Below are 54,239 nucleotides of genomic sequence, written 5' to 3'. Positions count from 1 at the left end.
TTGCTGAGGTAGAACCACTTTCTTTTAACCTGAAAAAAACACAAAAACAACTGGGATATATAATTTTTGCATTTGATTCTACTTGACATCCACCAAAAGAACTTCTGTCGTACTCGTACATCAGCATGTACGTTAAAGACCTAGGATCACATCATACTTGCATTCCTCTTCCTTCAGTGAGAACATAAATCCAGTTGCACTATTGAGTATCTAAACTTGGGTGTGTTTTTTGTCTATCCCAAACAGTATACTGTGAAATCATTTTTATTCGTGTAGGATGCATTTTCGCGTATTTCGCGCTAGGACCGATGCGCGAATTTAAGACCACGCTATTATTTTTCAATTTTATTTTTTCATTTATAAATTGAAAATGCGCGAATTAAAGCCCGCGTGAAACAGTCCTTTTTCATGTTTGCGCGAAATTTCATGCCAGCTTATTTTAAATGATTTCACAGTAGATATATGGTATTTATTTTACAGCCTGGCTGTTCTTTCAAACAATCAGATATTTGCTTACAGAATATATAATATGACCCTTATATGGACTTCTTACATAAACATACTTTGGAAGCATACAATGCAACCTAGCATAAAAATAACAGACTCTCTCTACGATCAAGTCTGTTCAAGGGAGGTAATGAAACATGCAATATCCCTCAGTCCCTTTAGCAGTGGCTTCTTTTTAACATCAAATGAGCCCCATGATCCAAAAGCGCCAAAAGTCAAAGTGTTGAGTAAAGACAATGCTCTTGAGCAGCAAAATTAAAATGATTAGTGAGAAGTATTGCAAATATGTTGTAAAACAAGAGCTGTCGGAGGACAGCAACGCTCGACTATTTAACAGCCTTGTCGCTTGAATGAATAAGAAAGTCGAAAAAGGGGCATAATTTAGTAAAAAAGTAAAATAGGGTTATGGAACCTGCATAGTGCTTATCAGCTCATGACAGTGGACAAGTGTGTGAAGTTTCAATCCATTCCCATTAGTGGGTACTGAGATACCAGCTTACATATAAGAATTTAACCCAAAACTCCTAAGTTTAAAAAGGGGCATACTTTTGTAAATTGCAAAGATGAGTTATTGACCCTTTGCACTGCATGTCATATCATGACAGTGAACAAGTGTGTGAAGTTTCAATCCTTTCCCGTTAGTGGATACTGAGATACCAGCTACATACAAAACCTTAACCAAAAAATTCTAAGTCGAAAAAGGGGCATAATTTTGTAAAAAAGCAAAATAGAGTTATGGAACCTGCTTTGTGTATGTCAGATCATGACAGTGAACAAGTGTGTGAAGTTTCAATCCATTCCAATTAGTGAGTACTGAGATACCAGCTTACATACAAAACCTTAACCAAAAATTTCTAAGTCGAAAAAGGGGCATAATTTTGTAAAAAAGCAAAATAGAGTTATGGAACCTGTGCAATGTAAGACAGTTTATCACAGTGAATAAGTGTGTGAAGTTTCAATCCATTCCCACAAGTGGTTACTGAGATACCAGCTTACATACAAAACCTTAACCAAAAATTTCTAAGTCAAAAAAGGGGCATAATTTTGTAAAAAAGCAAAATAGAGTTATGGAACCTGCTTTGTGTATGTCAGATCATGACAGTGAACAAGTGTGTGAAGTTTCAATCCATTCCAATTAGTGAGTACTGAGATACCAGCTTACATACAAAACCTTAACCAAAAAATTCTAAGTCGAAAAAGGGGCATAATTTTGTAAAAAAGCAAAATAGAGTTATGGAACCTGTGCAATGTAAGACAGTTTATCACAGTGAATAAGTATGTGAAGTTTCAATCCATTCCCACAAGTGGTTACTGAGATACCAGCTTACATACAAAACCTTAACCAAAAATTTCTAAGTCAAAAAAGGGGCATAATTTTGTAAAAAAGCAAAATAGAGTTATGGAACCTGTGCAATGTAAGTCAGTTTATCACAGTGAATAAGTGTGTGAAGTTTCAATCCATTCCCACAAGTGGTTGCTGAGATACCAGCTTACATACAAAAACTTAACCAAATCGGGACGCGGACGCCGACGCGGACGCGGACGCCGACGCCGACGCATGGGCGAGTCCAATAGTTCTACTATTCTATGAATAGTCGAGCTAAAAAGTACTGATTTTATCAAAAATAATGTATGAAAATTGTCTTTACATAACATAAAATCAGTTGTCACATTTTCAATTTCTGAATTACCATTATCACAAACATTTCGATCAACCCACCATTATCAGATACCATTGATTACAAAAACACAAACAGATACTGCCATTTAGATAAAAACAATTATAACAGTAATAAAATTGAGTTTTAATAATTTAATCTTCATTATCAACAATCAGTAACAGTACATGTATAATAAAAAGAATTTGTTAACATATCTAATTAATACAAACATCAGTTGAGGCATTGGCCATTGGACAAAGACAAGTTATGTATACTGTATTATTGGTGCAAGGGAGTTTTTGGCACAAACTACTGCCTCAGTTTTAAAAGGATTTCAGTGAAACTTCATACACATGATGATCATAGAGGTATATCAAATAAACATACTGAAATTGTATTTATAGAACTAGTTATTTACAGTCATTACAGTTTCTGAATCTGGGCTTCTTTATGAATCTGCCTCTTTCACACAAGACTGACACTGTAATGGCACAAGACTGACACTGTAATGGTAACAAGAGGTCCAAAAGGCCTAAGTTTCTCACCTGAAGAGGACTTTGACCTTCTGACTTTACTTCTGACAATATATTATCTGAACATATATTAAAAGTTCATAAAAAAATTAAAGTTTTTTTTTTAATTTTTGCAGTGACAGCTCCAAAATAATTAACCATTTTGAAACTTTGAAAGTGGTTCAACAAAGTGTGTCTTAGATCAAGACTTGTGAAGATCTATCAAGCAGGTTATTTATAAGGAATTTTCTGTTTTTAGCTCTGATGATCCCTACCTCAAGCAAATAACATTTGAATAAGATTGAAATAAGTCCATAAAAGGCTGCTAAAAGGCCATGTTTAGCAAAGACCTTTCAAGCAGCTCATGAGAAGAAGTTGTTTCTCTATATTAAGCTGTGGTAGCCCCTAGATTGAGTCTAGCAGAACCATTTAAACAAGATAAAGAGGTCCATACAAAGATACTGTAGAACAAGTTTGGTGAAGATCCATCAAGTGATTCCTGAAAGATTTTTCTACTTTTAGCTCTGGTGACCCCTTAGAGACCAAGTACAACCATTTGAACAAATCTGCGATAGGTCCATACAAGGATGCTAAAAAGGAGTTTGTGAAGATCCATCAAGCGGTTTGTAAGAAGACATAAAATTTTGTTTAAACATTTTTTTTTTTTAGTTTTAACTCTGAAAACACCGAAAACAAATTTGACAAAGGACCATTTGTAAAATAGGACCAAACAATTATAATACAAGTTTGGTGTTCTGACTAGTAATCTCAGTGAAGACGTTTAAGAAAAGTGTTGATATGGAGGACAATGGATGAAGAATGTAGAACGATGGATGCCAGACCATCCAACAATATTAATAGCTCACCCTGAACAAAGTTCAAGTGAGATAACAAAAACACAGCTGATTTTATCATTCAGATCAAATGATAACAGAAAGGAAACTGATTTATAATCATCTAATCTTTATTACCAACAAGAACAATAACAGTACAATACTCTTTTTCAATATTTTCAATATGTGTCCAAAAAAAAACAAAGACAGAAAACAACTTTGTTGAAAAATGTTTTCTACTGTTCTAATGTAAGTCAGGATTAAAATCAACACATTTATTGGAAATCTAGCAATAAGAGTGGTACCACTAATCAGAGCTTTTCTTTCAAAATTTTGGTGGACAATCTGGATTTTTAAAAATGTACCACAATGCAGCAACTTCGTCCATTTTTTCTGTCACTCATTCACATCAAAATTAGCTTAGACATAGTTTTGCCAGTGCAAAGTCCTCGGAGACTAGAGTACAAAAAAGTCATAAATATTTGACTGCACCTTGATTTTCATTGACATGTGTTTAATCAAATGGATTTAACCCAATTCAATACATAAATATATTATATACCTGTATATATATTTAAATCTTGTGACTAAACAGAAATACTTGATAAAAAAAAATAAGCAACACACAAAATACCGCTTTTACTTTTGACTACATTTTGTATATGTAAAATATCTAAAGAATGTAAAAGACTAAATATTGACTGAATCACACATTTTCTCTACAGTCCCTAGACTTGTGTTAATACTGAAAAATCAATATACAGAATGGTTCACAAAATTTGTTCTGAAACTGTTATTGATTCATGTTGATTGGAATCACAATAATTACAGTCCAGTCTGTTTCAAGTGTCAAGGTCATATCAATTTCACCTAGCAACTGACTTCTTTAATCCTCCATAAAAGATGCCTTTCCTCTTACAATTTTGGATCGGAACTTCCAGATGTCCTGAAAATGTATAAAAACGAATATCTTTTATTTTATAGAAATAACTGTATATGTCATAAGGTGGAGAAAACATACAGCTAGACAAGAACTCAAACCCTGGATCTAAGAATACTGGTCCAATGCTCTGCCGATCAACATGATACAATGTACATATTTTCTCCTCCACTTTTTTATGAAGTTCATAATCTTTACAGTGTACTGATAGCTTTAACTGCTGCAGTGTACTTGCTAGTCTGTGTAGAAAATATATAGCAGACATGATTAAAATCTCAGTAAAATTTCTTTCAATGAAACATTCATTACTAAAAGTTTCCAGTACAGTAGAGACCCTGTAAACCAGTATCCCTGAAAAAATGAAATTCTCCCAAAACTATTTATCATGGTGCAAAAGAATTTTTTCTTGCATGCTGGACAGGATTTTCCCGTGCTTTTCCGGTGCTAGAAAAACTCATTTTACACCCAGGCAGGAGGCAGGAGCCTCGTTACCACCTAAACAGTTACCCTTGTGCCGGATATTTCCATCTTTACCTGCAACCAGTGAAAGATTCTTATATTCCATTCAAAATAGAAATCCCCTAAAACTGAATATTTCTTTTTTTTGTCCCCAGGTTTTCTGGTTTAGAGAGGTTCCAATATGTCTGAAATATCAACAATGGCCATTGCATTTCTTTCCATATTCAGTAGTAAAAGCTTTACCTCATATTTGATCTCGCTCTTTGGAATGCCTGTATTTCTCTCTGCCACTTCTAGCACCTCATCTTCAATCTTCTGTTGAACTGTATCTTTTAAGTCCACGAAGTGACATTGTCCAGTACTGTAGTGGCAGGATATTGCCTTCAAGAAAAAATGATATTATTATTATTATTATTATTATATTAAATCAAAAAAATATAGCAAACTAGAAGATGCTTTTGTAAAAAAGCGTATGTCTCCCCCAATGCATAGTCGTATATGCAAGAAGTCAATAGGGGACAAGAGCGAAAGTCAAAGAGACTGATGGTTGGCTGCAATAGGGATCACCTACTTGGCATGTCCAATCATCCCACTAAGTTTCAACATTCTGGGCCTAGTGGTTCTCAAGTTATGAATTGGATACAGTTCTCCAAGTTCGGGCCCCTGCAACCTTGACCTTTGATCAAGTAAACCCAAAATCATTAGTGGTCATCTACTCTACATGTCCAATTATCCTATTAAGTTTCAACATTCTGGGTCCAGTGATTCTCAAGTTATTGATTGGAAAGAGGTTTCTATATTCAGCACCCTGTGACCTTGACCTTTGACGGAGTGACCCCCAAAAACAATAGAGGTCAGCTACTCTGTAATTCCTATCTCCCTATGAAGTTTGAAGGTTCTAAACCGGAAATAAATTGCCATTTTCTATCTGCTGTGACCTTGACATTTACTAGAGTGACCCAAAAATCAATAGGGGTCATCTACTGTGCATGTCCAATCAACATATGAAGTATCAACATTCTGGGTCAAGTGGTTCTCAAGTTACTGACCGGAAATAGTTTTCTATGTTCAGGCTCCTGTGACCTTGACCTTTAACGGAGTGACCCCAAAATCAAAAGGGGTCATCTCCTCTGCATGACCAATCATCCTATGAAGTTTCAACATTCTGTGTCAGACGATTCTCAAGTTACTGACCGGAAACAGTTTTCCATGTTCAGGCCCCTGTGACCTTGACCTTTAGTGGAGTGACCTAAAAAACAATAGGGGTCGTCTACTCCAGTAGCCCTACCATCTTATGAAGTTTGAAGGTTCTAGGTCAAATGGTTCTCCAGTTATTGATCAGAAATGAAGTGTGACGTACGGAAGGACGACGGACGGACGGGGGGAAAAAACAATATGTCTCCCCCAGTTAGGGGGAGACATAATAATTAAATCTATATTCATATGCATTCAAACTGAGTTACAGATTTATTATAATAAGATATATTAAACTCAAATTCATACCTGAAAATACAAATAATTACTACATAGTATCTATGTAAACATAAAATTATCATGTATATGTTAAAGAGTCATTTAAATGTTGCTTGCAGTTTTTTCTTTCTCTTTTTAAAAAACATTTCAGCTCTGAAAGGAGCTCAAATCTGAGAAAGTTCCATTCAAGAATGTTTCAGGCCAAGTCAAGAGGAGAGGTAGGAAGAAAACATACTGTGCCTCCTACTTCCATATTTTACCTACAAATGTACCTTCCTAAACTCCTTTGATTAGCACCATGTATGATGACAGGATGGAAGAAGAGAGTATTTTTTACTTCTAAATATTATCTACCTTTCCAAATCTTTTTTTTCACTTAGCACCAATACCACATAATAAGGAGAAGATAGAAGAACAGGTTACCTCCTGCTTCCAAATTTTACCCACACCTTTCTGGATCCCTTCCTTCTGTTGGTACTAGCACCATGTATGGAGACAGGATGTATAAACATATACTTTATGATGTACTTACCTTTCTGAATCCTTTAGTTCTGTTGACACCAGAACCATGTATGAAGACAGGATGTATAAACATATATTTTATGATGTACTTACCTTTCTGAATCCTTTCGTTCTGTTGGCACCAGAACCATGTATGAAGACAGGATGTATAAACATATACTTTATGATGTACTGACCTTTCTCAATCCTTTCGTTCTGTTGGCACCAGAACCATGTATGAAGACAGGATGTATAAACATATACTTTATGATGTACTTACCTTTCTGAATCCTTTAGTTCTGTTGGCACCAGAACCATGTATGAAGACAGGATGTATAAACATATACTTTATGATGTACTGACCTTTCTCAATCCTTTCGTTCTGTTGGCACCAGAACCATGTATGAAGACAGGATGTATAAACATATACTTTCTGATGTACTTACCTTTCTGAATCCTTAAGTTCTGTTGACACCAGAACCATGTATGAAGACAGGATGTATAAACATATACTTAATGATGTACTTACCTTTCTGAATCCTTTAGTTCTGTTGACACCAGAACCATGTATGAAGACAGGATGTATAAACATATACTTTATGATGTACTGACCTTTCTCAATCCTTTCGTTCTGTTGGCACCAGAACCATGTATGAAGACAGGATGTATAAACATATACTTTATGATGTACTTACCTTTCTGAATCCTTTAGTTCTGTTGGCACCAGAACCACGTATGAAGGCAGGATGTATAAACATATACTTTATGATGTACTTACCTTTCTGAATCCATTAGTTCTGTTGGCACCAGAACCATGTATGAAGACAGGATGTATAAACATATACTTAATGATGAACTTACCTTTCTGAATCCTTTAGTTCTGTTGACACCAGAACCATGTATGAAGACAGGATGTATAAACATATACTTAATAATGTACTTACCTTTCTGAATCCTTTAGTTCTGTTGGCACCAGAACCATGTATGAAGACAGGATGTATAAACATATACTTTATGATGTACTTACCTTTCTGAATCCATTAGTTCTGTTGACACCAGAACCATGTATGAAGACAGGATGTATAAACATATACTTTATGATGTACTTACCTTTCTGAATCCTTTAGTTCTGTTGACACCAGAACCATGTATGAAGACAAGATGTATAAACATATACTTTATGATGTACTTACCTTTCTGAATCCTTTAGTTCTGTTGGCACCAGAACCATGTATGAAGACAGGATGAACAACCATATACTTTATGATGTACTTACCTTTCTCAATCCTTTAGTTCTGTTGGCACCAGAACCATGTATGAAGACAGGATGTATAAACATATACTTAATTATGTACTTACCTTTCTGAATCCTTTAGTTCTGTTGGCACCAGAACCATGTATGAAGACAGGATGTATAAACATATACTTAATAATGTACTTACCTTTCTGAATCCTTTAGTTCTGTTGACACCAGAACCATGTATGAAGACAGGATGTATAAACATATATTTTATGATGTACTTACCTTTCTGAATCCTTTCGTTCTGTTGGCACCAGAACCATGTATGAAGACAGGATGTATAAACATATACTTTATAATGTACTTACCTTTCTCAATCCCTTAGTTCTGTTGGCACCGGAACCATGTACGAAGACAGAATGTATAAACATATATTTTATGATGTACTTACCTTTCTGAATCCCTTAGTTCTGTTGGCACCAGAACCATGTATGAAGACAGGATGTATTAACATATACTTTATAATGTACGTACCTTTCTCAATCCCTTAGTACTGTTGGCACCAAAACAATGTATGAAGACAGGATGAATACATATACTTTATGATGTACTTACCTTTCTCAATCCTTTCGTTCTGTTGGCACCAGAACCATGTATGAAGACAGGATGTATAAACATATACTTTATGATGTACTTACCTTTCTGAATCCTTTAGTTCTGTTGGCACCAGAACCATGTATGAAGACAGGATGTATAAACATATACTTAATAATGTACTTACCTTTCTCAATCCCTTAGTTCTGTTGGCACCAGAACCATGTATGAAGACAGGATGTATAAACATATACTTTATGATGTACTTACCTTTCTGAATCCCTTAGTTCTGTTGGCACCAGAACCATGTATGAAGACAGGATGTATAAACATATACTTTATGATGTACTTACCTTTCTGAATCCTTTAGTTCTGTTGACACCAGAACCATGTATGAAGACAGGATGTATTAACATATACTTTATAATGTACTTACCTTTCTCAATCCCTTAGTTCTGTTGGCACCAAAACAATGTATGAAGACAGGATGAATACATATACTTTATGATGTACTTACTTTTCTCAATCCTTTAGTTCTGTTGGCACCAGAACCATGTATGGAGACAGGATGTATAAACATATACTTTATGATGTACTTACCTTTCTGAATCCTTTAGTTCTGTTGACACCAGAACCATGTATGAAGACAGGATGTATTAACATATACCTTATAATGTACTTACCTTTCTCAATCCTTTAGTTCTGTTGGCACCAGAACCATGTATGGAGACAGGATGTATAAACATATACCTTATGATGTACTTACCTTTCTGAATCCTTTAGTTCTGTTGACACCAGAACCATGTATGAAGACAGGATGTATAAACATATACTTAATAATGTACTTATCTTTCTGAATCCTTTAGTTCTGTTGGCACCAAAACAATGTATGAAGACAGGATGTATAAACATATACTTAATAATGTACTTACCTTTCTGAATCCTTTAGTTCTGGGGGCCTCCGTGGCCGAGTGGTTAGAGTCGTTGACTTCAAACCATTTGCCCCTCATCGATGTGGGTTCGAAACCTCATTTGGGGCGTAGAATTCTTCACGTGAGGAAGCCATCCAGCTGGCTTACGGAAGGTCGGTGGTTCTACCCAGGTGCCCGCTCGTGATGAAATAGTGCACGGAGGGGCACCTGGGGTCTTCCTCCACCATTAAAGCTGGAAAGTCGCCATATGACCTAAAATTGTGTCGGTGCGACGTTAAACCCAACAAAATAAAATAAATAAAATAAATATCCTTTAGTTCTGTTGGCACCAGAACCATGTATGAAGACAGGATGTATAAACATATACTTAATAATGTACTTACCTTTCTGAATCCTTTAGTTCTGTTGGCACCAGAACCATGTATGAAGACAGGATGTATAAACATATACTTAATAATGTACTTACCTTTCTGAATCCTTTAGTTCTGTTGGCACCAGAACCATGTATGAAGACAGGATGTATAAACATATACTTTATGATGTACTTACCTTTCTGAATCCTTTAGTTCTGTTGACACCAGAACCATGTATGAAGACAGGATGTATAAACATATACTTTATGATGTACTTACCTTTCTCAATCCTTTAGTTCTGTTGACACCAGAACCATGTATGAAGACAGGATGAATAAACATATACTTTATAATGTACTTACCTTTCTGAATCCTTTAGTTCTGTTGGCACCAGAACCATGTATGAAGACAGGATGTATAAACATATACTTAATAATGTACTTACCTTTCTGAATCCTTTAGTTCTGTTGGCACCAGAACCATGTATGAAGACAGGATGTATAAACATATACTTAATAATGTACTGACCTTTCTGAATCCTTTAGTTCTGTTGGCACCAGAACCATGTATGAAGACAGGATGTATAAACATATACTTAATAATGTACTTACCTTTCTGAATCCTTTAGTTCTGTTGACACCAGAACCATGTATGAAGACAGGATGTATAAACATATACTTAATAATGTACTTACCTTTCTGAATCCCTTAGTTCTGTTGGCACCAGAACCATGTATCAAGAGAGGATGAAAGAACACTGTATCTCCTGCTTCCATTTCAAGGTGAACTCTGGGCTGGTCAGGTTTGTAATCACGTACTCCATGGTACATCTTGTTGACACCACCCTATAGTCACAAAACACTTATAGAAAAAAGTATGTCGCAAGACATGACAGATTCAAGAAACTAAGGGAAGTCTAACATAACAAACATAATTCATTTTAAGAAATGTATATTTTTCTAAATTTTATACCAAAAATAAACTGTTTCCAGTTTAACTGAAATGAAAAAGTAGCATATTTTTTTCATCTGATCATAACTTTTATCCAAAGTCAAGATTTTGTCAATCTGTATCATTTGTAACAGCAAATAATCAATTATATGTACTGTGTCCAAACGTTTAAAATGTAACATGTACATAATCATCATTTATGCAAGTGATTACCTCCCATTCTGGGTAATCATGCTGGAGTAGCTTCCCTTTATGTGTTCCTGGCAAGACCACAAGGCAGCCATTATCTCTGTTTATTTTTTCCATGGCTGTCCATGCACAGACAATCCTGTCTACTGGTCTGAAGCTGAAGTAATAAAGGTCCTGGTGCATGGGATGGCGGGATGAAAGCTTGCCCGGATCTGGGGGTTTGTTGATCAACATTGTGTGCATGGCAAGGATGTCTGGACCCAGAAAACATTCAACGTAATCTGCTATCTGAAATTGTTTGTGTAAAGGGATATATGAAATTGTTCATGTAAATGGATATATTCATTTATATTTTTAACTTCTATTCGACAATACCTATTTAATACAACAGTAATTGGTTAAAAGACTTATGGTTACGTTCTCCAAGTTTATACTAATAACACTGATTGACTAAGCCTTGTATCAAATAAACCCAGATGGAATAAATTCAGAAACAACTGCCTAATGTAGGAAATCTATCACTAATGATAAAGTAAAGATTTCCTAATTTCATATTTTATCCTAGGTTCTGATGAAAGCTTCAATATATTAAGTCATGACTTCCAGTGTAACAAAAAAGCTGAAATTTCTTTGACTATAACTTTTAACTGGATAAATAAAGCAATCATTAAACAAAATATCATCCACATCCTAGAAAATGTTATAAAATATCAAGTATTTATACTGTATTACTATTATTCCATAAATATTGATTCTAGAAGCATTCTAGATTTTGTACCCCAGTGTTTTGGTTTTTTATTCAGTTTTGAGGAAATAGTGACAGCTAGGGCCTGTCAGGAGGAAAAACACAAGTCATAATCACTATCAGAAAGAACGGAAAAATCACAATAAGTCAATCTTCAAATCGAATGTCATGTGTAGACCCTTTCTCATATTCATGTACATTTCATATATATATATATATATAGCCCCTGACTGTATTACCTGTGGAAGGCAACAGTATTCCCAAAGCACGTCATCTGTATGCCATGCCTGAATCTTCGTCACAGCTTTCTGGTCAGGTACAAATTCTGACTTAGCAATGGCGACATCCCTCATTATGGTCATTCCAGGAACCTCAACTTCCTTGCGACAGATCTGTTCAAATCTCTTCCTAAATTCACAAATACATATGCATGTAATATAAAGCTTTATTAATCAGCCAAGACATTTCGTAACACGGCAACTGAAAACTCAAGAAAATTTAATCTAAAACATCTGTACATGATTAGACTATTGAACAAATACTAGAAAAACAACTTCATGATATAAATTATGTAATATGATATATATTTAGCAGGGTTTTTTTAGGCCGTTTTTATAGCCGCATAAAATTGCCGTTATTCGGCTATATTCCCAATGCCAAAAAGTATGTATTTTTCCCAAAATGAGTGCAAAAATTCCCAATCTACATTCTGAAAAAAAAATTCATCAAAATTGCACAAACATTGACCAATTTATGGACAAGTTTGTAATGGAAGTATGTTAAAGAGGTTGTACAATGTGAAACAAGTGTATTAGAAAGTGCTTAAACACATCCTTACTACATTCTATGGGACTAAAGTAAATATTTCCCAATTTGGAACATCTAAGCGTCAAATTTCCCAATTTTGGAGGTATAGGCTATGTTCCCTAATAAGCAAGAAAAACCCCTGTTTAGTTCATTATAAATGAGAAAACAAGGGTTTATATAAATGCCTGTTCTTTGCTATGTCAGACAACAGTAAATCATAAGTACCACAAATTTTCTATGACAGACCACATCAATCTTTTAATGTATTTCATGTGTACTTTTATGTCACCAAAACTAACTGAGCCGGGCCATGAGAAAACCAACATAGTTGCTTTGTGAACAGCATGGATCCTGACCAGCCTGCGCATATGCGCAGTCAGGTCAGGATCCATGCTGTTCACTTTCATAGCCTATTGCAATTAGAGAAACTGTTAGCGAACAGCATGGATTCTGACCAGACTGCGCGGATGCACAGGCTGGTCTGGATCCATGCTGGTCGCAAAGCCACTATGTTGGTTTTCTCATGGCACGGCTCAACTACTTTTGCATTTTCCTGTTTCTCTACAATTAATAATAAGACCACAATCACCACCATACCTGTATTTTTCTAAGTCTGATTTTGCAACCAGGTTCCTTATAACTAGGTAGCCATTGTCTTCATAGAACTTCCTCTGTTCATCAGTAAGTTTTGTTTTGGCCCTTTCCAAGGTGTATCTGTATGGTGAGGCATATCCACTCACTGGTTCTCTTTGCTTGGTTCATAGTTAAGGAAACTCTTTTTCATTATTTTTTTCAAATTTCTATATTTGGTGCCCAAAGGAAGTACACAGTTTCATGACTGATAAAATCAACACTAATCATTTCTAGATTATATCATTTACTTAAATAAGTAATGTTATTTCAAAGTGACCAAGTCCCAAGAGAGCCCTTTCCTGTAACCTTGAACTTCAAGGAAAAGACATAACTTTTTTATGACACTTACTATACTTATCATTTGTGTCAAGTTTCATCAGAATCCCTTATATACATGTAGTTTAAAAGTTATAGCTCATACACATACTGTTTTGGACAGACAGACAGATGAAATACCACACAACAGACAGTCAAGTCACTATAATTAGGCCTGTCTTTATAAAAAAAAAATGTGAAGATTCCAAGTTAAAAATCTGAATTGAAGTATTTCCATTTTGTATAGTTAATACTTAAACTATATTTTTAAAGTTAGCTAAAGTTGTTATGAAACAATACATATTTACATGAAAAGACATGAGAAGAAAGGTGAAGAGCTAAGACATGAGAAGAAACGTGAAGAGCTATGAAAATGTTTGTTGTACATATCTATACAATTTGAATATATTATTTATAAACAAACAATGTACATGTCACTTCAGCAGTCTCTGGAACTCTCAGTGAATGGTAAAGTACTTGCCAGATTATCAACAAGAGCTGTCAGTGGACAGCGTGCTTGGCTATTCTCAGTGCTTGATAGTATAATATAAGCTATGAGTAAAACTTTAACATTACAATAAGCATATTCTAAGTCGAAAAGGGGCCATAATTCAGTCAAAATGTTTGATAGAGTTGCCTCCTCCTTTTTACAGACTGGGGTCATGATGGTTATCAAGTACCGGTATGCAAAATATCAAAGCAACATCTCAATGGGCTTTGAAAATATTTGGGGTGGTACGCAAACTTTAACATTTGTGTGACACTCACGCTCATGCTGGGGCGAGTAGGATAGCTCCCCTATTCTTCAAATAGTCGAGCTGAAATTAATTAATTAAATCTAAAGAGCAGTAAAATCAAAAATACAATGTAAACTTAGGTCATGATTAACATATAAATCATACGAAGTAGATAAAAAATGTTTCATATTTATAATTAGACTCAAAACTAATGATATATGATAAAGCAACAACTTTTATCTAGTTTAATTATGTCAGCAATATACACAATATTATTCACATACTAGAAAATGACCTATCTTCATTTGTTATAAAATATCAAGTATTTATATTACTATAATAAAATATAGATAAACAATCTAGATTTTGTACCCTCAATTTACGTGACTAAAATCACAAAAAAAAAAACCTAACAAGCTTTTCTAACTGAATTTATACAAGCTGTCCAAATAAATTTTCTAGGATTTCAAATTTTATAATAAGACTGAACTAAACTTTAACTATATTTCAATTAATAATGTGTTACCGGTACATACTTTAAAAAAACTGAAAAATAAAACGTTTAAATGAATACATTCATAAAGTTGCCTACATCATAGTACATGCATATGAAATATTAACAATTTTGAACAGGGAATTTGGCATTTAAATACTAATTTTCCTCTTTTCTAAACAGGAATAAGAATAATTTTAGTACTAAATTATGTATGAAATTTAATTTTTATAATATCTTAAGTTTACACTGTTTAATAATTTGCAGATTTGTATTTATTTGTCCACCTCCTTATTTAGAAAAAAAAAAACAGTGCTAATGTGTATGAGGTCCAGCAGTCATAACACTGGGGCTCAAACTTATGACATCAGGGGCAAGCAACTCATGTAAAAATGTACACATTTACACTGAAATCCTTAAATTGATCAGATACCAACATAGCTTTTAAGGAAATGGTTTGAGGATCTTTTGCTACATCAGTGGAGTAGGATTTTTAAGAGCAAACTAGAAATTGCTTTTGTAAAAAAGCACATGTCTCCCCCAATGCAAAGTCCTATAGGCAAGAAGTCAATAGGGGTCAGAAGCAAAAGTCAAAGAGACACTGATGGTTGGCTGCAATAGGGATCATCTACTTGGCATGTCCAGTCATCCCGCTAAGTTTCAACACTCTTGGCCTAGTGGTTCTTAAGTCACTGTTCAGGCTCCTGTGACCTTGACCTTTGATCAAGTGACTTAAAAATAAATAGGGGTCATCTACTCTGCATGTCCAATCATCCTATTAAGTTTCAACATTCTAGGTCAAGTGGTTCTCAAGTTATTTTCCGGATATAATTTTACATGACCAGGCCCCTGTGACCTTGACCTTTAATAGACTGACCCAAAAATCAATAGGGGTCATCTACTCTGCATGTTCAATCATCCTATGAAGTTTCAACATTCTGGATCAAGTGGTTCTCAAGTTATTGATCGGAAATTGTTTCCATGTTCTGGCTCCTGTGACCTTGACCTTTAACAGAGTGACCCCAAAATCGATAGGGGTCATCTACTCTGTTCAATCATTCTATGAAGTTTCAACATTCTGGGTCAAGAGGTTCTCAAGTTATTGATCAGAAATGGTTATCAATGTTCAGGCCCCTGTAACCTTGACCTTTAACAGAGTGACCCCAAAAACAAATAGGGGTCCTTTACTCTGCAGGAACAATCATCCTATTAAGTTTCAACATTCTGGGTCGAGAGGTTCTCAAGTTATTGATTGGAATTGGTTTTTGATGTTCAGGCCCCTGTGACCTTGACTTTTAACAGAGTGACCCCAAAATCGATAGGGGTCATTTACTCTGCATGACCAATCATCCTATGAAGTTTCAACATTCTGGGTCAAGTGGTTCTCAAGTTACTGACCGGAAATGGTTTTCAATGTTCAGGCCCCTGTGACCTTGACCTTCAACAGAGTGACCCCAAAATCAATAGGGGTCATTTACTCTGCATGACCAATCATCCTATGAAGTTTCAACATTCTGGGTCAAGTCGTTCTCAAGTTATTGATCGGAAATGGTTTTCCATGTTCAGGCCCCTGTGACCTTGACCTTGAGCAAAGTGACCCCAAAATCAATAGGTGTCATCTACTTTACATAACCAATCATCCTATGAAGTTTCAACATTCTGGGTCATGTCGTTCTCGAGTTATTGATCAGAAATGGTTTTCCATGTTCAGGCCCCTGTGACCTTGACCTTGAGCAAAGTGACCCCAAAATCAATAGGTGTCATCTACTTTACATGACCAATCATCCTATGAAGTTTCAACATTCTGGGTCATGTCGTTCTCGAGTTATTGATCAGAAATGGTTTTCCATGTTCAGGCCCCTGTGACCTTGACCTTTGACAGAGTGACCCCAAAAACAATAGGGGTCGTCTCCTCCAAAAGCCCTACCAACCTATGAAGTTTGAAGGTTCTAGGTCAAATGGTTCTCCAGTTACAGCTCGGAAATGAAGTGTGACGTATGGGCGGACGGATGGAAGGACGGCAAAAACAATATGTCTCCCCCAGAGGTGGAGAGACATAATTAATAAAAACCGCTTCTAAATAAACTTGGTTTAGAACCCAGTACCCTTTAATATTAGTTAAATCTTTAGGCACATATCCAACCCAAATATCACTTAAAAGTAGACTGTAGTATATGCACTTCAAGAGTGACAATTCCTTTAAAACAAGCCTTTTGAGGGACTGAAATTTTCATTCAGTCAGTTTTGTGATGTCTTCTTGACCAAAACTGTACAACAGACTCAGTCTTCGTGCTACTTGATCTATCTTTCAACAGACTCTATTATACAGCAGTCGAGTCACAGACAAGGTATATACACAGCGAGAGTAAGTTATCTATGCCTTTGTTGTTAAAATACAGTGACCAGTGTCAAGAACTATTAGTGTGATAAGTAAATACCAGTTCTATTCTGGCAACTCCCTGTATCATTTCTATGGCAACATTTCCCAGTTACTGGTACTGATGATAAACCCGGACAGATGATAAAGTCGAACACCTTGGAAATATTCGACTGCAATCGGTTATTTATAAAATTGAACAACCATCTAATAGTTTCCACTTACATCACCAACTGGTGTAAACAAAAACAAATTTGGTAAATATTCTGTATAAATAAATGACTTTAATATAAGTTTGTATAAAAAATATTTATCCAAAATTACTGGGGAAGAGGGTGTTTTTCGCGCATGCTCACTGTCGAAACATGAAGGCCAGACATTTGTTAACTTTTAATTATTTGATCAGGAATGACTGTTGCAGCTTTATGGAGAATGTTTCAATATAATAATACCAAGAAAATTTTGTAAATGACAAAGGGTTCGAATTTATCATCAGTCAACGTTCATACAGTCCCCTTTTTACATACCCATTTCAGGCCCTCACTTCATGTGAGTTTGCTTACTAAATATAAATTTAAATTATGTAAAGTTTTCAGCAAAGGTTAAGCTTTATTTTGATACCGACCATTGATTTCAATTTGCAGAAATAAAAAAGTTACAGGTAAAAAGCCTCATTTTCTGTTCGGATTTATCAAATATAAAAATGACCCCTCCTATTCTATCTATAATGCTCCAAAATAGCTAAATATAAAAATGACCCCTCCTATATATATAAAAAAAGAATATAGGAGGGGTCATTTTTATATTTAGCCATTTTGGAGCATTATAAATAGAATTTCAGGCTTCTTTTTTTATATATATAGGTTATAACACACTAAATAGTTGTTGTTCTTTATTCTATATAAAATTGACCTATTTCAAATGACCGCAGCACACATCAGGACCCATTTTAAATTTCTGTAACTTACATTTTCTTGAAGAATATTGTCAGTGCTAACTAAAAATCAAAAGAAAAGTGGGGGTCATGTTTGATGCAAGAAAAATAATTTCAGTCAAACATACAAACTGCAAAATCAGCTAAAAAATGAGTCCCCAAATTATACTGGTGGTGTATGATCTAAGTTTCCATGAAAAATTTTGTCATGGTGTTATTTCATGATCAAAATGCTATCTTCATGTCAAGCATAGATCTGTCATGTGTTTTTACCAAAAACAATGCAAAGAAAATAAGGAAAATAGCTCTACACAGCGAAAAAACTGAGGACTATTTGTATCCGCCATTATGCGACTACCATTTTTTTTCGCACCATTTTTCTATTTAGTGTCTGTATGCCTATATAGGAGAGGTCATTTTTATATTAAGCCATTTTGGAGCATTATAGATAGAATTTCAGGCTCCTGTGTATCAACGATGAACATTTTATTTAGTAGCTGGACCTACCTGCGTTTGTGATGAACCAACTTTAGATCGACCAGTGAATGCTTGTATACAGTTAGTTTCGCCAAGATCATTCCGCACTTTATGATCTAGACTGCCCGAAATAAGGTCACTGTATAGGTCCAGTAACGAGTTAGCTTCGGAATAATTGCACACAAACCAGTGTTTGAGAGTTATTTCACATTGAAAAATCACTATAATTATGAAAACCATAGTGAAAGTTGTTATTTTATAACAATGCTCTTCAACTGGAGGAGCCTGAGTTTAATTTGCAACACACTTTCTCATGTTTATTTTGTGGCAGCATTAAAACAAATAAACGGGACCCTTCCGCAGTTTGTACATTGTTCTTTTTTTTTTTTTGAGAGAGAAATAAAAAAAGGTCAGGGTGGCATAAAACTTTGGGGGGGGGGGGGGGGGCAGAGATGATAATCCAGGAATTTATTTATTAATTTATTATGGCCTAACTTTGAAAATCCTAGGGAAAAGTTGTTAAAATTTAAAAATTCTGATTCCATAAAAACATTGTTTTGCCCGTCAACAGATGAACAGATTTTAATGAGCGACATCACAGCAATCTCGCCATTATTGATTTTAGCAAACTTTCATTTTATTGACTGAATAATGCAGTGATTTATTCGAGATGATTAAAAGTAAATCTTTAGTATGTATTCACACAAAATTTAGTTTGCAGATAAGTATCGATATCTTTAGTAAATAGCATGTAGGTATCATTACTTATTCATTAGGAAATCTATTACTGGATGGCTAGAAAATTTCCTGAAGATTTTTAACTGTCTGGTAACCGGATGGCTAGAGCGCAGGCTAGGCGTCCAGTTACCAGATGGCTAGACACTTCCTATATGAATTCATTAGTAGAAATTGTTCACATTACCTTCTAATACATACTTGGGAGATCAGTCGCTCAGTCCACTGACATGACTCTCTGTCTCAAATTCTTGAATGCCTTATGTAGCCCAACAAATAACGTTGTCAGGAATAACAGCGAATTTTTCATATTTCCACAACTTTACATGTTCTACCGCTTTCTACGTACAGTTCTAAGCAGTTGGTGGTAATTGGTATAGGGCACAAGAAAATCAAAGTTTCTTCACATTTTCAAGCAAATCAGTATCATCTGGTAAAACGGTTGCCATACTGCTGAAGCAAATTCCAGCAATTGCCAGTTGTCATGATAAAGTTATGAATAACGTTGTTAAAATAAAATAAAATAAAAAATCTCAATAAAATTGACAAAATATTTCAATTAGTAAAAACAAATATAGAAAAAAGGATACACAGGAAATTTTATCCCTATTCGCGATGTGCCCCAATATTGTTTGTAATCTGTCTGCCATCCTGGCTTATCACTAATGTGAAAATCCAAGGGCAATGCTATTTAAATCCTCAAAACGTCCTAATTTAGAAACTGAACTTTGTTTACATTTTTTTCATGTTGGTGCAGTTACAATCACTACAATGTGAAAATTACTCTCATTACACAGGTACAGTACACTAAAAAGTGATTTCAAGGTGCAAAATGCACTAAAACCTTCACATTATTAACAGTGTTGTCTCTCATAAGCAGGTCCATCTTAGATTATTAATCCCAAAGAGCTATAAAAATAAAAAAATGTATTTAAAAAAAAATGTATTTTATACTTCTTTGTTAATCCTTTAAAACTTCAATAGTTTGTTCAAAGGATTTATCTTGAACTACTACAAAGTGGACCTAATTCGCTGGTACATCTGAAATTAACTATTTGCCCTTGAATATATGTATTACACACTAAATCTTAAATGATAACACTTGTGTTTAGTGTAAAAGACATGAAATAGAACAAGTTACCTCAACTGAACAGAATTAGGAGAGGATTTAGATTGATGCTACAGGCCAAAATGAAGATGCATCAAGAGATTCATGCATTTCAAAATGATGCTACATACCAAGTTTGGTGAAGTTCCATCTACAAGTTCAGGAGAAGTTGATAAAATGTTTTCTGTTTTAGCACTAGCTGACCCTAAACTTTTAAAATGACACTACAGACCAAGTTTGAAGATCCATCACACGATTCTGGAGAAGCTGTTCAAAGGTTTTACAAGTTTTAGTCCTAGTGGCCCCATACAAGGGGCTAATTGCCCTTATTTGAAACAAGAGGGCCATGATGGCCCTATATCGCTCATCAGCGTTGATCTGGCCTACTGACCTAGTCTTTGACCTAACATGACCAAGTTTAAAACTTGACCTAAAGATCATCAGGACAAACATTCTGACCAAGTTTCCTGAGCACTGGATCACAACTGTGGCCTCTAGATTGTTAACAAGCTTTCCCTTTGATTTGACTGGGTGACTTAGTTTCTGACCCCACATGACCCAGATTCGAACATGACCTAGAGGTCATCAAGACAAACATGCTGACCGATTCTCATGAGTTACAAAATTAAACTGTGAACTCCAGAATGTCAATAAGATTTTCCTTTGATCTGGCCTACTGACCTAGTCTTTGACCTAACATGACCAAGTTTAAAACTTGACCTAAAGATCATCAGGACAAACATTCTGACCAAGTTTCATGAGGACTGGGTCACAATTATGGCCTCTAGATTGTTAACAAGCTTTCCCTTTGATTTGACTGAGTGACCTAGTTTCTGAACCCACATGACCTAGATTCGAACATGACCTAGAGGTCATCAAGGCAAACATGCTGACCGATTCTCATGAGTTACAAAATTAAACTGTGGACTCCAGAGTGTTAATAAGATTTTCCTTTGATCTGGCCTACTGACCTAGTTTTTGACTCCACATGACCTAGTTTCAAGTTAGAGATCATCTATACAAACATTCTGACTAAGTTTCATAAAGATTGGGTTACAAATGTGGCCTCTCAAGTGTTAAAAAGCTTTTCCTTTGATTTGACTAGGTGACCTAGTTTTTGACCCCACGTGACCTAGAGGTCATCAATACAACCATTCTGACCAATTCTCATGGGTTTCCAACTTAAAAATGTGAATTCTAAAGTGTTACTAAGATTTTTCTTTGATCTGGCCTACTGACCTAGTTTTTGACCCCACATGACCCAGTTTCAATCTTGGCCTAGAAATCATCAAGAAAAATATTCTGACTAAGTTCCATAAAGATTGGATCACAACTGTGGACTCTAGAGTGTTAACAAGTTTTTCCTTTGATTTGAACGGGTGACCTAGTTTTTGATCCCACATGACCTAGATTCGAACTTGACCTAGAGGTTATCAAGACAAACACTCTGACAAATTCTCATAAGTTTCCAACTCAAAAGTTTAACTTGAAACTGTGGACTCTAGAGTGTTAACAAGGTTTTCCTTTGATCTGGCCTCCTGACCTAGTTATTGACTCCAAATGACCCAGTTTCAATCTTGACCTAGAGATCATCTATACAAACATTCTGACTAAGTTTCATAAAGATTGGGTTACAAATTTTTCCTTTGATTTGGCCTGGTGACCTAGTTTTTGACCCCTCATGACCCAGATTTGAACTTGACCTAGGGTTTGTCAAGACAATTCTCATGAATTTCCAACTTAAAACTGTGGACTCTGAGTGTTAACAAGATTTTCCTTTGATTTAGCCTTCTGACCTAGTTTTTGACTCCAAATGACCCAGTTTCGAATTTGATCTAGAGATCATCAGGGCAAACATTCTGGCCAAGTTTCATAAAGATTGGGTCACAAATGTGGCCTCTAGAATGTTAACAAGGACAATGACCGGTAACAATAGCTCACCTTGAGCACTTTGAGCTCGGGTGAGCTAAACAAGAGCTGTCAGTGGATAGTGCGCTCGACTATTCTCAGTGCTTAATAGTATAATATAAGCTATGAGTAAAACTTTAACATTACAATAAGCATATTCTAAGTCGAAATGGGGCCATAATTCAGTCAAAATGCTTGATAGAGTTTCCTCCTCCTTTTTACAGACTGGGGTCATGATGGTAAACAAGTATGTAAAATATGAAAGCAATATCTCAATGGACTTTGAAAATATTTGGGGTGGTACTCAAACTTTAACATTTATTCTAAGTCGAAAAGGGGCCATAATTCAGTCAAAATGCTTGAAAGAGTTGCCTCCTCCTTTTTACAGACTGGGGTCATGATGGTAAACAAGTACGCAAAATATGAAAGTAATATCTCAATGGACTTTGAAAATATTTGGGGTGGTATGCAAACTTTAACATTTATTCTAAGTCGAAAAGGGGCCATAATTCAGTCAAAATGCTTGATAGAGTTGCCTCCTCGTTTTTACAGACTGGGGTCATGATGGTAAACAAGTATGCAAAATATCAAAGCAATATCTCAATGGACTTTGAAAATATTTGGGGTGGTACTCAAACTTTAACATTTATCCTAAGTCGAAAAGGGGCCATAATTCTGTCAAAATGCTTGATAGAGTTGCCTCCTCCTTTTCACTGACTGGGGTCATGATGGTAAACAAGTATGCAAAATATGAAAGCAATATCTCAATGGACTTTGAAAATATTTGGGGTTATAGCAAACTTTAACATTTATTCTAAGTCGAAAAGGGGCCATAATTCAGTCAAAATGCTTGTTAGAGTTGCCTCCTCCTTTTTCAGACTGGGGTCATGATGGTAAACAAGTAGGCAAAATATCAAAGCAATATCTCAATGGACTTTGAAAATATTTGGGGTGGTAGGCAAACTTTAACATTTGTGCGCCGCTCACGCTCATGCCGACGCCGGGGCGAGTAGGATAGCTCCCCTATTCTTTGAATTGTCGAGCTAAAAATGATAAAGAATCTTACAATGTTGTAACAGTGGTGTTCATGCAAAGCAGTTGTTGAAGTGTTTTTTTTCTATTTCACGATCTAACAGCCCATAAAATGGACTAAGCACCTCCATTTGAAAATATTTGGGAGAGGACCGTATGATTATGCTACAGACCAAGTCTGATGAAGATCCATCAAGGGGTTCATAAAAAGGAGCTGTTCAAAGGTTTAATGTATTTTTAGCTCTAATGTACTCTAAAGGGAACGAAGTGTCCCCTTTTCATCATAATTGAGAGAGGACCTTACAATGATACTATAGACCAAGTTTGATGAAGATCCATTAGGCAGTCCATGAGAAAAGTTGTTAAAACATTTTTCTATTTTTAGTTTTAGTGGCCGCTAAAAGTGGCCAAGTGCCCCAATTTGAACTTGGGAGAGGACATTTCAATAAAGTTAACAACCAAATTTGATGAAGATCCATCAAGCAGTTTATGAAAAGACGTCTACAGAACTATCCAGGCTAGACAGTGGGACAAAAATAAGAACAGAAGCTTTTATGATTGCACATTTAATGATGCTAAATGAACCAATGCATCAAAATAACTGTAAAACATAATTTTCATTCAATAATAACAAAGATATTCCAAGTACGCTTTCAACAAAAGTAAGTATACTGGCATTCACACTGTATTGACAATATCACATTTACATTCATTCTACATTCACTAACGACTATATTGTCCTAAAAACAAAATACACTTTCAGGATATCATATACAAGAAAACAGGCAAGAAAACTATTACCACTGTTTTATATAGTGTATGTTGGCTGGTATTTCATATTGGTATGTTGTACAAGTATAGCAGCATTTCATTCTATATTTCAACAAGCATCTGGGGTGTCAAAATTGAGAGTAGTGCATTTTCAAAATAATGTAGCCATACATGTTCAAAATGTATCTGTAAGACCTAAATTTGAAGTTTTATGATTGTGTATCTAGGTATTCAAATTTTTTTGAAATCTAAAAATCAAATTTTTTTGAAATCTAAATAAAATTTGTTTTTTTCTAAAAATATACATAAATGAGTTGAAATATCAAGCTCTCTAATTTATCAAAGAATTTAAATTTTCTATTAGACTTTACACCTGCCATACTTAATGAGTTTCCTATTACAGCTTAGTTTAGGTTCTAGCATTTATCTTTATTGTTTAATAGCAAATAAAAAAAAAACTCAGTTACAAGGAACACATTTCTATGAATCAACATGAAATACCACTCATTTATAACAAACTTATTTCACGATCGAATGCCATTGGTAAAACATTAATAAATTCGTCAATATGCATGATTACATTATATTTATTTCATGTATATTTTGAACATAAATGCCTTTATCCCTAACATACATGTACAGCAATCTGTGAGGAAAATATGTTGTCACCCGTCATTGTAAATGTGTGATAGAGCAACTTACATATAATAACAAGTGATCGAGTATTGCAGTGGCAATACAGAAGTGGACGAGAAGAATGGCATTCCTACAATCCCCTCTGGTGTTCCATCGGTATGGGACTAAAAATGCAAGCATTTCATGTACGCAACACACTGTCTTATCAAGGGGAACATTTGTGTGCAGTATTAAGATAATCCAACCAATGCACATAAAAGTTAGTGAGTGGAAACAACTTTACTTGAACTTCAATAGTGAACTTGACCTTTGACCGACAACCATGGGCCATGTTCTCGATACATAGTCTAACCATGGGGAACATTTCTGAGTAGTAATAAAAAAATCCTTCAAGGCATTAAAGTTATGAAGCAGAAAGCTATTTTTATATTAACTTCAATAGTAACCTTGACATTTGACCACAAAACATGGGTCAGGTATGCGGCATACTGTCTTTTCACAAGGAACATATGCTTGTAGAGGTAAGAAAATCCTTAAATGCATATATAAAAGTTTTGGAGTGGAAACAATTTTTACTTGACCTTCAATAGTGACCTTGACCTATGGCCTACAAGCATATGTCATGTTTGTGCATAATCTATATTACTGCCTTCTATTCACATACCAGGTTTTATGAACCAAGCTTGAATACTTTCTGAGTAATTGCAAGATCAAGATTTGCTAATGGACAGACAGACAGACAGATGGATGGAGGGCATTTCTATAGTTCCCTTCGGTGTTTCACCGGTAGGGGACAAATTAGCATATATTTTTACTTTATACATTTGATTAAATGTGTTAAAACCACTGCAACATGAAAGTACAATATAATTTATGACAAGAGAGATAATCATCTGAATACAAATCCAAATTTATCAAAGCAGTTAGATCCCTTGATACTCTTTCACATAAAATTAATCAACAAGGTAAAAACTGGACTGGAATTAAATATCAAGCAGCAGGTAAAAACATCAAGAATGACTAAAGTCACTGTTTACCCAGTCCTATTTGCTATCAGTCAGGGGTTCCTTCACAGTTCATTTATAGCAAGCTAAGTTTGCTACATGAATATTGTGTACCTCAGATATAGAATACACTTTTTTGTGGTCCTGATTAGTTTCTTATAACTCTGTTTTTCTATTGTTTGTATGTAAAATATTGTTTGTTTCTTTTGGGTTTAAGTTATTTAACAGCGGGCAGTTAACCTAACCTGAGTTCCTGGATTCTGCACCAGTACATTACTTGTTCTCTGCAAGTAACTGCCAACTTCTCCATATGAATCAGAGGTGGAGGACAAATTTCAGACACAGTGTCTTTTATCAAATCTTCATGGAGAACATATGCCCCACCCATGTATGTTCTGGATATTAAAAGGAGGGTGAGGCTGATTAATTCTGAGAATTTAATCTAATCTTCCATTTCACTTACAACTAAATAACTAAATAAATAACCACTTCAATTTTAGTTTCCTAAACACTATTTAAAACTACGAGAATGCATGAGAAAAGTAAAATATATTGAGAGTTATATGTCTTCATTATCACAATTAAACTGAGATCACAAAATTAAATATGAAAAAGTATGAAAAACAAAAAATCTGATAACAGATTGTAATATGCAGAGTTTAATCTCTAATTATATATTTGTTTATATTGTCTTGTAGATAAGACTCCAGTTTAATTATAGTTAATACACTGACAAACCAACATATAAATTCAAAATTCATGAACACCAAGCAGCATTAACTTTAAAAGTAAACAATCTACAAAGCATGAATTCTAAGCAACATGTAAATGGCTCCTGTCTATCAAATCACGAAATAAATTCTATCAAATCTACTTTAAGCAGGCTTTTATAAATAAAAACTGGCCACTGTTTCAGAGACTTTCTTAAAGTTTACAAACATACATGTACCAACAACTAAAATCAGGATATTGCTTCAAAAATTTGCTAATGTGTTAGTGATCTTGTTCAAATGCACAAGTGCAAGAAAAATGATGATATTATAATAACAGTACTTCTATCAGTATCATGGCTTTTATCACTATGGCATTATGGCGAAAATTGTAAACAAACTTGTTTCAAAGCTGGAAAATCCTCTATACCTGTGTATAATACGCACTCACAATTAGGGGGTAGGGATGTGGGGTCCCAGCGGTCAAAAGACTGCACATTATACACAAGTATCTACTATCTATGGTAATATGCATGTTTTGCACATCCAATCACAACCACGTACTACAGGATAAAGACAGACTTCATGTATTTTCATTTAAAATATAATCATGTTGGAATTATAATCAGACTTGAATTTTAAACAAATTAATAGATAAAATACTGTACTCACATACAGCTGAAATGATGACATTTAAAAGTCAAATATTACACTGACACATTCATTGACATGATATAACTTGGAGGCAGTGGGTGGGGTAATGGGAAGGAAATGGGGAAAATATGAAAAAATACCAACACCAAGAAAACTACTTCAATCTTTCAACTATGGTCTAAAATACAAGTAAAACATTACCTTCATAACCAATTCTACAATTCATAACAGTATTAAATACTGAAAAATTAGAAAGTGAAATAATCACCTATGTCTTTGCTAAATTGAACACATTTTATTATCATATGCATGCATCTGAAACCTGCCACCTTCCAAGACTAAAAGTAGTACCTAATGACAATCATGTATAACATGAAATCACAAATAAAAATGGCAAAATTATTAACAAGAGAGCCGCAATCGCCCTTCATCACTCACTTGACTATTTGATTTTGACTATAAAAAAATATGTATGACATGGTAACAATTGTGTTTAGTATAATATACATATAATATATCCAGTGCTCTCATTTGAACAAATTTGAGAGAGCTTCTTACAAGGATGCTATAGACCAAGATTACTGAAGATCCACCAAGTGGTTCATGGGAAACAGTAATTCAACGATATTTTAATTTCAGCTCTAGTGGCCACTTAAAGGAGCTAACTGAACTTTTTGAATAAACTTATGAGAGGATCTTATCATGCTGTTACAGACACAGTTTGATGAAGATCCTCAAGCACTTCACAAGAATAAGTTCTTTAAAGGTATTTCTATTTTTAGCTCTAGCAGCCCCTAAAAAGGATCAAATGCTATCACTCGAATACTTTTGGAAGATGACCTTATAAAGATGTTTGAACTTTGTTCAGGACAAGCTATTTGTATAGGTGGATCGTATGTTGTCAACAGTTTAACTTAAACATCTGTGCAATCATTGATCAGAATTACACCAGATTTGGTCTATGGCATTCTGGCAAGGTCCTCTTTCAAATTTGTTCAAGAGGGGGCTTTTGACCTCTTATAGGGACTTCTAGAACTGAAAGTAGAAATACTTTTAAACAACCCTTCTCATGAACCATCAGAGATGAATCTTTATTAAACTTGGTCTGTACCATCTATATAAGGTTCTCTCTCATTTCTTTTTTCAAATGGGGGGCACTTGGCCCCTTTAAGGAGCTGCTAGAGCTAAAAATAGAAACACTTTTAAACAACCTCATCTCATGAACCACTGGATGGATCTTTATCAAAGTTTGTCTGTCGAATTGGAATACAGGCCCCTCAAAATTTTGTTAAAGCTGAAAATAGAACTAGAAGATGCATTTGTAGAAAAGCACATGTCTCCCCCAATGCATAGTCGTATAGGCAAGAAGACAATAGGGGACAGGAGCGAAAGTCAAAGAGACACTGATGGTTGACTGCAACAGGGATCATCTACTTGGCAGTGTCCAATCATCCCACTAAGTTTCAACATTCTGAGCCTAGTGGTTCTCAAGTTATGAATTGGAATCGGTTTTCCATGTTCAGGCCCCTGTGACCTTGACCTTTGATCAAGTGACCCCAAAATCAGTATGGGTCATCTACTCTGCATGTCCAATCATTCTATTAATCTTATGTTATTGATCTGAAATTGTTTTCCAGTTCAGGCCCCTGTGACCTTGACCTTTAAGAGAGTGATCCCAAAATCAATAGGGGTCATCTACTCCATAAGCCCTACAACCCTATGAAGTTTGAATGTTCTAGGTCAATTGGTTCTCCAGTTTTGATCGGAAATGAAGTGTGATGGACGGATGGAAGGACAGATGGACAGGGCAAAAACTGTCTCCCCCCAGTGTCATGAATTGTTTGATAGATCTTGATCAAACATGGTTTGTAGAATTATCATAAAACCCTCTCCCAGTTTAAATAGAATGATGGCACTTTGTCTGTTTTAGGAGCCACTAGAGCTAAAAATAGGAATACCTTTTAACAACTTCTTTTCAAGAACCTCATGATGGATCGTTATCAAACTTGTATCAGGTGAGGGAAGGATAGGAACTTAACCCTGTGGTATCCCAGTATAACTACTTATTTTACAAATATATTCTATGAATATTTGTGATAATTGCTGCATGTTTTTAGTTTGTTTTGAAATAGATACACCTATAATCTCTCTGCCTCAGCTAACAATAATATTCTATAACTGTTAATATGTCTATGATTTACCTTGAATGCAATAACAATACCTTAAGATTTTTTTCAGCACTGTCTAATTTTGGGCTATTCTACCAAAATGAGTAAAAAATCAAGATGGCTTGACTTTGTATTACGTAATATTTTCCAATTAATATACTGATTGAAAAAATTTATCAAGAATCCAATTTTACTTAACTATAATTTACTGTTATTTAAATCAATGGCTGAGGGCCAAACTACTGTAAGTGTATATAAATAAAGAACAAGACACAACAGTTTTGCGCTCAGTCCACAAAATGTAATTTTGCAGAATAAAGTTACACTGATGCTACTTTTAGTACACTGACAGTAGTGGAGATCAAGGGCAATTATTCGAAGGATCAAACAATTTATTACAACATTATATATATGATAAGCTCAGCAGATTGTCCAAGGTGATACTTGAAGGTATGGGTATAAACAGAGAATAACAGGTTACAGTCATCTGAGAAAGGATTTCTCAGACGAGGCTAGATGGTCCTGGAGGGAGTGAGGCTTGCCGAGCTCCTTCCGGACCATATCTAGCCTCGTCTGAGAAATCCCTTTCTTAAAAGACAGTAACCTGTTATTCTATTTATCATGCCATTATTAACAACTTCTACTTTTTTGTTAAATAGGAGCGCGAATTACTGAATATATGGTAGGATTTGTACATCACAATAAAGTAGGCGGGCTCTTACAATCTGATGTCCTTGGATTTTATCATAGGTTTACACAGTGTAAAATGTTCTCAGGTCACTGACCTGAGAAAGGCTGCTTTTCTCAGGCAGTTGTTATAGTAATGGCATGATAAAACAATCATCTACAAGCACTCTTAACAAGACCACAAACTGTTTTTGGAATGGTTCAGTGAAAAAAAATCATTACAACTCCTTTGCTAAATATAAAATTTAAGCATAAGTAACTTTAAAAACTTTTTAAATATTAACTTAAGAATCTTCATTTTCTTGCCCTCAATTTTTATATTCTACCACTAAACAAGCATTCATAGAATAAACATACCTATCAAAACAACAATTTACAACTGACAGAAAAATTTATGTTTCTGCTTTGTTGCATGTTTCTTACCTTCTCTAAAATCAAATAAATAACTCAGTTTTTAAAACAAGAGCTGTTGGAGGTCAGCAATGCTCAACTATTCAACAGCATTGTCACTAAAGAAATTTGAATGAAAGTTAGAAAAGGGGTATAATTTGGTAAATATGCAAAACAGAGTTATGGAACCTGTGCACTGCATGTCAGACAATTACAGTTAAAATGTGCTCTAAATATCAATTCATTCCCATAAGTGGGTACAGATCAGCTTACATACAAAATCTTAAACAAATATTGCCCAGTCAGAAAGGGGCATAATATGATACAAAAAAGCAAAGCTTTGTTATGGAACCTATGCACTGCAGGTCTCTTCACTACACTGAAGAAGTGTGTAAGTTCTAATCCTTTCCCACACATGATACTTAACCACACTGGGATACCGAATAATAGTGAGTGCAATAGCTCAAGCTATTTTTTATATAGTCAAGCTAAAAAAGCTAGGTATCAACTAACAATATTATCTAACTAAAACTATAATATGTACAACTATACATGGCATAGCAGAAAAAGGCCATACCTGTAACACAATGAAAGCCCATATTCTAATATCAACAATGAATAAGAATTATAAGGAATTTTCAATAATTTTACAATATTTGCAACTTGTGTTTTCTATTTTAAGCTGCAGCAGCCCATTTTGTGCATTTTAAACACAGAATGAAAACTGACTTTTCATGGAATGTTGCAAATGTTGCCTCCTTTTTTGCTATAACAATCTTCAAAAAAAAAAAAAGATACTTGCGTTTGAAAAACTATGAAAGAATAATCCCTCAAAATTTCTCTTTCTTGTCTGCTGCACATGATTTTCCTTTAATTTAAATGATTCATCTTTAATATGTATAGCATTGTGAAAAGCAAAACAAGCTGACTGCCACAAAAAATGTGAAAGTATATTACACTCACAACAAACATGGTGATACATGTGTATGCACTCAGATTTCTTAATTACATAACAATAATACACTGCTGCAACAGGGAGGAAAAATTCCGAATTATGCATTTCCGTAGAATTACTAGTAAAGTCCATCTCCTAAACAGTCATACACAGTTAACAAACAATATGAGTATCTGTGTTAGAACATGACTTCATAACTTGTTAAAAACATTTCCATTTTGTTTTCGTAATGAATGTTTGTAATGGCCCCAAAAATCAAAAATATCAGGTACATTGTTACAAACAAGAACACAACTGTGTGGAGTGATAGGCAATGTGCCCGTCAAGTTTTAGAATCACAGGTCAAAGCGTTCTGCGCTCATTGTGCGGAGACTTAACAGCAAACAGATGGATGGCCACATAATACAGTAGGACCTGCCTTAGCAGTCACTTAAACTAAGAGTCACCTGCCTTTAGCTGCTTGTTTTAAATTTAACTTGTGTTTAGCAGCCACCTCCTTTAGCAGCCAGATTGTGTCCCTCCCTTAATAGAGGTTTGACAGTACATCAAACTAAAGACTTAGCATGACAGTGACACTGACCTTTGACTAAGAAACCTCAAAATCAAGAGGGTTCCATGGTGACAGTTCTTTATGTACTAATGGTCACTGTCAACTTGACCTCTCACTGATCTCAAAATCATATTGAGGTCAATCAATGACCAGTGGCAACATGGTGCCTTCCATGCTTGTGGGTCAAGTAATTCTCAAAATATTAAAAGGAAACAGTTACTATGATCCTGACCTTAGGTGTCATCTGTTGTGTATGAGCACTATGCATGCTAAGTCTGAGGACTGTAGGTCAAGGCAAGTTATCGAATGTAAACACAATTGCTAACATACGGACAGACGGCTAGATGACCGCCACATAATACATACCTTTGGGCATCTTAAATTCAGAAAATCTTCAAAAATGTTGCCAAGTTAAACGTTAAATATCAAATAACCAACTGTGATATAGTTTAAAGCCAGTAAGTTGAGTTCATGAAATAATTTCTTTATTGTTCTACACCAAAACTGCATGATTTTATCTCATCTACACTTCTCTGCATTAAATTTATGTCTTATCACCTAACAAAAAATACTAAGAAGAAGTGAGTATACTGTGCTGAACTCTTTCGATATTTTTTTCCCGATGTCACATTTTAAACTGCCTAAGGAATTGCATTAACTTGAAAACCTATTGCAGTTTAACAATACAGGCCGTAAAAATTTATTATTGTATCAACTTCAATCAAGGGCTGAAAAATGCTTTTTAGATATTACTGTCATACTAACAAATACCAGGTGACTGAACTAGTGAAAAATGAACCCAGAATCCCCTTTGGGAATTATTTCCAAGCAACAGTAGTACAATGAGTACCTGCAAGTAAAATTAAAAAACCTACTACATTTGTATAAGCCTGTTGAATATCTTCCACTAACTAAAGAATTCATCCATAATTCTAATCAATACCATCAAAGGACCGCCCATCTTCCTCTAATTACTTCAAATTACCAGCAAAACAGTCACAACATACAACCAATTTGCTTGGTAGAAAATATCACATCAATTGGACCCTGTCTTCTTATTCAATTCAGTCTCAGAAAGACAATATTTCAACAGCAGTTCTGTCATATACTACTCTGTGTATGGGTTTTGCCTTGATTTTGTAAACATCTTTAAAAAAAAAAAAAAATTCTGAAGTGCCTAATACTCAATGAACTTATAACAATATTTTATCTCTGACATCATACATGGAAATCTTCTTCTTCTTCTTCATCTCCCTCAAGCAATTTCTGCTGCATTCTGATGTATTCTGTATACATTATCCTCGTCTGATGCAGAACCTTATTCACGTTATGTTTCCGCACCATTTTGTCGAAATACATCGCCAATTCATCATACTCCATTCCACTCTTCATGATTATATCTCGATGTTGAAGTAACACCGTCAGACAGAGAAACATCAGGAATGGATTCCCATACCCAAACTCATCCGGAGTAGGCAACTGCTTGAATTTAGCAAGCTTTCCTTCATCTGGATCAGTTGCTTCTACACAATCGCTGATTCCAATTGCATCCTTAGATTCATCAGTTCTTGCCGTTTCATCACTGTTAATGTTAAAATGATCCACACAAAAGGAAGGTGTATTATCCGAACATAGAGTTCCTATATCTTTCTTGGCTTTTGGAATGTCACAGACTGTTTCTTTGTATTTCTTATCAAAAAAGTCTCTCTGATCTTTTGTCAATACTTCAACAGGCTTTTCACTACCCTGGCTTGAACTCCTATTTTTGATTCCCAGCACATGTATAGAATTTGTTGATGACGTCAGTGAACCAGTTCCACTATCTGAATCACCAGGCTCTTTTGGAATAGAATTCAAACTTTTGATCATACGGTTCACTTCAAACAAAGTATGTTCATCTCCATTTCTTGGAGACAGTTTTAAATCTTGTACTGCTGTGTTAATACTTTTATTATTGTTTTCAGTTTTAGTATTTGCTTTATGAACCATAGTTTTTCCATTGCACTGCTGTGACTGTCCTGGGCGTCTCTTTGGAGATGAAAGAATTCTTTTCATTCCACTGAAAAAAGACCCTTTAATTTGGGGAATATTGTTCTTTTTCTTTTCTACTAATCTGTCAGTTTCATCTAGAGATAAATGAAACTGTGCCTGGTCTTCACTTTCATCTTCAGAATGAGGAACTCGACTGTGCCCAGTTACATCCACTTCCTGTTTCCCTACAGACTGATCGCAATTTGGGGTGTCAGAAAATATGTTTTCTAGAACAGTACCATTGTCAGTCAATGTTTTACTTTCACTTACAGATATAACCTCAGAATCATTTAACTCAGTTTTGTCCTCAACACTTGCTGTAATAAGACTTGGAAACCTCTCAATAGACTGAGAAGCAGACATGTACGAGGAACTATTACTACTTCCTGTGCTTGAATTGGCTACGCCTTCATCTGTTTCTGTGTTGCTATTTTCTTTCCCATTTTCTTCACTTGATTTTTTCATGTACCTTGAGTTCTGGTAACTGTTCTCAAGATCAGCTTTTTCTTGTGATGCAGAACCATTCTGCAGTGAAAGTGGCACAGTCTCTACAGGAGAAGAATCCTTGCTACTATTGCTTTCTGTAGATTCTGATCTGCCATTTTCAACACTTTTATTTCCAGACTTTTCCACAGAACCACATTTTTCCTCTTGAATATCAGTTAGACCATCATTAACAAAATTTCTGTAAGACGTACTTGTGGATTTTGGTGACTGAGATACTTTCGGGGACTTACTTTCAGCATTTTCTTTAACATGACATGTCATTCTACGTTTGGCAAGTAAATGCGAATACTGTGTTTTCAAGCCAAAAGAAGGGGAGTTTGGTGATACTGACATCATCAATGCCGGAGAATATTCAGTATCACAAAGTTCAAGCTGGCCTTCTGGAGGACATGGTGGGATTGTACTCCACATGACCTCCAGCATGTACAGTGCATCCTCAAATGGGAACTCCCTCTTCATTTCTAATAGTAGCCACCTATAACAGAAGAACAGATCTTCAGCCCCATGACTTTTCATATATGCATTGAATACTGGATCATAAAATTGCACAAGGGTAGATAAATGCTGCAACTTTGTGGTGATTGCCTCCCCGTCATACATGAAGTTGGAACGCAGTCTTTTCATAAGTCCACAAAAGCACAAGTATGCCTGTGCCTCCTCTTTCTGCACAACTAGTAATGGTGAAGCTATATCACTCATACCCTGACAATAAGAAACTTCAGGATGTGTCAAGGCATATGTGACTAACAAATTGTACAAAGCTACCAAATTTTTACTGTCATCACCTCCAGAGTAATATTTATGACCTCTATCTGTCCTTAACACATCTTTCTTCACTAAACTTGCTACATGCTTTGCTTCCTCAGACACTTGTCGTGTACTGAATAAATTTCTCCACTTGTCTCTAAGCTCAAAATATTCCTTCTCTTTCTTTTTCATATAATCAAATCTTTCTCTTCCAGACATATCTTTGGGGTAGATGTTAAGTAAATGTCGCCAAACTACTCTCCGTAGTGAAGGTTCAATCCCGCCTTGGTATATACTCAGCCTGAACTCTTCTGGTTTGACCATGTGACCATCGGAATCAAGGTAGTTACGGAACTCCATGTCTGTCATGGGAGATTTGATTGGTCGATACTGCTGTTCATCTTCAGACTTCATACCTGTCAAAGACAAAATATTACACACATTTCAATAACAAAGAAGCTACGTTTTGTTTCATTAAGCAAAATATTTCCAGTAAGTCTTTAATGCTTGCATGTCTTAATTTTTACCTGTGCCAAATTAAGGCCATAGACCTTTTTGCACAGCCTTAACATTGCTGAATACATGGCATTTATCCACCGTACAAGTTACTTATTAACCCAGCCAGGATAATACTTGCATTCACCCTGCCTATGAATTACTTATTCACCTGGCTATAGCAATACCTACATTTGTCCAGCCTGTTAGTTACTTATTATCCACCTAGCTATGACAATACTTGCATTCACCCAACCTATAAGTTACTTATTCACTTAGATATGGCAATACCTGCATTTGTCCAGCCTGTTAGTTACTTATTCACTTAGCTACGGCAATACCTGCATTTGTCGTGCCTGTAAGTTACTTATTCACCTAGTTTTGGCAATACCTGCATTTGTCCAGCCTATAAGTCACTTATTCACCTAGCTACAGCAATACCTGCATTTGTCAAGCCTGTAAGTCACTTATTCACCTAGCTTTTGCAATACCTGCATTTGTCCAGCCTGTAAGTCACTTATTCACCTAGCTTCAGCAATACCTGCATTTGTCCAGCCTGTAAATCACTTATTCACCTAGCTATGGCAATACCTGCATTTGTCCAGCCTGTAAGTCACTTAATCTTATTCACCTAGCTACGGCAATACCTGCATTTGTCCAGCCTTTAAGTCACTTATTCACCTAGCTACGGCAATACCTGCATTTGTCCAGCCTATAAGCCACTTATTCAACTAGCTATGGCAATACCTGCATTTGTCCAGCCTACAAGTTACTTATTAATCCAGTTGCAAGTGTTCATTACATTCATTCTTGATTTTACAGAGATGATTTTCATCTTTCATATAATTTGACCTTTGTTGACAAGATTACAGACAGTTTTATCGAAAGTATTTTCTTGTCATTTGTTATATGTCCAAAACAGTATCAAAAGGAGAAAGATTTCTTATCTAGCCCTGTTGTAAACATGATAGCATTTATCAATGTCATAAATAGGTAGTTGTAATGTGACCTATTTGATTATAAATTGAATTTTCTTCGCAAATATTACCAGGAAAACACCAAGTTTCATAAAAACTGATACAGCATGTTAAACATACCAATGACTCTTTGAACGTGTGAAACTGTTCGTTCTACTCTATTTGAAATGGTCCCAGTAATGTTCCCTAGGAATGTCCCCTTGTCCAGAAATGCCATACGATACTGGGGTATCTCCACAGGGGCGATAATATCCCAGTCTTCAAGTGCTGAAAAAGTTCAAGCTGATGTATAAACCCTGACTCTATAAATGCAGTATTTATATATAAATCATAAAATGAGCCGTGCCATGGGAAAACCAACATAGTGGCTTTGCGACCAGCATGGATCCAGACCAGCCTGCGCATCCGCGCAGTCTGGTCAGGATCCATGCTGTTCGCTAACAGTTTCCCAATTCCAATAGGCTTTAAAAGCGAACAGCATGGAGCCTGACCAGACTGCGCGGATGCGCAGGCTGGTCTGGATCCATGCTGGTCGCAAAGCCACTATGTTGGTTTTCCCATGGCACGGCTCAAATATCCTTAACTTCACCGAAGAACTCCATCTTTATGAACAAAGGGAAATAAATGAGCATTATAACAAGCTTCATCTTTTACAGAGTTATCCATACTGTTTAATATAAATTCATAGCCAATAAACAATAAGCGGAAATCTCGTTAGTAGATGTACATGTCCGGCAGCGAAACCAGGGGAATTCTAGTTTCGTGCTGGAAAACAACAAAATATTTCCAATAGACAAAGGGCATGTAGCAAGTGAATGTAATAACTATGATTTTTCTTTACAGCAGTATAGAACGATAATATACAGATAATTAACTGAAATTCTGCAACTGTTCTGGCTATCTAAGTATTTAAGACCAAAGGAAAAATGGACCGTTTAACTTTTATATGAAAAACATACCCACTGGACAATAATATTTAAATGTTTAGTGTGTATTATACTTGAGGTAGCATGTACATGTTGACGTAGCCCAGTCGGCATACATTTATTTTTTAGAGTGGGTCCAAACTCGATGCCAGATAGACAACTGAAACAAGCATAAATATCCTAACAAAACCTTCTACTCTACTGTAAGTCACACTTTGTTATTTTCTAAAGTAACACAAATGCTGAAATAAGTACATGTATGAAAACTCTTTTAAAGAATACAAAAGTGAAATTAGAAAAATACACAGTATTTACTTTCATCAAATGGCTTAAGTTCCACTTTAAGTTTAAGGCAAGGATCTGAGGCGTTTTGGAATGCAGCGTCCATATCCCAGTCTGACAGCATGCTGAGGTACACCTCCTGACCGCCATCTTGTGACAGGTAACTGATAGTGAAATCACTGAAATATTGAATAAAATATTGACATGTAAGTCTGACATATACAGCTGTGGGCATGAAATTTCATGGTTTGGGCAAAAACAGTTGTATCATAAAGGGAGTAATTTGATGAAGTAAAGTTTTTAAAGAATACAATAAATGGGAATTTTACTTGTTATTGATTGATAGGGATGTTGTGTGTTTTTCTTTGTGTTGTTTCTTTTGTGTGTCTTTTTTTTATTATTGATGTAAAACCGTAAGATCTTCACAAAAATTAGCAACCCACAATTAGTAATGAGTTTGTGTATCACTGATTACTTTCTTTTAGTATTTCTTTGCTTTCTATTTATAACATTTCTCTACTGTACGGACAACTATTCTAGCCTCTGGCAGACTTTTCATTATTTTTCATTTCTGGTGCACTACTTTATTAATTGAAAAATTTACTGTTTACAAAGATTTAAATCAACTTGAACTTGCCTAATCAATATAACAAGAATATGTCACAAGATAATACTGTTATCTGATGTATACTAGAACACTAAGAACACATAACAAACATCTTTTGATCAAGGGAACAAGAATTCAAACTACCAGCATAACCTAATGGCTTCTGATTTCCAGATGACGATCTCTGTTGTTGTTTTTTTTCTCCATATTAAACATAGCACTGACACTAGTTGTTATTTTTCCAACATTTTTGTGCTGGAGAAAGCTATATATATTACTTTGTTCAAATGTCAGCTGCTAAAATAGTTGGTTTGTCCGGTGGTCATTAGATCTAATCAGTACCTACAGCAACTTTAGGCATACAATATTCCAACTTTATAGGATTAATGCCTGCCAATTCTTCTGACACTAGTAACTTTGTGGGACCAGTTGGTCAAGGTCAAGGTCACAATGACCTCCAGACAGAAAATAGTTTCAGATTAAGAACTAGTCTAGAGAATGCTTGTGCTTGTTAAATTCAATACAATGACTGCCTGAGATCATTAGTAAATCAAAATTCATGGTCACATTGACATAGAGACTGTAATCCGAAAAATAACTGGAGAATAATACTTGGATCTAAATCCATCAAACTTCATCTCACAACTGTCTAAAGTCAGTAGATGACCCCTAGTCATTAGGTTTTGCCTTCTTGTTTTGTCATTAGACTAACCATGGTTAAAATGCATAGGAATCATTCCAAGAGTATGTTAGCCGCAGTGATCAAATATCCAAGCATCTAAACAATCAGATGAAACTATTTTTTTTATTTTAATATGCTCAATGTAATATTATGATAAAAGTTATGATGGATTTCATTCATCCGAGAAGTAATGACCGGGACTTCATGTGCCGATTTGATGTCATAATTATGTCACTGTTCTATGTGTTGTCTGTTGCAGAACTTGAAATACTTGATTTCTTCCTTTGTTTAATTGGCAGTGAGACAAATCAAACCATGTTAGAATGCAATTTTTAACTTAGTATTGTACAAGAGGCTGGTTTAAACCTGGGTTACATAACTGGTAGCATGACATCTGTGTTGCCAACATGCATAACTTACTTCAAATAATGCTAGGATTCTATCTTTATTCTCATTTATATACATACATAATATAAAGCATTATAACACATTCACAAATATCACATGTATATAACCGCTCAAATTTTGAGCTATATGAGATTAATATTTCAGTCAATAATACATGAATTCTGACCATTAAGAATATTGAACATATCATTAAATTTTAAATAAATGAATAACAATTACATCTATATTAAGTCTAACTATTTACAGACTTACAAGATAGATAAAATAATGCTGTGACTTCCAAGAATCACTAAATACCTATTATATCCTTACTCTGCTACAAACAATACTACAAATCCCTACCTTTTAATGTCAAAAGCTTTAGCCAGAAGGTTCTGTAACATCTCAAATGATGTTATTTGTGGATCTATGGAAAATTTCTTAGATTCAGGCTGCATCAACCCATCACATTTCTGAAAAAGTTTAGAGAGAAAACCAATTAATTAAATAAAGTTAATGGATTATGTACTATATTAGTCCACTGTTCTACAAAGGAATCATCAAAATAGGATTTTTGTTTTGTATTTTTTCTTAACTATCATTTTTTTTTACATTAAATTTAAACACCTTATTTTGCCCAAATCCCAATTTTGTGTTTTACAACAAATTTTCTTCCCTTTTTATCCCTGGCCCTATTCCCAAATCAGTGGAAAATAGTGGAAGGTTAAAGACACTAATTTTGATAAATATGAAAGAGCAGTTGGCATGAAATTTTTCAACATTTTCATTTCAATCAAGTTTTGTTTAGAATGTAAAGATAACATAATAAATGTTAGATATAGGAGAAATGGCAATTAGAATGTTGATTCTATCCATTGTTTCAAAAGCGTTGCAATGGTTTACTTCTTTCTACGCAATATATTTGGTAATTCATTGAAAATCTTGCAAAAATCATGTGTCAAAAAGTCTGTACTACTGGTCACTTTCGCAGCACTCACATTTTATGTATTTTTGAGTGCAATGAATTTTTGCCTAAGAAGTGCGATTAAGTTGCATTAATGACACTGGCCTTGATAATTTACATCAATCATCCACAATGTTGGGTGACAAAAAAATATCCAAAATATAATCCATATTTTCATGGCCTCATTTTGTACTTTTACGTTTAACAGTTATAAAGTGTACCGGTACTTAAATGTACTACAATTTAAATCATTGAACAATGTACCTTAGTGCTAATGACTATGTTGAGATAATAGTGTCAAGTCAGCAAGGTGAATGTCCAACTAGGCCATAGAGTAATTGGACCTTTTTCACTGACATTGAACTTGAGACAAACATGATAAAATTTTGTTTTTCATCCAAAGGTTTTCTCCTCGATCATGACTCATGTACAGCAAAAAAAAAAAAGTTTTTTTGTATACAAGGCTGCTGTTGATGACAGAACTTAGCCAGATACACAGCCAATTAAAAATAAAACTGACAAACCCTATCATGCTAATTTATGGAAAGTGCTAACATTGTGGAATTTGGCAACATGTAAACATGACCACTTGTTAATGCAAGCTATAGATGATGACACTTATGAACAGTTCATTTACCTATACATCATGTTAACCTGCTGTTCCAACTCATCAAATAACAATCAGACAATAGAGGGCATCATTTGGTTTTTGTTCTATTGTTTAACAATTATATTTAATCTTGTCTATTAAACAAACATCATATTTCTGTTTTATACAAATACAACTTGATCCTACATAATGTAAGTACATGTATATACATACATGTTCAATTGTAGGTAAGCATCATACTGTCATCACTAGGACTGGGACGATTACTCTGTTAATCGGATCCGATTTGATTACTAGGTGAAACTGGTTTCAATTTTGTATAACCGGTAATCGCTCTCAAACAATAAACATCATGAGTCGTACTTTCTTTTTATACATTTCTTTGACCAGTACATAGATCCAAGTTATATTTCCGCTAAAACCCATCTACTGAACACAATCAATAGTCTCGGATTTGCATGTCGTGATATATTTAAAATAAAATACACCAAAATATGACTTATCAGTTGTCACACAGCTTGTAAACAATAAAGTCGGTAAGTTTCTAATGAAGTCAGCTGCTGGAAGTACGGAAATACGGTCGTCAGGAAAGAAAAACAACATTTTCCACATGGCGCCCGATTAACCGGTTCGATTCGATTTCAAACAAGAGAATAACCGGTTTCAAAATTTTGAAATCGTCCCAGCCCTAGTCATCACTGATTTTGTTTCAAAATATACCATACTGGGCCTCTATCACATAATATTATATCTACAATACAAATGCACTTAAGCATCTACATATTAGGGGCTGAATGGAAAACAATCAAAATTCTTGAATTTTAAGAACAAATTATGGCAGGTAGCTAAAAAACCCAGTAAACTTGAAGTTGCATTAAAATTAAAAAAGGCTGAAACAGAATATGTCATATTTTTGAAATTTATAAAATGCTTTAATTTATACACATATTGGCATAATTAAGAAGAAAAACAAAGTAATTAATTGACTTGTTGCCTTTGTTTAACTACTAAAACATTTATTTTGTTTGCAAAGGTGCTGAAAAAAATGCAAAAAGTGCCAGTTTTATCATTACCAGTAGAAACTGAAACAAAACTGAAAGAATTTGGCTGTGCTTTACATCATACTCTTATACTGTGAAATCATTAATATTCGTGAGGGACTAATTTTCGTGGATTTTGTGGTTAAGTCAATCCATGAAATTTAATCCCAACAAACAAGCAAAATTTCCTTTCATTTTAAGTTCAAAAGTTGAAATCCACGAATTCATATCCCCACGAAATTGCCGTTTTGACTCAAACCAAGAAATTTCATGCCCACAAAATTAAATGATTTTACAGTATGCAAACATCAACAAGACATAATTATGAACTTTATGATTTGACGTTTTAAAAGCTTTATGACAGTCATGTTCACCTGGAGGCATGACCCTTTAAACATCAGGCCCTTCCCCAGAAATTTTTTAAGGCGCTGGGGTAAAGTTTGCGTGGCGGGATAAGGGGTGGGTGCGGGAGGGGTTTCCCCTCCCGTGTTCGATTTTTTTTAAAAAATCGAACCCAAATGGTGCTTTTTTAAGTATACCATATGCAAAAAAACACAACAACATGTATTTCATTACTTCTACATTTTTACATAATCATATAACCATCAATATATCATATACACTAAACAGATGTCCACTTCTTTTATATGTATTTTCAAACAACACATATGTCCTTCCACTTCTTTTGTACTAACACTAACAACACATAGGCATTTTTGTTTTCATATGTCTTTGGCTCTGTGCCATTCCTTTACTGCACCACTGAAATTAAAGTCATTCAATTTTTGTCCCTGCATGGACACCACGAGTAAGGCATTAAGCACTTTCATGCTCACCGGTGAATGGTGGGTGGTCTTTACACATTCAACTGCTGAAACCTCTCTCACAATCTGAAAGTACAAAAAAAAAGTATTTGTTATTTTCCCAGAGCAAGGATAACCAAGAATGGATTTATATTGTAAAAGTTCCTAAGATTTGACATTTATCTTGTGTTCTTCTGCACAATGAATTGCAACAGTATTTCTGTTAAATATTTGTGAATGTTAACAACACCATTGCAGCTTTTTTACACACAGAAGCAGGTTCTGTATTTCAAGTTTAACTACTGTATTTTACTGCAAGCAGCAAGTTTCAGAAAGAACATGTATACACACCAGCTGTGGAGGTTGGTAGAAGCAGTCCCATTGTAGCGACTTTGCTCAGGTTTGGGTGAGACTCGGACAGATTACCAACAATCCACTCCATGGTGCACAAAGTGTTCATCTGTGGTAAGGGTGGCTTTCGCCTGTGCCCATTCAATAACCGCCCGGTCTTCTTCAAGGGAGAAGAGTGATGAAAGAGCCTGAAATGAAACATAAGTTACAATGACATGTTTCAATGACTTGACAAAATGAATCATAACTTTTTTGTAGTTGATAAGTTTCTTGTTTTTTTTTTCTTCTAAAATTCTTTGGACCATACATGATGCTGTAAATATAGTCAGTAAATAATTTAATCAATGTTTATTTAGCATAAAAATATTGACTAGAAGAGAATTCATTCATCCCTTTTATCGACTAGCCCGGTTCTTTACGTGAGAAAGTAGGCAGTTGCTTATTTGGAACTGGTCTTTCCCAGGAACGATGGTTTGGTAACCTGCTCTAAATTTTGTTATTCCACTGAAACTTGTATCATTTGGTCTTTGCATGTTTACTTTGAGAGATACAAAAGCAAAGTGAAACAAAAAATATCATAGTAGATAAATTTAATATTTAGAAATTAATAGCATCTTAAAAAATTGTAATTAAACATCCTCGAAAAAGTTTGCTTCAGTTCATCCGGAACAATGATTTCAAACTTCAGTCAAAGAATCACTGGTCATTTTAATACAGTTGCCTTTCTCTGCTAATTATTACTCGATAACAATTAACTTACCCATGCATTCCGTCACCAACTGTTATCCCATTTCGTTGCAGAGACTAATTATAATCTTTAACTAATTATAATCCAATCACACCTGCTCCAATTAACCGCAAACTTGTGAAAACACAGACTTTCATCAACACGTGTCGTCTTTAAACCCTTATCAGTACACGGTAAACAGCAGCTAGCTACACTGTGTATTCATAAACTTCCCCGATCGATATTTACCTGAGGTATCTCACAGGGATGAAATCGCTTACTGATTTAAGACGCTGCGCTAATAATTGAGGCACCGCGCGGGATAATTAAGCGCTGCGGGAAGCTGTATTTCGTGTTTTAAGCGCCGCGGTAGCGCGGCGCCTTATGCGGCTGGGGAAGGGCCTGAACATCATGATTGTTATACAATCAACAGTCATGCCTCCTATGTATGAATGTCACCAGTACATTTCAATTAATGATTTTATAGGCCAAAGATAACATTAATTTTACTATTGAACTCGAATGATAAAAGATTTCCACTTGCAGTTTACTTTATTAATGTAAATACATGTATATATTATATACCTAACAACTTTTCTAACTCAATACTAGTTCTTTTTGTTGTTTTTTATCTCTGTACTGACATAATAAAAATTATGTCTAAAACTAATAAACTAAATTTTCTTATGAATAATCATCAGAACAAAGTAATAAAAAAAATTTTATGACAGCATATATGTTAAGAGTTTGCTTTATGATATGTAAATAGGAAAATAATATGCTTTTATCCATTTATCCATTTGTTTTACTTATATATAACAGCTGTACGTTTGATGTCATTCATATTTTGCTTTTCACTATTGTTCCACTTTTTAGCTTGTTTTCCATCATTTTGGGAATGCCACTAACACCGGTGGAATTGGGAAAATGCTCGCCGAAATTGTCTTAATTGGGAAAAATTGAAAATTACCATAATCTATATAGGTGCTTTTTTGTGTGTAATATTTCCAAGTGTAGGGTTGCATTTTAATAACTGTTCCACAGTAATTTGCATATTACATGTGTTGTTTTCAGAACCAAAATAAACAGATTAAGTCGCAAAAATATTGTATGGTAAAACAGCAAGAACATCGAAAGTTAACATTCATTTGGGAATTTAAAGTTCAGAATTGGGGAAAAAACATACTTTTGCTTTGGGACTGCCTCCTTTTACAGAGGAAAAAAGCCCTGTGTTCACAGCTTAAGTGCAATTCATTACTAAGGTGACTTATAGGTCCAACAGAGCAGATGTCTTTTGGTGTATTTATATTTTGCATTTGGATGTTATGTACATGTGTATATACATGACACTAATAAACAATTTACTTACTTACTTACTTAATTACTTATGCCAATGAAAATCAAACATACTATTCAATGATCATTTCTTTATATATAAAACAGAATAACAACAACAGCAATCAGCCATAAATACATTGAGCCATGACAGTTACATAATTTGTGCATCTAGTCACTGGCAGCTATGTATAGGATAGTTCCAAACCTGTTCGTCTTAGTGAAACAGGTTAGAACAAATCAAACTAGAGATGCTTTTGAGAAAAGTGCATGTCTCCCACAACTGCCCCTATGAAAAAATTTCAAAATGTCTAGTGTCTCTAGATGGCTTAGATGATCTGGACCAGTGGATCCAATCAGTAATTCAAGGGCCATAAATCAAAAAAGCCTGGGCCGATTTGGCTAGTTATCGAACTTGGCTAAGGTCTTATGGCCAAACACATTTTGTTCAAGTTTGGTGAAGTTCGGATGAGAAATGTTCGACTTAGAGAGCGGACAAGAGTAAAAATGCAGATTTTTCAGTAATTCAAGGGCTGTAACTCCAAAATGCCTGGACCGATTTGGCTAGTTATCGAACTTGGCCGAGGCCTCATGGTCAAACACATTTTGTTCAAGTCTGGTGAAGATCGGATGAGAAATGTTTGACTTTAGAGTGCGGACAAGAGTAAAAAGGCAGATTTTTCAATAATTCAAGGGCCATAACTCCAAAATGCCTGGACCGATTTGGCTAGTTATCGAATCTGGCCGAGGTCTCATGGTCAAACACATTTTGTTCAAGTTTGGTGAAAATTGGATGAGAAATGTTCGACTTAGAGTGCGGACAAGCTTTGTGACAGACACACACACACTGGAGTAAATCAATATGTCTCCCACACCACTGTGAGTTGATTTGTCTGACTTAGACCATGGTAAACATGGGCAAACATTATCTGAATTAGATGCGTGTCCCTAGAACACTAGTGCCCACACTTCTTGACACTGTACATGGTCTCATGACCCTAGGTAAAATATTCCTTAAGATATATCCAACACAAACTTTTAAACACTATGTGCATATTTCATTAAATCAAGGACAACAACTCTGGCCTGGCTGAGTGAAATCTCAAGTAGAATACCAGGTGCCCAACTTCAAATGCTATATAACAATACTTGTATTTTTATGCCTCTAAGTCAAGTACACCTTACTGCATATTTCTGACTAAGTCTAGGCCCATAACTCTGGTCATGCATAGTGAAATTTAAGACGAGCTGTCACTATTTCGATGCTGGATAGTGAAACTGGGCACATCTGAGGAAGCTGGAGCTGTCACTGGAGTGTTTAATTACTTCAGTATGGATGAAGATATTGAACAATAGCTAACATGTAAGTCTGTGTCAAATGTATGATAGAGAAGTGTATCAAAACATCATAAAAGGGACATCATTCATGGAAAATTTCTGCAAAAGTAATGCACCATGACATTGTGTCATATAAAACATGTTGTTTAAGCGTGGGCCACTCTGGATCATTCCGACAGCGCACCCTCTTTCATCTAACGTCACCCGGCGCATATTTGTGGAAACAGCAAACTTTTATGTTATTCTCTGTGGACTGATCACACAGATTTCATATACACATATTTTTGACTGTGTAGTGGGACCAGTAGATATTTAAACATGAAAAGCATGTAATGCACATGCACGATGGAAATCAATGAAGGAGGGGTATTTGTCTAAAATAATATTGGTTATCTGTAGGACAATACGTAGGTACTTAGCAGACGACATATACATATTACCGGCTATAGCAAGAAAAATATTCATATTTCAAAAGTATGGAGATAGATCTTTTGCTGAGTGTATGTTTTTTAACGAAAGAAGTACAAACAAAGAAATCAAGATAAAAATGGTTAGTAAGCAGATCCCAATGGAGAAATAAATGTCGGGAGTAATGGGGGTAGTAAGTCTACATTGTGTTTTAGATCTATACCCGGCAACCAAACTTTCGAAACAATTTTTTTCTGAAACCATGATTACCGGACATCTTCTAATTTAGTTATTAAGTACCGAGTGACCACCCAGGGCGTTTGGTTGACCTGAGGTTTCGGGTTTTGACCCATGAAAATTGAGAAAAAACTCTTTTGACCTGCATAAAAAATGCCCCTTGCGTCCGCTTTACCCGCGGGAATTTTCTCTGATGCGTCTGGATTTCTAAAGTTCTGCCCCTTGTCAATCAAAATCTTGGTGATTTTCAATACTGTGCACCGCAACAAGCAGAAGTATGGTAGTAGGCAGAGCATCGTATATTAATTAGCTACTGACAGATGTCAGTCACACCACATGCCAATTGACCCATAATTAAGTACAGAGTCTGACACTGTGTTTCGTTAAGAAATTCGGAAGTTATCGCATTTTTACGAATTTTTCGGGCTCTCTGATCTCCGATTTCGGTCAACTTTAATCATTACTCTTTTATCATCGCTTCCTCTGTTCCTGCAATCACATTAACTGCAAACAATTAGCAGTTAATTCAGCGGCGTCAACAAGTGATCATCTTTTGTTGTCATGGACATGCCCCCCCAGTGCTCCAGCTAGGATTAAAAAAGGGCAGGGTGCTGGCACTGAAAAGGGCACTTCTGGGGTGGTGGTCGGTCTGGGACCGTGCTCCCCCGGGGAAAAATATAATTGGTCCATGCATACAGTTCATTTTAACATACTTTAGGCATGGAATTTGGCATAATTTAGACATGTTTTTTGGCACACTTTAGGTATGGTCTTTTAATAGACTATGTCTGTCATCTCTAATGTACCTATTTATTAACTAAAAATTCTGCTGTTTGTATTTTACTTGGCATTGATTTTCAACTTGTAACATTTCTTTGTAATTGCATACTGAATAAAAATATCTATGTGTTTAGGCCTATTTTGTTACAATTTCAGAACACATCTTCTCCATGTAGGCTACTTGATATTTATAAATTTATACTGCAACATATTATATACAGAAAATAAAGTTTAAACTTCCACTTAAATAAATGAAATCAGGCAAAGTTTTTAACTTACAACAGTCTAAAAGCAAGTTTAGCACTTGTAATAGACATATTCCGGGTATCCAAAATTTTATATCCGGATATGGTTACACTTTTTTCTAAAAGTCGTCGAATGTCCAGTTTAAACAATATTTTTGAAAAATTATTATGATGCAGAGACTGTTTAACAGCATTTTACAGTATCTGACATTAAAGTGTACGCTGTCATTACATCTTAGTAAACTAATTTCAAAGAAATATTCATGAAAAATCGGCAATTTCACAAAACAGACGACAACCTACTTTCGATTTCAAAAACTTGTAAAAAGATAAAATCAAAATATTTTCCTATTTAAATTTGATTGTGATCAATTTTTATTAATTAGATTTAAATGTCTGTTGTCTGGACTTAAGTTTCAGATATGTATAAAGGGGTATTTTCGACTATATTACCGAAAACGAAAGTACACTTTGACAGGTGGCGCGAAATGATAATGATTTCAGACTGGTTTGCAAACTGTTTTAACACTAAGGTTCAGTGATTTTAATGCTAGTTTAATTGCTAGTGGAGCAGTCTAAAATATCATGGTCTGCCTCGGGCACGATTACAGCAGGTAATTGTTAATTATGTCAATGCCCCCCGGCGTGTATCACTCGATAAAAAGGGGGCAATAAAGCAGTGTATTATAATCACTGAGGCAAAAAAGGGAAGTTTGGCTTAAAAAAGAAATGAATGGTTGTAAAAACGGGCAGGGTGCCTGGCGGGGCAACAGGGCGGAACGAATTTCGGAACGGGCGATGCGCCCTGCTGTAAATAGCTAGCTGGAGCACTGCCCCCGGTGACATTCTGTGTATAGCGTATTCTGTTTACAGACTTAACATAACCAAGACTTATAATCTCGGCGCATTTTATTGCCAATTATGTTTTTCTTTCATCCAATTTTAGGGTGACTGGAACTTTGCTTTTCTGGGCGGGAAGGGCAAAGTGAAATATTTTAAGACAAAGTTATCGCTCAACTTCGTCCAATACACAGTCCCTGCATAGATATAGTGAAAATGCATCAAAATTAACTTAAAATTTCTAAGTAAAAAGGGGGCATAATTCATGAAAAATTGGTGCCACAGTTATGGACCTTCTGTCATATGATGTGGGTGATGATATGGAACAATTATTTTAAGTTTGAATCAAATCATTTCAGTAACAACTGAGATAGAGTGAAAGTGCACAAAACTTTAACCGGAAATTCTAAGTATTAAAAAAGGGGAATAATTCATAAAATATTGGTGCAAGAGTTATAGCCCTTGTGCCAGATGATGTGGGTGATGACAAGGAATAAATATTTTAAGTTTGAATCAAATCCATCAAGTAATTAAAGAGATAAAGAGAAAAAAAGAGAAAGTGCATCAAAATATTAAACTCATCAGTATCACAAGACAGTCTGCGATTATGAAACCTATAATCATAATGCTGAATAACTTATGTACACTGAATAAAAAAAAAATAACATGAAAAGTAAACAAGAAAAAAACTAAATTACAGTATAATAATTAACTGATTAAGGTATGCAGGTATATGTTCATATGTTTACAGCACATTCTTTCGATTTATTTGTTCTGCAACTACTTAAATTAATTAAACTAATAAAAATTGGTAACAAGGCAGTAACAGTGAAAGAGATAAAAGACAATATATATTTATTTCCAAACAAGGTAACCTTTGAAGAATGTAAATGATCCTACTTCTAATATATATATTATAAATCTATAAATGGTCCACGACGTGTCCGGGTAATACAACACTTTTACTTACTTTTACGTGCACTCTGATCACTTCGCGATTATTATCAATTCCGTAGAATCCTGACATCTTTGCTAATTAGGTATTACTAACATAAATAACTCAGGAACTTATTCTCTGAGAAAGCTGAAAACACATTTTATTCAAGAAAAATATAGACGTCATTTAATCGATGCAACCTTTAAGCGATAAAAACAAAACACTTCCGCAGCTTAGGTGTTGTATAAATTTTTACAGACCCATCAGGTCACAATAAGGTAAATAGTTTTCCCTATATATTCTATATAAAACTGACCTTTTTAAAGAGCTACCAAACATAGCTAGACCCATTTCAGAGAACAAACTTACCTCATTTTAAAGAGTTAAGATAAAACTGATATAAAATGAAGAGAAAACTAGGGGTCATGCATCTTCTAAGAAAGATTTCTCTGGTCACATTTGCTTACTGTAAACTGACATCAAAATCACACTGCTGTGACCTGGAAGTACTACTCATACTAAAATTGAGCTTGACTTCACCAGATACAACCTGCTCTCCTATTTTTCCTACCAAAATGTCAAAAATACATCCACAATGAAATTTAAACAGAAACTAGCTTCAATTTAGACCTCTGTTGCCATACCAAGTGAAAAATTAGTGTTCAAATACCTGGCAGCCATTACGCGATTAGACCAGATGGCTCCCACGCTGGTTCCTTTAGTTTAGTTAGGCCATTAGGTTCGATTGTCATTATCTGAGATAAGAAAAAAAGTCTTCATTAAATAAAAATATGAGAGACAAATAGCAGCATACAAAACAAAGGCAATAAATCTGAATAGATGAAATATTATACAAATGGCTGTGCCACACCGTCTAAAAATATACTAAAAAAACTTTTCTAGCTCTACACTTAGTTTTCAAAAATTTACATGTTTTAATGAAAATCGGACGCACTTTTAAAAGAACAGTAAAGTTAAATAAAATATAACAATCGGACGTAAGTTCATTGAGCCGTTACAGTTTAGAGACCACCAATTGTTTTCCCATAGACTTACATTGTAACATTATGGCGTGTACGGCCTTCCATACATCGAAACATGTATATCTAATTCCAATTTTTACAAGAACTATCTTAGTTCTACCAAAATATCAGACGAAAAACATATGAATAGTGATACTTTATTTAAGTAATTTTCGTGTGAATGAGATGACCCCCTGTTTACATCATTGACATGGCGGGAGAAATTCGTTCAATAAAACTTTTTTTCAATACACATAAAATGTAGCAAATTTTGTCAAAATGTATAATAAAATACTGTAAATGCAGTGAAAAAATATCAATTTTGAAAACATAATCACTTCCTGGGTTTGTTTACATGACTGACCAATCAGAACGCACAGACATTACCTTATTCCCAGGTATACACTTACCTCATTCCCAGTAAGTTCCCTGTACTTTTTTGAATTGGTGGTCTCTGACCTACAGCTTAAATAAAATTACCCTGAAAAAAAAAAAACAAAAAAAAACAATTGTTGCAACTTGGTGCTGTCCCCTATGTGGCAAGTAATGCCGTCTGCACGGTTTAATAATTCTGGACTAACGTCAATGGCTAGACTATAGATAGTCCAGACATAATATACTACTCTGTAAGTTTACATTAATGTATTATCAGATTTATTTCGATAAATATGCACAAGTTCTGAATGAGCCTTTAACGGCTCAATATATTCATCCGCAAAGATGAGTGCATATTATTTTCGAAATGTTACTTGCTTAATCATTTTTTCTTGTTAAATGATATACATCTATTAAAGGACATCTCAGTTTTAAAAGGGAAGTGAAAAGATATTTGCTTAGTAAATACTGATCTAAGCATTGTGGAAACCGTATGGAATTAATTTTATAATTTCAAGTAATACTTGTGTTTTAAATTGGTACTTTAACTATTTTGAACAGTCTAATATTATTAACAGGATTTTCTGCCGAAAGTATGGTACAGTTTCCTGATTAATCTATTAGCCTTAAATTTCAATATGCTGCCGTCTTGACCTTGCCCTTCACCTATTTGTTCTCAGTTGTCTGTTTGTATGTGTAAATGCAAATGTTAATTAGACCCAGTCGTGACTTTCATGGGTCTTTCAAAGCAAAAACTCTAGTCACTACTTATAGTCTACAGAGTTAGTTTCAATACAACAACAAAATCATAACTTAAAATTAGACTGGTATCACCGAGTCTCAACGTATGTGTTGACCGGTGGCATAATACGTGTGAGCAGTGCGCTTTTTGCGGTTATTTTTACCAGTCAAGATATTAATGTTTTCCTTCGCAGTTTTTTCATTTTTAAAGCTTTGAATTACACGCCTCAACACGTGTATCATTGAAGGTTCCATGTTCACCGCCGTTTGAATACATCTGCGGATGTCTCTAAATTGCTTTTTATACTTTTAGCATGTGTTAATGTTGAGTTCTGCTCAACCCGGGGCTAGAGGGTGTGGACGGTAGCATGCATTTCCACTACCGTCCATGAACAGGCTCAATCAAACCGAGCCTGCAACATTTTCGTTTTTGTCGTGTTGAGCGACCTGTGACGTTTCCACTTTTCTCTACTTTGTTATTGGGATTGGCAAAGGATGACCTACAATGAATGCGCTTTGATGAGGATGTATCGAGATTTTCATACCATTTTTATTTTTTTCTAGCATTCAGGAAATATTCACTAAAAAACACGTATCTGCCTACTGCCCCTTAATTTTTTCGTTGTAAATGGATAAAATACTGTTAAAATGTCTCGTATTTTCGTCAAACCTGTGCGATATACTCACCATAACAACAGATCGGTCACCGTTGTATGCAGTTTCAAAAATACTTAGCCCCGCAAAACATGGCCGTCGGCGAAGGTTTTGTCTTCCGTCCGAGTCGGTGGTACACCAAAATAAAAATGCATACGTACGAGCGGGTGGAATTTATGGAAAACGCTTTTTTTCACGACTTTTCAGGATCCGACAGTGGACAAAAATCATTTTTATCAATATTTAGACTAAAGTTTCATGTTTCTTTATTGTGCACAGTCATTTTAACATATTTAGGTTTCATACTTGAAGCCTATACTATGAATTACAAGAGGGACGCAGTAGCTGTACAATGAATTAATTGTATGCTTTTATGTATAAATTATGACATTAATACATTGTTACACTATGATAGATCATTTTGATAATGACGCCAACATCTTAAAGCCAGATAGAGGTTCAAGGTTCAAGATTCTTTATTAAGTAACGTAAACATATAAACGTTTCTTGTTACATGATACAATAATTTGTTAAATGTAACATACAAACATGACAAATATGTACAAGGACACGGAAAACTACATACAACAACATCTATATTATTTCTAGATATAAACATGTACATGAGGAAGGACTACGGACATAACATCTATTATCATATGAAAAGGAACAACAGTACAATATAATCCTAAGATTACATGCTATTAAGGCTTATAATGATAAAAGTGGGGCATATAAATGATGGTTAGGGAAAATTGGCAGTAAATACATGTCTAATTATGACTATTTATTATACCTTGTCTAATTGTAAATGCTTCATTTATAAACTTACATAGTTTAAATACAACTTCGTAATTTACAGACTGCATTAGTTCTAGAAATTTTACAACACTTGGTCTACAAACATAATGTCTACTAATATAACGTCTACGGATTTGGTCATACGCTGAACATATACAAATAAAATGGTACTCGTCTTCAAGATCACCAGAGTTGCATATCATACAATATCGTTGATTATGTTCAATTCTATCATTACCATAACGACCAGTTTCAATACGTAGTTGGTGCGATGATAGTCTTAACTTTGTAAATGGTATTCGTAGCTTAAGTGGTATTTTATCCAAATAGTATTCACGGTTAAAAAATGTTTTAAACAATTTATAAGTGCATAAACTTGGACTTCCAGATACTGTGGTAAACCATGCCTGCACAAACTGG

General features: G+C 35.0%; 2 protein-coding genes and 1 long non-coding RNA gene across 3 annotated transcripts; all 3 read right to left on the bottom strand.

Annotated features, from left to right (window-relative positions):
• Positions 1-3,623: 3,623 nt before the first annotated feature.
• On the bottom strand, positions 3,624-20,164 carry LOC123528791 (phytanoyl-CoA dioxygenase, peroxisomal-like). The gene is made up of 7 exons (XM_053521573.1): positions 19,988-20,164; positions 13,294-13,448; positions 12,129-12,297; positions 11,169-11,432; positions 10,700-10,849; positions 5,156-5,293; positions 3,624-4,459 (listed from the first exon to the last, which is right to left on the bottom strand). Exons 1-7 carry the CDS (start codon positions 20,045-20,047, stop codon positions 4,400-4,402), a joined length of 996 nt encoding a protein of 331 aa, XP_053377548.1. The 5' UTR covers positions 20,048-20,164; the 3' UTR covers positions 3,624-4,399.
• Positions 20,165-24,001: 3,837 nt separating this feature from the next.
• Positions 24,002-50,427, bottom strand: LOC123528792 (TBC1 domain family member 25-like). The gene is made up of 5 exons (XM_045308793.2): positions 50,260-50,427; positions 39,975-40,084; positions 37,969-38,114; positions 36,848-36,994; positions 24,002-35,671 (listed from the first exon to the last, which is right to left on the bottom strand). Exons 1-5 carry the CDS (start codon positions 50,314-50,316, stop codon positions 33,189-33,191), a joined length of 2,943 nt encoding a protein of 980 aa, XP_045164728.2. The 5' UTR covers positions 50,317-50,427; the 3' UTR covers positions 24,002-33,188.
• Positions 42,643-44,505, bottom strand: LOC123563119 (uncharacterized). Its single transcript, XR_008366748.1, has 3 exons — positions 44,140-44,505; positions 43,380-43,567; positions 42,643-43,115 (listed from the first exon to the last, which is right to left on the bottom strand). It is a non-coding gene; the product is annotated as an uncharacterized LOC123563119 (long non-coding RNA).
• Positions 50,428-54,239: the final 3,812 nt, after the last annotated feature.

The sequence above is a fragment of the Mercenaria mercenaria genome, chromosome 13 (genome assembly GCF_021730395.1).
Source record: "Mercenaria mercenaria strain notata chromosome 13, MADL_Memer_1, whole genome shotgun sequence".
Lineage (NCBI taxonomy): Eukaryota > Metazoa > Mollusca > Bivalvia > Venerida > Veneridae > Mercenaria > Mercenaria mercenaria.
Note: the sequence above shows the minus strand (reverse complement) of the source record. Positions and strands in the feature narration are given on the sequence as shown.

What these genes read in the sequence shown, in the direction of transcription:
- LOC123528791 (XM_053521573.1), bottom strand. Translation starts at nt 20,047, where the DNA reads ATGGCAGACAGATTACAAACAATATTGGGGCACATCGCGAATAGGGAT. An exon ending in TCAGACTTAGAAAAATACAG is followed by an intron (nt 12,298 to 13,293) that starts GTATGGTGGTGA and finishes TTGTGAATTTAG; the next exon opens with GAAGAGATTTGAACAGATCT. An exon ending in AATACTGTTGCCTTCCACAG is followed by an intron (nt 11,433 to 12,128) that starts GTAATACAGTCA and finishes AAACAATTTCAG; the next exon opens with ATAGCAGATTACGTTGAATG.
- LOC123528792 (XM_045308793.2), bottom strand. Translation starts at nt 50,316, where the DNA reads ATGTCAGGATTCTACGGAATTGATAATAATCGCGAAGTGATCAGAGTG. An exon ending in AAAGCTTTTGACATTAAAAG is followed by an intron (nt 38,115 to 39,974) that starts GTAGGGATTTGT and finishes TCAATATTTCAG; the next exon opens with TGATTTCACTATCAGTTACC. An exon ending in ACACGTTCAAAGAGTCATTG is followed by an intron (nt 35,672 to 36,847) that starts GTATGTTTAACA and finishes TGTCTTTGACAG; the next exon opens with GTATGAAGTCTGAAGATGAA.